The sequence below is a fragment of the Culex pipiens genome, chromosome 2 (assembly GCF_016801865.2).
Source record: "Culex pipiens pallens isolate TS chromosome 2, TS_CPP_V2, whole genome shotgun sequence".
In the NCBI taxonomy this organism is placed as follows: Eukaryota; Metazoa; Arthropoda; class Insecta; order Diptera; family Culicidae; genus Culex; species Culex pipiens.
In genome coordinates this window covers 211,172,938-211,245,026 of record NC_068938.1, presented here as the reverse complement: position 1 = coordinate 211,245,026, position 72,089 = coordinate 211,172,938, and positions in this window count along the sequence as shown.

The window sequence follows — 72,089 nt, the reverse complement described above, 5'->3', positions numbered from 1 at the left end:
TATTAAAAGATGCAACATATTGTAAAGACTTTCGAAATATTAGAGCAGTATATAAGAATCAAATTTTCGGGACCATCCATAAACCACGTGGACCCTTAAGGGGGGTGGGGGAGATGGGCGATTGTCCACGATCCATACAAAAAAGTTTTTTTTGTATGAACAATTGTCCACGAGGTGTTACAGATTCCCTAAAATGTGTCCACGTGGTATATAGATGGTCCCTTCACAAAAAAAAACATGTATTTTTAAATAATTCAATGTGAAGAATTGTCTACTCATATTGCAGGTTATAGAAATTGTAATATTTTCTAAAAGAAAAGGTATTTTGTTAAAATTTGAGTATTTCACTAAATTTAATGCAATTAAAATCTTCGCAAAATTTTCTAGTAATAATCTACTAGAAATGAAGCGTTAAAAAAATATTTTATACGCTTTATGAAAACAACTAAATTTGAATTTTATTTTAGAGTTAATTTCTTAAAATTTTCATTGAATAATTATTTTTTAATACACCATAAAAATCATTCATCGACAACTTTAACTGTCGCCATCCCTTGAATTCGCAGGTCAAGGCGTTTATGCAATTGGGTGATGGGAAACAAATGGGCGAGGTAGAAAGAGAAAACGGCTGAAATAAATCCCCTTTGGATGGATTGTAGAGGATAAGTTGAAAGGGTAAGTACAAACAAACCATCATGTGGCATTTGTGCTGGTATTTTACAAAAAGAAGAAGTTACGTACACTAAAAAATAATGCGTTTTTTAGTTTGACGAAAGTACCTTTTTCTTGTGGGGTTATGTAAATAAGTTTCAAATGAAAATGCCAGCATAATTTAATTTACCTCCTATGCTTTAAACCCCTTAACCTTTCCTATTGATTGATTACCGCGAATCCAGCTGTGCTCAGGTCCTCATTTATTTATTTCCCTTTGCCCCACTGACCTCTATCGACGGGGGGGTTGGGTAAGGATTGTTTCGATTTATCGCGCGCGCAGAGCCATTGGAAAATCCAATTTCACCGGGTGTGGGTGGTGGTGTAATGTTTAAATACTGTGAGGCGTGAGGAGGCCGTCCCGGCAATTGATGATTGGTTCTGATTGGTGAAGCAATATCCTCGGGCCCGGCGGATGACGCGATAATGTTGAGTAATCAAAGCCTTTTCGAGCGAAGGATTGGCGCAGATTTTTTTTCTACGAGGTCTGTGGCGAGGTGCGCTTTAAAGTAACGAGGTGTAATTTTATATGAACTTTTACGGACGAGGCAAATGTGATGATTTTGGTATTTATCGTCAGGAATAAACAAATAAAACATCTTCATCTAAGCTGCCTCTTGCTTTTGCCATATAACACATTTTCTTTTAATGGTTTTAGCCAGAATTATGAATTATGATCTTGCAAAAGGAGCGGCCATGGCTGACTGGTTACGGTGTTCGCTTTGTAAGCGAATGGTCCTGGGTTCGATTCCCATCTGCTCCCAACGAGAAAGTATAGGAAATATAAATCTTGAAACTCTGAACATGTACGAAAAATCTAAGTCGCTCGAGTCGGGGTTCGATCCCCCGTCCTTTGGATGGGTAAGCAAAAATGCTAACCACTAGGCCATCGCGACTTGGTGAGCTATGACTGGAATTAGGAATACTGTTACCACCATCAACTATATACGCGCTGGGTCCTTGTCCATTTGACAAGGGTTCGGAAGTTCTAATTAACGTTTGAATCCGATTGGTGCAAACGTTCTTCAGGGCGGGGCTTGTCGACAAAGCTGAAGTATCTCGCGCTCGGCTAGCCAGCGTAGAAATGGGTCACCGAAGCTCGGCAGAGCTAACACCTTCCAAATGCCTATGCGAGTTATTTGCATGTATAGAATGTAGATCTAAAAATACATGGAAACAACTCAATTTGTAAGAAGCGACCGCGTGGTCCTGTTTGGTTGGTTGCACACACACACACACACACACACACACACACACACACACACACAATTATGAATTATGATCTTGCAAAGAATGAAGAAAATTAGAATTTAATCTATGACATTTCCCCGAAACCCACATTCGCGAAAAGACATTTCCCCGAATGTCACAAATCCAAAAAAAACATTTCCCCGAATGGCGACTTCCCCTGAAAATCATTTTCCCGAATGACCATACCCCGAAATGGCCACTTCCCCGAACACGGTCCGGCGGGTATGCCGCCCGTTGACCAGAACCGTTAAGTGTCCGCGTGGTTTATGAATGGCCTTCTAGGGGTTTTTTGGTTTCTTCTTTTCATATTTAAAAACACACGTAGGAGAAATGAATATTAAGGTCATACTTTTGAAAAATATCCCTAAAAAACAATTTAGTTTATATCTAGGTTATTATTCGGGAAAATTTAATTTTTGGGGAAGTAACCATTCGGGTATATGTAAATTCGGGTAAACGACAGTTCGGTGAAATGACCATTCAGGTAAATGTCATTCGGGGATATGGAATTTTCGAAAAAATGATTTTCGGGAACGTGGAATTTTCGGGAATTTTTTTTTCGGGGAAGTGGCACTTTCGGGAAAATGATTTTCGGGGATGTAGAATTTTCGGGGAAATGATTTTCACGGATATGGGATTCGGGAAAATGGGATTCGGGGATAAGGGGTCAAACCATGCAAAGTTTTTGCGGTGCTGAACAATATAATTGCAAAAAAGTTAAAAATATTTTTAAACAGGCCCAAATAGGCTAAATATGATAAGGGTCATTCTCCGCCAACTCACACAGCAGTTGCCCCGCCCCTCTTCGATTTGCTTGAAGCTTTGCTCTAAGGGGTTATTTTGGTTCCTGATCACGAATCCGAGGTCCTTTTTTCGATGCCATTTCCCGTTACTCAACTGTAAAAAATCATGAGACATGTCATTTTATGGGAAATTTAATGTACTTTTCGAATCTGAAATAACCCAGAAGGACAAAAAAGTTTTTTGAAAAAGTTATGATTTTGACCATTTTTGACCAGTTTTTCGAATTCGTATGCTTTTGAAAGTATTTTTCTGGAAAGTTCAGCTAATTTTGCATAAGAATGACCCCTTGGACGATTGTTGTGACTCGTGCATTGTGAGAATTAGAATTTTTTTTCAAAAAAATATTTTTGTGGTGAGTGAGTGTATACGGTTTGTGTGTTTTTTTTTTTCGGAAAATCCCCACATACATGCAATGCACAAGCCACAACAATCGTCCAAGGGGTCATTCTTATACAAAATTAGCTGAACATTTCGAAAAAATACTTTCAAAAGCACACGATTGCGTTTTTGGGGTTAAAAATTCGAAAGATTGGTCAAAAATGGTCAAAATCATCACTTTTTCAAAAAACTTTTTTGTAAAGTTCTGATAATTCATGAAAAATATATGCAAACCCCTTATGTCTATACACTCAACCCCCGGTGGTTGGTCACTTTTTCGTTTGACTTTTTTTTAGTTTGTACCCCGTTGGTTGGTCAAAGTCAAACTAACTTTTTAACACAGTGCTCACGCACACTGTCACAACAATCGTTTGGCAGTGCGTGTGAACTCCGTGTAAAAGGGGTGTCAAACTAAAAAGTGACCCCGTTCGTTTGACAACAGTTGGTGTCAAACCATCGGGGTTTGAGTGTATATCAAAATTTTTGTTTTTGTATGCTCTGCAATTTTGTAGAACATTTTTACACTCTAGAATGAAAAAACACGTAATTTTAAAATGAAAAATTGTGTTCTAAATGAAAAAATGACCCTTCTGGGTTATTTCAGATTCGAAAAGTACATTAAATTTTCAATAAAATGACATGTCTCACGATTTTTGACAGTTGAGTAACGGGAAATGGCAGCGATTTTAAATCTATTTTTTAACTTTTTTTGATGAAAAATACGTTTTTTGAGAATTTTGAGTACCGCATCAAATTGGGCGTCTAACTAAAATCCTTTTGACACCAAAATTCTATCTCTTCACGGTTGCGAGCTACAGATCACTGAAAAACGTGTCTTAGTAAAAAACCAGAAAAATGAAAGGGGTCGTACCGCCCCACCGTCACGAAATATCGAAAAAAGGACGTCAGATTCGTGCTCAGGAGCCAACATAACCCATTCAAGCAAATCGAAGATGGAAAACGCGTTTTAGATTGTTTGGAGTTGATTAGACTTCTATTTCCATTAAAATTTTCCGTTTTATGAAAAAAAATTGCCCCCTGATTTTTAGAATAAATTTTAAAGGGGGGTTTTGCGTCAGAAACTTTGAAATTTTTTTGCAAAAAAACACGGTTATTTTTTTCTGATTGATTAATTTCACGAAAGTTTTATATTTTAAAATTTAATATCGGACAATTAGTTGCTGAGATATCGACATTAGAAAATAGTAGGTTGTTTGTGTGAGACTCACAGCAAAAAAAGTTGAATTTTGGAATGTTAAAAATTTGGTTTGTTGAGAATTTTCTCAACTTAATTTTTTTTTTCGAAAGTGGGAAAACATAAGCACTATTTAAAAAAAACATATCTGCGACTATTTTCAAAAAAGTTACCTAAAAATGGCTATAACTTGAAAATAGAGCAATTTTTCAAAATTTCAATAAAGTACTTTTTGATTGCAAATTCGATTTTACATCGAAAAATGAAGTTGAAATTTTTTTGCGAACAGTATTGATTCAAAATTTTATAACTCTTTCAAACATTTGTTGCATGCTCTGTAAATTTCTTAGAAGTTGGCATTTGATGTAGAACATATCAGAAAAAAAATTGCAAATCAAGTTTTAGTAACCAAAAGTGAAATTAAAAATCGCAAAAAAAAAATCATTTACAATTCATATTTTTTTTCATAATTTACTTTTACGCCTCGGAATCAAACTTTAAAGAACAAACTTGGAAGGGAGCGTCCATAATCAAAGCCACTTCCTTTAAATATGAACCCAATTGGTTGAAATTATGATTTAGTCGAACATTTTATCATTGTTCCCCGTGACTCATTGATGACTACGCTACCCTATATGCTGATACTGTTTTCTTTTGGATTGAGATCTGTTCAGTTAGAAAACTTAATTCTAATAAAAACGAAATAATCTGTTTGAATTGCAAGCTATTTCAATGCAGGTAACAATACGTTTCAAAAAGACTGAAATCTCTATTCAAATTCTTTTGAATTTCAAAGGTTCTGGTTACACTGTAATTCCTCTCAAAAAGGAATCCGGAAAGCTCAATCCTCTAACAGTATTAAAAGCTCTCAGGTAACCGATTCCGTTGTGTATTTTGGGGGGTAATCAATGTTTGCGCTGCAAAGTAGGTACACCATCATTGAGCCACTCACCTTTGGAAATATTTTCATCAGTTTTCCATACTCGTTTCACACAAACACTCCATAAGTGCAACATACACTCAGGCCCAACTGGTCAAATATTTACCCGAAAGCCCATTTTTCCTCGTTCGTCCAACGTTAGTTTTCCATCATCCGGAGTCCCATGTGCGGCAGTGGCCAGTTCCACTCACAAAAGGTGAAACCTCAATTTGGCCAGGACCGTTCCTCGTTTCGAGAGAGAGGATGCCCTTTTGCGGTGATCCCTCTTACATTTCCTATGCACACAACTCCCCTTCAGCTGGGAAAAAGGATACTCTGGAGTTGTGCACTGCAAACAACCCTATATGCAAGTGATTGCAACAGGCCTTTTCCTTACGGTGAATGCAACCGGAATGAATCCCAGACTGTGAGGGGTCTGTTTGTTTTTCCGTGATGGAGTCTGGGGCAGCCAGCAGCAGGTGCTCAAATCGTTGGAAAATCTTTCTGTTTGCCAAACGATATACCGCCCATTCCCACCTGTTGTAATGTGCCATGTGAGATTTCCAAGTGAAATCCGTACCCCATCAGTTTGGATCGTCTTCAGAGCAAAGCTTATCTCAAAGGTGACGGATTTTCGAAACGAGCGATAAATCTTGCCCGGGTGCGAAATAAATCTTCATTTCAATTAATTTTAAATCAGTACAATATTCCCATCCCAGCTGCGCATTGGACCATACGAGAAAGAAGCTTTTTTTGGGTGTTTGTTTTTTGGTGACATGGATAACGGAGGATAAGGAGCCGGTGCCCACAGACTTGTGCTTACCGAGGTTATCATTTATTCATTGGAGAGCTGGAGATTGGAATTACTGGACTGTCTTGAGATTTAACTCTTGAAATAACATCAGCAATTATCTCTCAAAAAATACTTTGTTTATAAATATATGTTTTTTTAATAGACTTTTTTTGTCAAAGTGTAAAGTTAACAAAATATGGCTTTAAGATTTTTGATATTACTGAAATTATATTTTTTTTGATCATGCTTTTGATAAATCTCCATAAATCTTTTTCTTTGTGTTTTGATGAAGTCTTATTTGTTGAATTTTTAAGATTATATTATTTAAATTAGTTATAATTGTTTGTTGACTTGCTTGACAAAAATTCTTCAATTTTTTAAATCGGAAAATTTCAATTTCAGGAAAAATACTATGTTAATGAAAGGCAGGCACCAAAAAGAAAAATTACCCGAAAAAAAAGTTTTTCTCAGTGTTGCTTATTACCTCTCATTTTTCAACTCCCGATTTCTAGGAAAGTATTAGTTTCATTTTCAATGTTTAAAAATGGCAACTTAAAAAAAATAAACTTGACTTTAATTGCTTTTAAATTTTTTTTTGAGCCCTCATCTTATTTCATCTTATCATTGATCAACCATAAAAATGCATTTTTAGAAAAAAATATACATGGAATATTAATAATAAAAATGCCAGTACATTTGTTCTAAGTGAATTCCCAAAATTCGTGTCATAATTTGTATGACAAAAATGTTTTAATTTGTGCAAGATTTTGAGATGGTACCAAATTTGGTTCCGAAGGCATAAGTTTTAGAAAAAAATATTTATTTTTTTTATGAAAAGGGTCACTCTTTTGCAAATAGCAAATTGTGTAAAAAAAACCCGCAAAAAAAAAAAAATAGAGCGATACATAATAGTAAAAATAGCAACTGTATTGGTCAAAATAAATGTTAGGTTCAATTAATGCCTTGGCTGCTTGTAAAAACAACATAAAACTTTATAAGAGGAAGCTAGGTATATATTTTTATAACTTTATACCAGTGTTTGGAAAGTGAGTAAAATGAATCCATACTCCAAAAAGATAAAATTGCTTTTGAATGCGTCTCTGTGACCAGTTTGAGTGAATATTATAAAGAATAAAATTGAAAATTCAGTTGAAATGAAAAAAAAAATCATGCAGCAAATATGTTTTTCGTGGCAAAACATTTTCATGGCAAAACATTGAAATGAAAAAAAAAATATAGAGCAATTTTGATATTGGCGGGAAGAGTTACCTTATTTTGATATGATATAACAAGAATTTTCGTTTAAAAAGCTTTCCAAATTTTAATAGTTTATTTTTATTTCAAAATATCGTATTTTTTGTTGCCCAACAAACAAGATAACAAACAAGATCTATTCCTAGTTGTGAATGCTTCAGAAATTAATATCATCTGAAATAAATCTTGACATAAAATTTTCAGACGAACTGAAGTTCCATAAGAACAGTAAAAATTGAATACAATAAAATAAAATTTAGTTTTTTTCATAATTTTTTTCTGTAAGTTTAAAAAAATGTATCATAAAGTAAAGAAAATAAATACTTTCGCTTGAATTTCGGGAATTCCAGGGAAATTTAGAAAATTCTCGGGAAACAAGAAATAATTTTTTTTCGGAAAAACTCGGGAATTCCCGGGAAATTGGACGCTCTACAAAAAATAAATAAAAAAATATTTATAATTAACTGCATTTTTTGATTTTTGATCAGCTGCTTGTAGCGATATAGCTTCTTAAAGTTTGATTTTTGTTAAAAATAAGTATTTTTCAGTGTCAGTATCAGTATAAGTATCGTCTAATAAGCTCTCATTTTAGAATTCGCTATTTTTAAGAAAATATTAGTTTCGTTTTCAATTTAAACGAAAAATTAAACTTTTGTGAAAAGTTCTGCCCTTTTTGGAAACAATAATTAAAAAAATTGACAATCTAGCCTAACATTTAAAAATTCCAAAATAATTACATTTAGTCCATTAAAAATGATACTTGTTGTTTTTTTATTCTGAAATTAGAGGAAGCATAAATTTCACAAAAGTTTCCCTTTTCAACATTAAAAATTAAAGGCTATTTTTGAAATATGTCCAGTTATTTGAATTTTTTGTCGGGTTGCTTTTCTTTCATGAATTGTTTTCAAATTGCAACAAACTGAATTCTTTTTGAAAAAAATCCTCCTATAATTCTGATAGCTTGAAAACGGTGCACTTTAAAAAAAATAAATATTAGAAACTTTGTTTGACAATATTTTAGAGGCTTATTTTTCAAAAATTATTACCTCATATCATTTCGCACAATCCCGAACTCTTGCACAAAAGATGCCAGTTTGAGCCCCCTTAAGGTGAATCCATCAATCTAATCTAATCTAATCTAATCTAATCGAACACAAGCGCAGCCAGTCCGAAGAAAGCATCCTGGAAGAACTTGTGGTTAGATTACGCCCCAAGTTCTTTCTTGTCTATATTAATAATTGCAGTACATCCGAGTTACCCCGAAAATGTATAGCAAAAATTAAAGCGGCCAGGCCTACTGCGTTGCATCAACCGCAGAGACAGATTCTATGAACGGACCACATTTCACAGAATCAAAAGGGGAGGAAGGATGCGTGGACATACCGTACCAAACGCTCCGAATAAGTTGGGTGTGGTGTTTTAGAGTAAATTGGCAATTATTTATATTTTTAAGGGGGAAGTGGAAATGGGGAAAATGGGGTTGGGGAAATAGGGATTGGGAAATGGGAAAGTGGGAAAAGGGTAGGAGGGTTATTCAATTTATAATATTATGTTATAATAAATGGGAATATAGTCAATTAGCAAATAATGATGGAAAGCTCTCACCAAGCAAATCTTCAAAAGACACAGCCAGGTGGGGTCCCGATCGTCAGATCCCAGTTTCTTTGACAAAAAAAAACAGGCCGATCGGATGAAGTGGAAGTGTTCCTTAGCACCGAATATCAAATATATCCGGATGCTTCGCTGGTGTTGAATCTGTAGAAGAATATTTTCAACAAGATAATGTGAACTTTTTGCATACAACAGAAAGTTGTTCGGGGTACATTTAAACAATAAATAATAATAAAATGAGAGCACTGTGTCACCAATGAAAAATACAAATATCACCGAATTTCACATCCAGACTCCATCACAGTCTCTTGAAACAGCATCCTCCATAAATGTTCATTTATCCGCCTTGGCATCCATGATCAGTTCCACTCTGGGAACGGCTCCAGCTAGGTTAACCCTTCCACTTACTTTTCACTCACTTCCTGCTTCTTGGCAGATTCGAAAAATTCACTTTCAACGACAACAAGAATCAGAATTCTCTTTCAACACAAAAAATCCTTCTTAAATTAAACAATTTTCAACGGCTCAGTACTTTTTTTTGCATTTTCACATAAGAATTTTATAAAAGGAAAAAAAGGCAAAAATGACGCGGAGTGAAAAAGTTTTCCATACGTCAGCACCGGTTACTACGATCGATCTCCCTACGAACCCTATCAAAAGAAATCAGTAATAAAATTGATTTGTTAAACATGTTCAGGGAATGTTGCTATTTTTACTGAATGTATTGACTTTATGAATGTGAGGAAGGCACCAACCACCTAAAGGTGGATTAAGTATCCCCCTTAAGGTGAATCCATCAATCATTTTCAAAGAAAATTTTAGTTTAGTTCACTTTTACGAATTTTTCCACCATAAAAAATCAGCATACTATGCCATAATTATGCCGGTTTTACCCTTCTTGAAGGTCTTGAAGTTATTTTGATCTAAACCTAATTTGTCTCAAAACGACGTCGTCGTGCAATCTTGTCGCACCCGCCATTTTGACATTCCGAGAAAAACGCGTTTGAATGTTTGACCTTGAATAAACAAAAACGAGAGCACGCAATGTAAACAATAACAAACACGTTTTGTTTTACTGACCATTCTGTGCATTGTCCCGAAGTTTGGTTGATATTGGTTGCTGGAGTCCCGAGTTATAATCACAAATGTTTACGGTAGTCTAGCTTGTACGTGTGTCAAACGCATCCTGACCTGACATCCCTTTGGCCTTTTGTCGCACTTACATCAATTTTCTGGGAGTGACAAGATAGCACGACAAGATTGAAACTACTTCCATATGTAAAGTGACAAAAATTTTCGGAGCTTTTTTGGTTTTCATTGAATATCTTAGGATTGAAATCGAATTTTGGGGATCTGTGAAGGTCAAAAGATGTGGCATTGTGAGATGCACAAAATGGTGTTCTTAACTCAATTTGGCCCAAAATGCACGTACGACAAAATAGCATGACGGCGACGAAAAGATATATGATTTTGTGAAGCACTCATTGACTTCTTGTTTAACAATAATTGATTAATGATGATTTTCATTACTTTACAAGGAATTATCCTCGTCCAAAAAGTATCAACACGTGCAGGATACAATTCGAAACAAATTGTAGAAGAAATTTCGTGAAAATTTTATAAACAAAGCTAGATTGATATCTTCTACCAAAAAAATATGCCAAGTCGCCAAATAGAAAAAAAACGGATTTCAGCAATCAATTTTTCAATAATAAAAAGTTAAATAAAAAATCGGATGGGTGTTTTGTGTGTACCTACAACTTTGACGAAGATACCAAATTGATCGGAAATTCCGTTCTCATTCCCATTTTCTCAATAAGGGCTTTTTGGGACATAGGGAATATATGTCAAAAAAAAAAAAAAAAACAGAAAGCTAAAAAATTACTACGGTAATAATTAAAATCAAAATACATGACTCCTAACTGTTCACCGAATCTCACACTTCATCAAATTCCTCACAACAAATCATTCAACTTCGTCAACGAACTTTCCAGTCGGTGAGAAAGTACATTTTCTGATGGCACAAAATGCATCACGGTGAGTGCAATTTCCACATTCTAACGAGGAAAATCTCACAAAAAAAAAAAAATACAGTGTAGGTACTCCTCCTTACAGCATTTTGTTTCTCGAGGAATAAACAAGCATTACGTACCTCTAGCTGAGCTTCCTTTGCGCTACGTGTCGTGTCGAGGAAGCCAAATTGGATCCTTTTCGCTGTCGTGTGCTCGGGTAACACGAAAGGACGAATGATCCGCCGTTGATGCGCTGAAAATTGAAGCTGGTTTGCTGGTGTGTGGTGTGGATTTACGTCGTTATTCGAATAACTCAATTGTTTCACTGCATCAACGGCGGGTTTTTTTTGGGTGATGTGTGAAGTGGGTTGATTTTCTGGTGGAATAAATTGGATGATTTGAATGGTTTCGTTATTTGGATTCGATTAAAGCATAGCTGCATACTATCAATCAAGTTTGCTGATAAAATCTGCTTCTATCAGTGAGTTGCAACATGTGTCACGAGCAGGAAGAAGGATTCTCAATTTTTAACTGGCTGTGATGTTGTTATCCTTGCTGATGTGTGCGTTCGCATGCCAGTCAGTGTTCCTTTCCTTAGTGTTCTGAGATAGCACATATCACAGCATCATACTAGGTGATTAAATATTCACAAGAGACGCTGGTATTACTACGTCGAGAACATTTGTTTGCAACTCTGCAGCGTTATTGGAACATGAAACAGACGCATTGTCGCCCGTTGATAATTTATGGTTTGAATTGAAATCCTGCAGTGCCGAAGAAGTATTTGGTTAAAGGTGATGCATGAAATACAGAATATGATTTAACCGAAAAAAGGAAACTATGGAATTCTGGGATCAATGGTTGATGATGACTGAAATATGAAGTATATTGCCTCAAATTTTCAAAATTTTCTTTCTAAAGTCATTAAGTCAGACCTTAATGACTATTTCATGGAATTTTAAAGAAAACAGGAATAATTAGGTTTTCTTGTAATCTCTCAGTATTCACCCAATTTTGGAATTCTGATTGCAACTTTTCACTCGACTTTCAAGCTGAAATACGTAATTGGTGTCAACGTCGTAACACTTTCTTACGAGGACAAGTCTAGAGTTTTTTTTAATAGTTTTAATAGTTTATAGGACCTTTTCGAAAAAAAACCCCTAGAAGTGTTTTACCGGTAGTTTAAGCCTGACCTGAAATATAAAACCAATTTTCCAACCATAACCGAAGAAATTTCCAAACTACACTGCACATTTCAAAAGGGGGCTTTTGGATGATCTACCCTGACGACGCCTGTAATCATTCCCAGGAACACGCCTTTTCTGGCTCCGCAAGTTTGCTCTAAATTTTTACGATCTTCAGATAAATGCGAGCTGGCTGCTGCTGCTGCTGCTGTATGCAAAACAGATGCTTTTTTACTACGCTTCTTGCCACGAGGGGCTTCAAGTTCAGAGACCCCTCCTCTCAAGTTCTCTTTTCTTGGCTTTGCAGGACTTTCTAGTTTTTTGAAGCTGGAGGGGAGGGAGGTAAAATGCTATCGCATTAGCATATGGCCTAGAAATTTTATGACTGGTTCAGCCCGGAATGGCTTCGGTTTATGTGCCAAAGTGGCTTTTCCAGGAGAGTAAGTAGTGTGTGGCATTGCACACACACACACACACTGCTGTTTTGTATTCCAGTTTTGTCTTCGTTCTGCTGTCCCCGAATATCGAAATAATAATTTTCTCCCAGAAGCGAACTAATCAAAAATAATCAAACAACGTCAATTTGGCAGCCCCGGAATGGGGCCTTCGTACGTCACCCAAGTCACGATTTTTTGGCGCAGTCATTTTGGTAACAAGCAGGCAGCCAGCAGCTTCCGGGAGGAGGAAAACTTTGGGCACCGCTCTAAAGCCTGTGACGTGGCGGTGGTGGTACAAAGCTTTTCCAGTGCCTTGTGTAGTATGTAAAGTAGAGCCACACTGACGATGGCAGCTTGGGCTGCGCCTGGAAGCTAGGCAACAACAATGACGGTCTAAGCCATTCTTCGACAGGGTGGCACCTAATTTCAAAGCAAAAATTCTATTTGAAATTCGTTGAAAAAAAATCTATTTTGTCTAAAAATAAAAAAATCCTTTAAAATAGTGAAGAAATGAGTTGACTTCATGTCACCACCCTGTCCGAACCGTCTTCTGCAGTAGCAGGCAGCGCTAAACTAGGAGGAAAATTGTCACAGCCGGAAGCGCTTTTCTCGAAAAGAGAGGAAAATTTGTACGAACGAATGTACGTGTGCCACTACCACACATGGCAATTTTTGAAGGAGCAAAAAAGAAAACCCCAAGCAAAGCCAATGTCACCCCCAAACATTGTGCCTGGCTTCGGGCTGACTTTGGTGGGTGGCATTATTTTACATTAATAAAGCAAGGATTTGCAAAAAAGGAAGAAAATTATACGTTATGTGCGGTACAGGAGAGGGGCGTTTTGGCCGAGGCTTCCGTTTCGAGAATGAAAATGGGAACCGGTGGTGTGTTGTACATGAAGGATCAAGGTCGTCAGGCTTTAAGCGCGAAATGGTTTCCGGTGATTACCGCGGCAAATGAAATGGAACCACCATTACGGCGATGAGGTTCTGGTGGGAGGAACATTACCTTAAATAAAACAATGGGATCTAATGTTTAGGTGAATTAAAAAAATGATTCATACCGTGAAAAAATATACAAATTATCATTTTCGAAACTGTTTCAAAAGCGCTGTAGTATTGTCAACAAATCTCAATAAGTAAAACTATATTTTCGTCGCCTATGCTAAGTATGTATGTATGTATGCACATTGTGCATGTTTATATGCAAAAAGCATAATCTTGTGCATTAAGAGCGAGTTTTTCACCAATGTGTAACAGGTCGTATCGAGGTGCTCCGATTTGGATGAAACTTTCAGCGTTTGTTTGTCTATACATGAGATGAACTCATGCCAAATATGAGCCCTCTACGACACAGGGAAGTGGGGTAAAACGGGCTTTGAAGTTTGAGGTCGAAAAAACATAAAAAATCTTAAAATTGCTCGCATTTCCGTAAAACTTCATCAATTCCAACTCTCTTAGATGCATTCTAAAGGTCTTTTGAAACACTTCAAAATGTGCCATAGACATCCAGGATTGGTTTGACTTTTTCTCTTAGCTTTTGCAAATTACTGCCAAAAATTGATTTTTTTAAAACCTTAATATCTTTTTCCAACAGCCTCCAACACCCATACTCCCATAGGTCAAAAGATAGGTAATTTCATGCATTATAAGCCTACGGTATTAACTTTTTGGCCAATCGCAGTTTTTCTCATAGTTTTTCAATTTTTCTATAACAAACATTTTAAAACGTTAGTTTTTGCCCTGTAGGCCAAGAAGACGGCACTTTTTGGCCTCAATTTTGTCGTATTCGGAATCCTCGGACAATTTCACGTAAGTTAGAAGTATTGGAGTTGTAATTTTGATTTAAAAAATAAATAAATAAAACATTTTTGGAAAAAGAAATAGATCTTATTTACCCTGTGATCAATACGTCAAATGCTGTATTAAGTAGGCGAATACCCGTTTCACCCCTAATCCGACAAATTGTTAAAAAATATTTTAATTCATTCTAAATGGCATTTTTTCCAATCAAATTCACAACTCCAATACTTCTAACTTACGTGAAATTGTCCGAGGATTCCGAATATGACAAAATTGAGACCAAAAAGTGCCGTCTTCTTGGCCTACAGGGCAAAAACTAACGTTGTAAAATGTTTGTTATAGAAAAATTGAAAAACTATGAGAAAAACTGCGATTGGCCAAAAAGTTAATACCATAGGCTTATAGTGCATGAAATTACCTATCTTTTGACCTATGGGAGTATGGGTGTTGGAGGCTGTTGGAAAAAGATATTAAGGTTTTAAAAAAATCAATTTTTGGCAGTAATTTGCAAAAGCTAAGAGAAAAAGTCAAACCAATCCTGGATGTCTATGGCACATTTTAAAGGGCTTCAAAAGACCTTTCGAATGCATCTAAGAGAGTTGGAATTGATGAAGTTTTACGGAAATGCGAGCAATTTTAAGATTTTTTATGTTTTTTCGACCTCAAACTTCAAAGCCCGTTTCAAACTCGCTCTTAAATTATTCACCTGAATTCAGTCAAATCAACATTTCGTCAGCTCTCTTGTGACAACGACCATTTAGTACTTTTCGAGAAAATCGATTTTTAAAGTTTGATGATAAATATTTTCAAAAATATGAATGATAGAGCCAAACTTTTTGAAGCAATCGGTTCGTATACTATCGTTTAACAAACGCTCCAAGTTTCAACTAATTTGGTTACACCAGTTAAAAGATACAGTAAATTATGTAATCAAAAATCTGAAAAGCACGTGTCACAAGTGTGTTTCGAAAGTAAAATTGTACTACGTGTCACAAGTGTGCACAGAATTCCCATACAAACTAAAATAGGCTTAAATCAATAGTTTATCCGACTTAATCAGTATATTTTCATAAACAAAGGATTGCATTGCCTTCAGAAAATGTGTATCAACATAAATTTGTGAAAAACAAGACAAAATTTCCACATTTTCCAACAACATGTATGACGTGTCACAAGTGTGCACGATCATGTTGATGATAAATTGGTCTATGTCACAAGTATGTATTGCGATATCCAGGAAACGGAAGCGAGTATCCATAATCGGGTTAAAGCATCTTGTAGTGTTTGTTAAGTATAACAAAACGTCATCAATAACTCGTTCTCGACCAAAATGGTCTATGTCACAAGATAGCACACAGCTGACGATTTGTCTATAAAGATTTTAATTTAACAACTTCTATTAAACTAAATTTTACTAAGACACGTCCATGTGATTCACCTTGAAATAAAATTTTTGCTATTGTGCATTTTTTCAGGTTATAGTGCAGACTCGAGTATCCGAAGGCCTTGGAAAAAATTCACATCGAATAATCGAATCTTCAGACATTCGAATAAAGATTGTGGCCTTAGTGGCGGTAATAATACATTGAAAAAATACGCAATCAACTACGATTCAGACTCGATTATCCGAAGCCGAAGTTTCCGATTATCCAAAGTTCGATTATCCGAAGGTTTGTATGGGACTTCGAATAATCGAATCACAAACAGAAAAATATTTTTTTTGTTTTATTTTTTTCTAGATTTAAGCATCAAATTCAAGTTCTGCGACCCCATTTTAGTCTTATTTGAATAGTTGGTTGTATATTAAATAATAAAATGCATTTTTTCAATATTTTGTCACCGCCATATTGGCCGCTATCTTGGATTTTAAAATTGATCAACAATCAAAAATTAGGCAACGAAAACACATGTTTTCCTGATTCCGAAGTTTCGATTATTAGAACTGAAATTTTCTCGAGGCCTTTGGATAATCGGGTTTGGACTGTATTCAGATTTGACTGTTAAAAGCAAGAATATGTTTTTTTTAATTTGTGTGATTTTTAAATTTTACATTTTGCTTAATTGTTTTTATTTTTTGTTATATAATTTCTATGAGTTTATTCTATTAATTGTGACAATTCTTTAAAAAAAAAAAAAAAAAAAAACTGTTGCAACAAATAAATTCAATGAGTTTTGCATTCCTTCAAACCTGACTAAATTTTGAAGAATGAAATTAAGATTTTGCATTCCTTAATTTTCTGTAGAATGAATTTTTAAACTTGAACAAAGATTCTAAAGTAAACTTAGAACTTAAAATATTTTTTTTTTGTATTTTCAACCCTCAATAAACAAACCTCGGATTAGTTTTCAAAAAAACGTAAGAGCCATTGGTAAACAAAGCTTTTTTGCATTGGTATTCGACCTACCTATGAAAATCCAATATCAAAAATGCTTGAGATTGTTCATAAAAAAAATAAAAAATAAAATTAACAGGCCAAAATTTTCTCATTATTTTACTAAATATGTAACTTTTACAGTCGTTTGAACGCATATAAAAAAATCAAATCAAATTATTCGCTCTACAGCATTGCCTTGGCGTTCTCGATTGCGAGATTCCTACTCGAAACTAGGTTTTCGAAGGCTTGATTGTTGAGGCAATTGCAAACCTCTTTTTACACCTAAGCTTCCATCCACCCCGGGATTCAAACTGACGACCTTTGGATTGTGAGTCCAACTGCCTACCAGCGACTCCACCGAGACAGGACACAGGGAGACGACTCCTACACCTGGAATGAGCTAACGACCTAAACTCTAGGTTAGACCGGGACCAACATTTACTTCCCTTCCGACGGAAGGCGTGATCAGACAAATCTCGTCTCGAAAAATGCCACCGGGACCGTCTGGGATCGAACCCAGGCCGACTGGGTGAGAGGCAACCACGCTTACCCCTACACAACGGTCCCGGCATATAACTTTCTGTTTGCGAAAATTATATTTATCATCATTTGATGTATTCAAAACCAAGAAGTTCTCTTAGACCTTATTTTTTTATTCATCCATAAATCTTTTCTATTTTGGGCAGCTGAAAATTATATAAAACAAATAAGATAAGCCTACAACTTTGCCGAAGATACTTAATCGATAAAAGAAACCATTCTATAGTTCATTTTTTTATGAGTTATTTTTTTAATATTTCTTTTCCTCTGAACCCCTTTTTTCAATCATTTTATTTGATCCAAATCAAAACAAGATTTAATTGTATTGTCTCGCCGAAAACATTAATTCAACTGGAATTACTGCAACATTTCGGCCAGTGAAAATGTTTGCAAAAATTTTCATCTCCTTCTCCATTCAATTTAATTAAAAACCAAGCAAAAATAGTTCTGTAACAATTCTAATCTAATCTAATCTAATCTAATCTAATCTAACCCTAGCGCAGCCAGTCTTTCGAGGGCATCCTTGAAAATGCCTTATGTTGATTAACGCCTAGCATCCTCTTGTCATTATTAACAATTGCAGTGCCCAATGCAATAAATTGCTTTGAAACATCACAAACGTTAAAGCGGCCAGGCCAACTGCGTAAAGTTTACCGCAAAGATGATTCTTTGAATTGGATCGAGTTTGAGCACGAATGTTCAAAAAACAACACATTTCTGAATCGACAGGGGAGGAAGAAACGTGGGGATCCCCCGCTCACGTTCCTGTTTGTAGGAGCAATAAATCGTTGGGAGCCACCAGCTAAGAAGTTTTGGTGCTCCGGGACCCTCGAGGATGGGACACTGTATTTCCACAAATGCCCTGGACACTACTTGCCGTGGTTATGCACCCAAAACTGGGGAGCAACGTTCGAGAGAACAATGGCCTCGAGTCAAGAGAATAGTGGTGCCATTCACGGACACAGAGAACACAGCTTGAGATGGGCGAAAAAATTATTCTCTCGAGGTTCATTTGCAAAAAAAAGTTCATCCGTCAAACAAAAAACCAAAAGTGTCGACTACGAGAATCGAACCAGAGACCTTTGACAGACTAACCCAATGACTTAACTGTCTCGGCTACCACAGCTTGGTGAATAAGGAGTGGTCAGATGTCGATGTATGACACTTGTTGAAGATTTATTGTTTCAATTAACGAATGAACACATTTGTTATGATGGTGTGAGTTGGTAGCATTATTCTTTCGATTTTGGTACTGAGCCCTCAATAAATTTTGAGGGAACGATTCTCACGACTCTGAATTTTGGGTGTAGCGCCACAACTCGCTCCAAAAATAGTTCTTTAACAATTCTTTTGAAATTATAAAATTAATTAAAAAAAATCATGGATTTTAAGGATTATTGCTTTTTTACGCTAAAAATTTGTAATTCCTACTGGAACTATGAAACCAATAAATAAAATGAGACTAAATATTGAAAAAAATATATAATAAGGTAATTGAAATTAATAATGTTTTTACTTCAGGATTTATCAATGAAATATTGATAAAACGATGTTATTTTTATGCGATGATTTGAGAAAATGTTCAAATTCACGGGATTTCACGAAAATTTCAAAATTTCTCGAATTTTAATCTGCGAATTTTTGATCTTGCGAAATCGTGAAAATTCACTTAACCTTATAATAATATTACAATAACATTATATGATATAAAATATTCAATAAGCTAGCGAAATGTTAAGACTTCAAAAAAAAAAAAGCAATTAAAATATTAAGATTTATTAGTTCATAATTTTTTTATTCTTTTGCGATTGTTATGAAGGCAAAGGTGAAATGAGGTAATAATTGTAACGATCTTTGAAATCAAGTCCATTTTTCAAATAATAATTTAAGTAACATTAAAGTTCAATTTCCCAACAATCGTCTCATCCAAAGACACACCATTACGTAACTCAACATTGACCTAGAAAATCGAACAGTTCCGTTTCCCCCTAAAGCTCATGCCTGTGTTACAGTTTGCTCCACAAAGTGTGTAATCCTTGCAAGAGTAGACTGGAGAAAAAAAAACACTCCAACCAAATACGGTTCGAATTTCCGCTCTTTGACTTCCGACACACATCACACCACCAGCTTCCCATCTTTAGTTGAAAATCCACAAAAGCGTCCTCGTTGGTCATCCCGAAGAAGTCCTCCTTCTCCTTCTGAGCGATTTATTTCCTTCCTTGCAAAAAAAAAGGGTTCTCTCCGAGGAAGAAAATTGTAGCAAACTTGAGCGATTCACACTTGGATTCGCTTTTGTCGTCGAAAATGTGGTGGGAAATTCTTGCATTTTCCACACCGATTGTTCTTCGGTTCAGTCTTTGAACTTGGAAAGTTGGAACGTTTCATGGTTAAGTGATGCCTTGCCACCACCTCCAGCATCGGGGCGATGCGATCGTTTACCGAGATATTGGGGTTTGGGAAATTTGGGGCGGAAAAGGGGGGAGGGGCCGATTGCAAAAAGTTTGCCGATTGAAATTCAATCGACTGGCTTAAATCTGCTGTTTGGAAGTTGAGTGTGAAAGAGTTTCGATTATTTTTTTTTTGCGTTGCTGCTGGGTTAAATTGGGGAGCTTTTAAATTTAATTTGGAATAATTAAATTTTCAATTTAATCCAAACGAAAAAGTCGCCGCAGAATCATCTGCTGACATTGTCGTAATTGCATTACAAAGAACTTAATCTCTGTGTACAATTTCCACTGAATTGATTTCATCTATGATGCATAAAAAAAGCTCAAATCCTTTGATCAATTTCCCGGTAAGCTACTTTTCTCGATTTTCAGCGAAACATCTTTGCTGCTCAACCCGCCCCCTCCATCATGTCAGGAAGACTTTATAATATGACCCTCAATGAAAACATGCCCACATGTGTGTTTGAGTAACCGATTTTCCGCTTGAAAGATGGCTGAAAGCTCCGAGCCGAGGCCTTGAGTTAGCAGGATTCCTTTAGTTGATTTTTCTACTCAATCGGTCCTGCCAGGGGATGCAGAAAAGGAAGAAATAGTGATGATACCAGCAGTATTGCGAGAAGGTCTTGCGATGTCTTGCAAAGTAGAGGGGGGGGGGGGGGGAATGGAAAATGGGAACAAGTGCTTAGCAACTGCAACAATGGTATAGATTTGAGCAGGGGATTTTGGGGCTAAACGCCACAAAATGAAAACAAGAATGAAGCAAAACATTTTTTTTATAATTGTGAAATCGACTGTGATTGTGAGTTCATCATTTATCACCACGTCACTCTAAAATCTCTCAAAACTGAAACTGAATCTTCCAGCAATAATCTTGAGCGTTCCGCTATACCTGAGCTCACCCTACCTTGACAGGATTCAATCTATCACACACACTCTCATGAACACACCCATCATCCTCCTATCAAGATCCTTGCTTTGATCCACTACCGTAACTGGCTTTACATTTCCTGTGCCAAGACGACGACGACGACGAAGGCTTAAAAACGCTGCTCCTCGAACGGAAACTACTTTTGGAGAGTGCGGTCTCTGATGGTCCTGCCTTCGATCCTGCCTGCATAATACAGAAGGGGTTGGTCCCTTTTCAAGCAACCTTTTCTTCTTCTTCCTCAAAGGGGAAAGGTAAAGATTTCCAGCAGCTGCCAGAGCGACCTTCTTCACACCGAACCGTCAGCACTCGGTGGAAATCCTTGGGAAATCCTGCTCACTTTCTACCTACACCGCTTTCCCCAAGATCAGTCAGCCGCCCAAGGCTGGCATACATTAAAATTTGTGCCTGAGAAAGGATTATGATGGTTGTGTCATTTTTACCAACTTGACAAATATGGATGAGTTAGGTATTATCCCTTTTGGCTGCCTCCCCCGCCACGTTACGTCACTCTGCCAACCGATCCACTTCTTTCGGCGGGGTTTGGGACGGGAAGGGTTGCCAGGTTTGTGGTGTTTTAAGAAATAAGGCAACTGAAACCAAAGTTATCGATTATGATGATAATAAGTTACTTTTTTTTTGTTTTTTTTTTTGCCATGATCCATTCCCTACAGATGTTTTTGCTTTCTTTTTTTTTATCAAAAGGTGGGTTAATTTTTATAAAGTAAAAAATGAAACTCAAAGATTATGTTTTCTATTTTGTTTATTTAAATCTCCAAATAGGCCTCGGAAAAATTTCACTTCGGATAATCGAATAACGATCAAGTTTTTTTTCGATGTCTTATTTTTGATTGTTGAGCTTAGGTATGTCCCTTAAACTTCGCTAAATTGATTTAGAATTTTAAAATTCAACATGGCGGCCAAAATGACGGTGATCAAATATTGAAAAAAAAAAATCCATTTTCTAATTTAATAGTCAATCTGACTAGAATGAGGTCACCAAATTCAAACTTGACGTTAATGTAAGAAAATGAAATATTTTTTTGTTCATAATTCGATTATCCGAAGTTCTATCCAAACCTTCGGATAATCGAACTTCGGATTATCGAACTTTCTGACAATCGAGGTTTCGGATAATCGGGTTTGGACTGTATTCAAAACCTCAAATCTTATAAAAAGACGGGTAAATTTCTTTAAATTTCATTTTTCTAGTGAAACTATACCTTTTTTATAAAAATCTTCAAATCTTTATACAAAAAAGATAATCTCTATGAAGTTCTTAGTCCGCGTTAAAAAATAACCTTTTGTATATTTTCATAACTAAAGAAGGGTAAATCTCTATGAATTGCATAGATCACGCAAAAAAAAAAAATGTTTTTATGAAAAAAAAAACGTAATACCTTCTATTGCAATTCATCAAGCCTCAACAAAGGAAAAAAGGGTGAATCTAAATAAACTTTTAATCTCAAAACAAAAACAAAAACAAAAACAAAAACAAAAAGAAAAACAAAAACAAAAACAAAAACAAAAACAAAAACAAAAACAAAAACAAAAACAAAAACAAAAACAAAAACAAAAACAAAAACAAAAACAAAAACAAAAACAAAAACAAAAACAAAAACAAAAACAAAAACAAAAACAAAAACAAAAACAAAAACAAAAACAAAAACAAAAACAAAAACAAAAACAAAAACAAAAACAAAAACAAAAACAAAAACAAAAACAAAAACAAAAACAAAAACCAAAACAAAAACAAAAACAAAAACAAAAACAAAAACAAAAACAAAAACAAAAACAAAAACAAAAACAAAAACAAAAACAAAAACAAAAACAAAAACAAAAACAAAAACAAAAACAAAAACAAAAACAAAAACAAAAACAAAAACAAAAACAAAAACAAAAACAAAAACAAAAACAAAAACAAAAACAAAAACAAAAACAAAAACAAAAACAAAAACAAAAACAAAAACAAAAACAAAAACAAAAACAAAAACAAAAACAAAAACAAAAACAAAAACAAAAACAAAAACAAAAACAAAAACAAAAACAAAAACAAAAACAAAAACAAAAACAAAAACAAAAACAAAAACAAAAACAAAAACAAAAACAAAAACAAAAACAAAAACAAAAACAAAAACAAAAACAAAAACAAAAACAAAAACAAAAACAAAAACAAAAACAAAAACAAAAACAAAAACAAAAACAAAAACAAAAACAAAAACAAAAACAAAAACAAAAACAAAAACAAAAACAAAAACAAAAACAAAAACAAAAACAAAAACAAAAACAAAAACAAAAACAAAAACAAAAACAAAAACAAAAACAAAAACAAAAACAAAAACAAAAACAAAAACAAAAACAAAAACAAAAACAAAAACAAAAACAAAAACAAAAACAAAAACAAAAACAAAAACAAAAACAAAAACAAAAACAAAAACAAAAACAAAAACAAAAACAAAAACAAAAACAAAAACAAAAACAAAAACAAAAACAAAAACAAAAACAAAAACAAAAACAAAAACAAAAACAAAAACAAAAACAAAAACAAAAACAAAAACAAAAACAAAAACAAAAACAAAAACAAAAACAAAAACAAAAACAAAAACAAAAACAAAAACAAAAACAAAAACAAAAACAAAAACAAAAACAAAAACAAAAACAAAAACAAAAACAAAAACAAAAACAAAAACAAAAACAAAAACAAAAACAAAAACAAAAACAAAAACAAAAACAAAAACAAAAACAAAAACAAAAACAAAAACAAAAACAAAAACAAAAACAAAAACAAAAACAAAAACAAAAACAAAAACAAAAACAAAAACAAAAACAAAAACAAAAACAAAAACAAAAACAAAAACAAAAACAAAAACAAAAACAAAAACAAAAACAAAAACAAAAACAAAAACAAAAACAAAAACAAAAACAAAAACAAAAACAAAAACAAAAACAAAAACAAAAACAAAAACAAAAACAAAAACAAAAACAAAAACAAAAACAAAAACAAAAACAAAAACAAAAACAAAAACAAAAACAAAAACAAAAACAAAAACAAAAACAAAACAAAAACAAAAACAAAAACAAAAACAAAAACAAAAACAAAAACAAAAACAAAAACAAAAACAAAAACAAAAACAAAAACAAAAACAAAAACAAAAACAAAAACAAAAACAAAAACAAAAACAAAAACAAAAACAAAAACAAAAACAAAAACAAAAACAAAAACAAAAACAAAAACAAAAACAAAAACAAAAACAAAAACAAAAACAAAAACAAAAACAAAAACAAAAACAAAAACAAAAACAAAAACAAAAACAAAAACAAAAACAAAAACAAAAACAAAAACAAAAACAAAAACAAAAACAAAAACAAAAACAAAAACAAAAACAAAAACAAAAACAAAAACAAAAACAAAAACAAAAACAAAAACAAAAACAAAAACAAAAACAAAAACAAAAACAAAACAAAAACAAAAACAAAAACAAAAACAAAAACAAAAACAAAAACAAAAACAAAAACAAAAACAAAAACAAAAACAAAAACAAAAACAAAAACAAAAACAAAAACAAAAACAAAAACAAAAACAAAAACAAAAACAAAAACAAAAACAAAACAAAAACAAAAACAAAAACAAAAACAAAAACAAAAACAAAAACAAAAACAAAAACAAAAACAAAAACAAAAACAAAAACAAAAACAAAAACAAAAACAAAAACAAAAACAAAAACAAAAACAAAAACAAAAACAAAAACAAAAACAAAAACAAAAACAAAAACAAAAACAAAAACAAAAACAAAAACAAAAACAAAAACAAAAACAAAAACAAAAACAAAAACAAAAACAAAAACAAAAACAAAAACAAAAACAAAAACAAAACAAAAACAAAAACAAAAACAAAAACAAAAACAAAAACAAAAACAAAAACAAAAACAAAAACAAAAACAAAAACAAAAACAAAAACAAAAACAAAAACAAAAACAAAAACAAAAACAAAAACAAAAACAAAAACAAAAACAAAAACAAAAACAAAAACAAAAACAAAAACAAAAACAAAAACAAAAACAAAAACAAAAACAAAAACAAAGATAAGATAAGTAAGATTTAAAGAATTTGGGAAGGTGTCATGACAGAATCTGTATTGGTTGACAGAGATTTAGTGGGCATCATTTAGAAGTAAGTTAATAAAATTTCCATACTAATCAGTCCACCTGGCAACCTTTTGCGTAGCTCCGAAAACTACCCGTCAAAATAAGCCGGATCTATTCCGCACCGGTTACGGAAGCTGGAAACAATGATGATGATGATGGTTTTCCCGCCCTGCAGGGCTAGGGATGGAAGAAGTCCCTGTCTCCAGAGACAACGCAAATATGGGAGCATTTAGGCTAAACAAACTCGAGATTGATGCATCAAAGAATTGGGGCTTGGAGGTGGTTGGTCGGGATTTGTGGTGAGACTGCTTGAACAATTTTCGGGGGGAGAGGTGGGAAGGACATTCTCCGAAGAGACGAGATAATCCTTTTTCTCGTTTCGGATGAATTTTCTGGGGGTAAAAGATACGTCCTAGACATCGTAAAAGCTTGTGTGGACGAGGGTTGTGCATATTTTGTTTCACAACATGGTTCGTTTTCCCCCGAAATATTTTTGCATATAAATATAAAATTATTGTTTTTTGGTTGGCGTCCTGGACCACGACACAGAAAAGAGAAATATTTCTCGAACCCCAGGACCCGGACCAGGAGCACACGTTCGAATAACGAGGAGTAATTGTTATGTTCACACTGCAGTAGAAGTCCACCTGGTGCTGACTTTCTGTGTGTTTTAACATCCGAATAACATGCTTTTATTTCAATTATGGTGTGAAATGGAAAAGCACAGAGTGGAGGAAAAAAGAAGCAGCTGGAAAACCAACCATCATCGTGACTGGGTGCCATTTTGTGGACTGGGATTGGACGAGGAATATCGTAACACCTCATTATCCTTCGACCAGTTTGGAAAATGAACTGCAAAGAGGTTTATCGTAGCGGTTTGGTTGAAGTGAAATGGAAAGGAATAAGGATTTCAATAATTTTATAATAAATTGTTGTTTTGATTTTTAGGTAAATATAACATATCTTAAAGTTTGTTTTTCTCTTAATGATTGACTGAAGCACTAGAATTTCTCAATTTTCTGCAAACTCATTACAGCTTGGAATGCCTTCGCTTTTTCTCCACTCCCTAACTTATATTCAACGCATCAACAAAACACTGACATTGCACCAGAAAAAAGAGCAGCAGAAAAAAGGTGAAATGCGAGCTTTCTTTTCGTGGAATGCAGTTACAACAGTTTGCAGCACTTTTTCACCATCACACAAACACACAAACAAACGAAACTTTTGCCCCACACATATCTCGCGTTTGGGAAAACGCAAAAGTAATGAAAAGAAAAGTCACGGCGGGAAAACGAGGACAAGGGGAAGTGCACTTCTTGTACGGTTGCTGGCGTTGCGTTATGCAGCTCTCAGACGATGATGCAACGATGAGGACCGACATTCGCGTATAACTTTGCTAACAAATTGCATTCGCGCTTTTGTTCAGATAGAAGAGCATTTGGTAGGGTAGGTGGAAAACTGTGTGCAGGAAAATCTTCAAAATGAATAAATAACTTTTGTCAAATTTATAAGCACAATTGAAACTAAATGATTTCTAGTTTTGGATACATTTTTTTCACCTAAAATATCTATCAAAAATAATGTGTAATAAAAATCGACTCATAATTTTAGGCACTTCCCCTCAATAATGTTGTGTTTCTACGGTAAACTTCAAATTTCATTGTTTTGCTAACTTTCTAGCATAACAAAACATAGTCTTTAATGTCCTGGAACCTCTACAACCCAACCCGGTCTCAAGACGGGCTTCGATCTACAATTTCGCCAAAAATCCATTTTTCGATCAATTTTTGATCTTTAATAAACATCGGAAAGAAGAACTCTAAAAATTAAGGATAATTTAACTCTTGGAAGTTTGACTTATTTTATGTGACTTTCATAAACATTGGAAAATGTGGGTTGTGGCTCTGTTTTCTACTAACATTTTCTATATTTTATTTAAAAGTAAGTGAGCAGTAATTGTTGTAATTTCTCAAACTACGCATCTACGCTTTTTTTTTCAATTTAGATGATAATAGTAAAAAATGTGAAAAACGTGCTAAAAATGGATAAAATGACTTTAAAACATTAAAAAACTAAATTGGCAAACGGTAATGATAGAAGGTGGTAGAGTTAGCTAATTACTATTTTAAACAACAAAAAACCAAACAAGATTAATGCAAATCAAACTACTAAAAGAACAAGTAAAACATAAAACAAGACAAGCAATGTTTTTCGAATAATTAAAGTTGCTCTAAATGATCTCCTAAACAAGGTAAATATACAAATTTTCGAAAAATAATTGGGCATTAGCGGGATACTGTCTAAAAACAGGTTTAGCGACTACTTACAAAGATTTAATTTTAACGCTTTAAGACATGATTTGCCTATCTTATATTACTGAAGTCAGTTTGTTGGAATTCAAAGTAATCACCTGGTTCTAATTTGTCTAAATTTATCCTTATTTTTGCCTAAACTTCCAAGCTCGAGAAAAAGAAGGAATTTATATGGAAATTTCCCCTTTTTTTCTAGCATGGGAGTTTAGGTATAAATATGACGAGAAAAGCTTGAATTTTGTCGTAAAATTGATTGAATTTTTTGTGCATCGATTGATGACATTTTCCAGTATGGAATCTGATAATGATAAATAGGTATGATGTAATTTTTTTTTTGTAATGAGGACCTTAGGTATATCCATCATTCTAAAATTAAAATTTCGGAAAATTGTTAAACTTTTTGCACTTAAATAATATTTATAAAGGAAAAGTAATCAAAAATATATTCTTGATGAGCTGAGCAAACTTAATATTTTTTTCCTTACTGAATTAAATTGAACAAACTCTTGACTGCTGAGGTATGTTAAAATTATAAAAAGAACTGTTTTTTAGTGTCACTTTATTAAGCATTATTTTAAAATTTTCAAAATCTATTCGATTTTCAATGTTTAAAAATGAAGCTAAATATTTGACTTTTAAACTAATTTCAAAAATACTTATTAAGTTACTTTTGACTTTTTCAAATGTTGGGCATTATTCTAAAATATTTTTAACAGGATTTCTGTCAACATTCCTAGATGTAATAGATGTAACATAATTTTTGTTACTGTTTATCGCCAATTGATAAATCAGGCCAAATTTTGAACTCTAGCAGAAGCTTTTCTGAAAAAATGTTTTAACCGGGTGCAATATCGTTAAAATTTAAGGAAATTTAAGTGCAATCAGCTGAAATCAATTCAAAATGCATTCCTCTGCGTTTATAATTATTTTGCCTGTTTGGGTTGATTTAAAAATCTTTTGAATTTTTGAAAATTTCGATGTTTAGTATCGCATTTTTTTTTCGCTAAATATTTTGTTTTTGTCAAATCTTACATTTTTTAAAACTAATGATTGCAAAACAACTGTACTAGTGTAAAATGCATTTTTAAGCACTTTTTGCATTCAATTGTTGAAATTATGGCTTGTTTTTTTTATGCTTTTTTTTATTTTTGTGAAGACCCCAATTCTTTGGAAATATGGAATATATGTACACAATATCATCCTCATTAAAAATACAAAGTTCAAGGTCTCCAAAAATTGTGAGTTTCAGATAATTGAACCCACTTTAAATATGTTTGATGGTTCATAGTTCTATGATCTCCTCATTTTTAAATAAATTTATGAAAATTTGCAACAATTGCAACATTGCTGTCAAAAAAAAATCATCGTAAAATAAAATAAAAGAAATTATGCTAAAATTTTTCAAAAAACCAATCTTCTAAGATATTATTGAAACATAGTTTGAAACTTTTGATAATATTCAAAACTATTTTTTATTGATTATTCAGGTTTAAGGTTATTATTCATTATTCATTATTCATTTATTTTTCACTGTGGAATTGATTTTCGTTGATTCATAAACCTTTATTTGTGGGAATTGAAAGAAAAACTGATGATGTAAAAAATCCATTCAGGCCCAATTTTTTTTCTTCGGTAACATTATTGATAGGGACTTTGCAAATTGCAAATTATTTTCAGAATTTTTGATTGAAAATTTTCTTGTTCATTTGGTCGAATCTTATCAAAATTTGCATACTTATCACCACCAACGTGAAAAAATGTATTAAAGATTCATAAATGAGTAGTTCTCTACGATTTCGCAAATCTGAAAAAAATGCAAAATCGTAGAGAACTACTCAATGTGTTTTTTGCTTGATTTAACGACCAGTGTGAAAAATTTTCTGGGTTATTATAAGAATATATATTATTTTGCATTAATTTGAAAAAAAATTAAGAATTATAAATATTTCTAATTCATAGATGTTTATTTGATTTAACATTTCCGATTCATAAATGGCATCATCTCTAGCAATATTTACTGTTTTCGAAAAAGGAAATAATCAAAATTTTAAGCTAAAGCACAACAATGTTCAAACTACCCTTCGCACGTCCACATGCATCTGCGCTGGAAATTCACGGGTTTCACCCACAAGTGCATCCTGCAAACAAACACACTGCACCTGATTGATGTATTACGTTTGCGTCGTTCGTTGGCTCGTTATGAGCTCTCATTCCCTCTTTTACAAATCAACTTTATTGGCATTCTTGGGGCGTGTTTCGAGCGAAAAGTGCTTTATTATTTGTAAGAGGGGTTTTTGTTGTTTGGTTTTTCCTTGGATTCTTCATCATTGAGGTAAAACATTTTTTCTCGAAGAAGTGAGAGCAAACGCTAGGGTGTCCCAACATTTCCTACACTAAATCAAACCCGCACTTTAATCCATCACCTCTCCCGGTGAAAAAGCGCGACGGGAAAATTCTTCCCCCTAACAGGAAAACGCGAATCTGACCACGACCTCGCAAAGCTTCCCGTCCGGAAGCCGACACAAGCTCAGCCCTTGAAAAATGATACCCCTGTGAAATAATTCTTAATTTATTTAATCTCTCTCTGTGTGCGAGCGAGCCAGCAGCAGTCAGTGTCACCCGGCTAACCAAGCCAACAATCTGGAAAGAACACGCGAAACGTGAGCCGTAACTCAAGGGGACATGACCCGGCCCGAAAAGGTGGCGGCAAAAAGGGATTATTTATTGCGATTTTGACCGCAATGGATTTTCCTCCTCCAGACGTGGGAATCGTGGGAAAACAGAAAGGTGACAGTTTGTTTGAAGAGCAAAGTTTACACATTTTGTTAGGTTGAGTTTGAAATTTCCACGGAAAATTTGAAATTTTTTAATTTAAAATGACAAAAACATATATTTTCTGTAATTTTGTCAAAGGAATATAACTGTTTTGAAATTAAAAAAAAATACATCTTGTGCTTACGTCACAGAAACTCCACGTGACGTAAGCAACAAAAAGGGGTTACAGCCTCACATATGAGCTATTTCGCTCAACCCTTTTCCGGTTCCAACATCCGGTAGTTACTTCCGCTCAATTTTTCAGCCTTTTTCCCCCCCTTCCAAGGGAAGAGTTATTTAACTAGGGCCGAAATTAAAAGTTGAGAGGAAAAGGCTGCTGGATGGCAGGCGACAGGCGAAAAATAACTGGATTGTGGTGACAATTGCGAGTTAAAAGACCGGAAACGGGAGGGATTTGCCTTCGAGGGGTTCTTTACCTGGATGAAGAGTGAGACGGTCGGAAATAATCGTTTGTGTTGTTTCGGAAGATGGCTTTTAAAGGGCGGGATTTGGAGGCATTGTTTTACAGGGATTGATTTGAAATCTGGGAAGAAATTAAAAAAAATCATTTGCCTGAAAAATTCAGATGCAAACTCATGTAATTTTTGCGTTTTATTTTCACTCCATTTTTCCTGATCTGTGAATTGATTTGAACTGCTCAGGAAAATATTTATTAAAATGGTTAGGCCGTTTCAGATATGTTTAAAAGTTGCGCCCCCTTGAAATCAATCAAAAAATCAGGGGGCTTCAACATGTCAATGGAGTTAGAAGTATTATCAACTGAAAACGGTTTTAAATTTCTTGCGTTGAAAATCATATTTTAAATTTTGGGTTGGAATTTTTTTTTATATAGCATTCGATGTACAAAAAAATCGAGAAATAAATTTTTGTTCTACTTTCTCTTAAAATCGTATTTTTTGCCTCCTGGGATTTATTTTTTTTAAAGAATTCCCAAAATTCAAGCAACAAAATGTTGTTTTTTACTTTTTCACACTTAGTCGAAACATGTTTTGTTGAATGGAAATCCAAACAAATTTTCTTTTCTTAGCCAAACCACAATTTCTTTTCTCATTGATCTCAACTGGTCTTCGGAAATTTTTAACAATTCGAAACTGGATAATAACTCGGATATTTATCAGGGATCATAAGTTACGTTATTATTCAAGGAATTAGAAAAAAACATTTCAATTTAATTATGCCAGATTTCAGTCCAAATTCAAATAATTACTTTTTTTTTTTTTTTTTTTTTTTTTTTTTTTTTTTTTTTTTTAATTTATATTTATTCAAATTTCTTTTCCATGTACATTCATTCAGTTAAAATTTTATTGAGTGTCCAATCACAAACGATGACTTTTCACCTCAATTTTAAATACTAGCAACTTTCATTTATTCATGAAATATTGTAGCTTTCGCTATTCAGTGATTTCAAATGTAGGAGGTCCTACATGTACAAAAGGGAAAAGGGATACCTTAAAACTAACTTATAAACTATATAAAGAGCGGATCAATGCAGCTGAAGACTGCAATGATTTTTGTCGAAATGCATCAATTATCTTATTGGACATAACATCCAAAGTGTCAACTTCGGCTAATTGATGAAGTTCACTGGTGCTGAACCAGGGAGGAAGTTTCAGAATCATTTTCAGAATTTTGTTCTGAATCCTCTGAAGTTTTTTCTTCCTGGTTAAGCAACAGCTTGTCCAGATCGGCACAGCATAAAGCATGGCAGGTCTGAAAATTTGTTTATAAATTAACAGTTTATTCTTGAGACAAAGTCTAGAATTCCTGTTTATAAGTGGATACAAACATTTAATATATTTGTTACATTTAACCTGGATACTTTCAATGTGATCCTTGTAAGTAAGGTTTTTGTCAAAACCAAGTCCAAGATATTTCACTTGATCCTCCCACTTTAAATTTACCTCATTCATCTTTATAATGTGATGACTTTTTGGTTTAAGAAAATCAGCCCTTGGTTTGTGAGGGAAAATAATAAGTTGAGTTTTTGCAGCATTTGGAGTAATTTTCCATTCTTTCAAATAAGAATTGAAAATATCCAAGCTTTTTTGTAATCTTCTTGTGATGACACGAAGGCTTCTGCCTTTGGCGGAGATGCTTGTGTCATCAGCAAAAAGTGATTTCTGACATCCTGGGGGCAAATCAGGCAAGTCAGAAGTAAAAATATTGTATAAAATTGGACCCAAAATGCTTCCTTGAGGGACGCCAGCACGTACAGGTAGTTGATCAGATTTGCTATTCTGATAACATACCTGCAGAGTACGATCCGTCAAATAATTTTGAATAATTTTCACGATATAAATCGGAAAATTAAACCTTTTCAATTTCGCAATCAAACCTTTATGCCAAACACTGTCAAATGCTTTTTCTATGTCAAGAAGAGCAGCGCCAGTAGAATAGCCCTCAGATTTGTTGCTTCGAATTAAATTTGAAACTTTCAACAACTGATGAGTAGTTGAATGCCCAAGGCGAAATCCAAACTGCTCATCAGCGAAAATTGAATTTTCATTAATGTGCGTCATCATTCTATTAAGAATTATTCTTTCGAATAATTTACTAATAGATGAAAGCAAACTAATGGGCCGATAGCTTGAGGCTTCAGCAGGATTTTTATCCGGTTTCAAAATCGGAATTACTTTGGCATTTTTCCAACTACTGGGAAAATATGCCAAATCAAAACATTTGTTGAAAATTTTGACCAAGCAACTTAAAGTTGCTTCTGGTAATTTTTTAATTAAAATGTAAAAAATGCCATCCTCACCAGGGGCTTTCATATTTTTAAATTTTTTGATAATAGATTTTATTTCATTCAGATCCGTATTAAAAACTTCATCTGATGAAAATTCTTGTTCAACAATATTCTGAAATTCTATTGAAATTTGATTATCAATAGGACTCAAAACATTCAAGTTGAAATTATGAGCACTCTCAAACTGCTGAGCAAGTTTTTGAGCTTTTTCCCCATTAGTTAATAGAATATTATCACCATCTTTTAAAGAAGGGATGGGTTTTTGAGGTTTCTTAAGAACCTTTGAAAGTTTCCAAAAAGGTTTGGAATAAGGTTTAATTTGTTCGACATCTCTTGCGAACTTTTCATTTCGCAGGAGAGTGAATCTGTGGTCAATAACCTTTTGCAAATCTTTTTGAATTCGCTTCAGTGCAGGATCACGAGAACGTTGATACTGTCTTCGGCGAACATTTTTCAGACGAATCAGAAGCTGAAGATCGTCATCAATAATGGGAGAATCAAATTTGACTTGGACTTTAGGAATAGCAATATTCCTAGCATCCAAAATTGCATTAGTTAAAGATTCCAAGGCTGAATCAATATCAGCTTTGGTTTCTAAAACAAAATCATGATTTAAATTATTCTCAATATGATGCTGATACCTGTCCCAATTAGCTTTGTGGTAATTAAACACAGAACTATTGGGTCTGGTAACTGCTTCATGAGAAAGTGAAAAAGTTACTGGGAGGTGATCAGAATCAAAATCAGCATGAGTCACTAAAGGACCACAATACTGACTTTGATTTGTCAAAACCAAATCAATTGTTGATGGATTTCTAACAGAAGAAAAGCAAGTTGGCCCATTCGGGTATAAAACCGAATAAAGACCAGAAGTGCAATCTCTGAACAGAATTTTACCATTGGAATTTACTTTTGAATTATTCCAAGATTGGTGTTTGGCATTAAAATCACCGATGATCAAAAATCGAGATCTATGCCGAGTAAGTTTATTCAAATCCCCTTTGAAATAATTTTTATTTTCCCCAGTGCATTGGAATGGCAAATATGCAGCTGCAATCATAATTTTCCCAAAAGAAGTTTCAAGTTCAATGCCCAAACTTTCAATAACTTTTAACTTAAAGTCACGTAAAGTGCTGTAAGTCATACTACGGTGGATAACTATTGCAACTCCACCACCATTTCGATTCATTCGGTTATTAGTTATAACTTTATAATCTGGATCACTTTTCAAATAAGTGCCAGTTTTTAAAAATGTTTCGGTTATAACAGCAACATGCACGTTATGAACTCGTAAAAAGTTGAAAAATTCATTTTCTTTCGCTTTTAAAGAGCGAGCATTAAAATTCATAATATTGATGGAATTACTTAGATCCATGATTAAACTTCAGGGTAAGAACAACATCATTCGCAAATTTTAATCCAATCTGGATTGCTTCCATCATGGATGTAGCATTACTCATTGTTTGAATCAAACCAAACAGTGAGTTTTGCAAAAAAGTCATTTTTTCAAACGTAACATCGCCGAGATCAGAAGATCCCAAAGCGTTGCCAGCAGAAAAATTTTCAAATGAGATTTGAGGTACCTGCCCAATTTCAGAAAGATTGGTAGAGGATTTAAAATTCGTGGATGAACCCGAACCCGAAACGACGTTAGCATAAGAAATGCCATTGTTGTTACCTAACTTTTCCACGGTAGGGGTATTTCTAGAATTGTTCGAGTGAGACAGCACGAACGTTTGATTTAAAGATGCAGGTACAACCTGACTTTGAGAAAATTTCGGTTTGGATTTTGGCTGATGCTTAGCACGAGAATCCAAAACCTTTTTTCTGATGGGGCAATCCCAGAAATTTGATTTGTGATTTCCACCACAATTTGCACATTTAAATTGGGTGACTTCTTTCACGGGACAATTGTCCTTGTCGTGAGAAGAATCCCCGCAAACCATGCATTTTGGAACCATGGCGCAATGATCAGTACCGTGACCGAATGCCTGGCAACGCCGGCACTGGGTCAGATTCTGGCCATTACCGCCATGTTTCTTAAAATGCTCCCACTTTACCCGTACATGGAACAAAAACTGTACTTTGTCCAAAAGTTTCAAATTGTTGATTTCATTTCTGTTGAAATGAATCAGATAAAATTGTGAAGTCAAACCAAAGCGAGAAATATTCCCGTTTGATTTTTTCTTCATTGGTATTACTTGGGATGGGGCAAAGCCAAGCAACACCTTAAGTTCGTTTTTGATCTCATCCACCGACAAGTCGTTGGAGAGACCTTTCAAGACCGCCTTGAATGGCCGAGCATTCTTGGTCTCATACGTGTAGAAATTGTGTTTGTGGTTTTTCAAATAACCAACAAAAGTTTGGTGATCTTGTAAAGATTCCGTCAACAAGCGACATTCTCCTCTTCGACCAAGCTGGAACGAAACCTTCAAATTGCAAGTTTCCTTGCAATTCTTCAGTTGCGTTCGAAAGCTGGTCAAATCGGAGACGGAAGTCACAACAATTGGCGGAGCCTTTACTCGTTTCTCGACGGCAGAAGGCTCAGTACGAGGAGAAGGTTCCTTGTCATCAGTTTCGGATAAAACACCGAAACTGTTTGTCAATGGAATTGGAGGATTGACCTCACATTCAGAATCAGAATCAGACCTCAGAAGAGGCTGTTTTCTTTTTCTGTTTCCGTTAGCCGGTTTAGCGTTCAAACGCTTCACCGACGTAACGACCAAATCTTCAGAAGATTTGCGTTTACCTTTGTTTTGACGCATTTTGCAAGCAAAGTTCTCTTAAAAAGATGGCTTCGTTTGTAAAATACAACAAAATTTTAGGCGGGGTTAGTCTTGAAAAGACTGTTTAGAATTTTGGAAAATAACTCAGGTAGTCTTTAAAAAGACTGTGAATTTTGTTTTGAAATAACTCTGAGCATAGGTAGTAAAAAATACCGCAGCTCTAGTGTCCGTTCACCACGAAGGTTCGCAAGACACTGATTCAAATAATTACTAAATAAAAGCAATACATTACGAACAAATAAGTTCAGACTAGAGCTAGCTCGTAAGTAATTCAACACGTTAGCAGCACTGATTAAAGTTTAAAAAAAAATCTAATTTGGACGTGGCATAAATGATGACTTGATGACTTATTGCAAAAAAAAAAAAAAAATAATAATCAGAACAGATTCCTTAGATTAACACAGATGTTCAGAAAGAAGCAAAAAATATGCAATTTGCCTCTAAATTTAAAAATATCCTTTTCCAATGAATTTTAAGGTTCCCTGAAAATAATGAGACTTTTGTTGAAAAATTACCATTTCATGTTTTTTTTTGTAACCCCAGAATATTGGTTTGTATGACTGCATTACTGTACAAAATCTAGTTCTGAGGTTATATTTTTTTTTCAAAGTGTTTGATTTTGAAAATGATGAAAACTCGACTTTGGAATAAATGTTTGTTTTAGATGCAAAATCAAATTTAAATCGAGAAGGAATGTTTTTTTTTGTATTGTAGAACTATTTAAATTAAATTTCCATAAATTCCTTAAAAGAAAAGCACCATGAGAAATATCTCTTACATAAAAAAAAACTGAGCTTTGTTTTCAAAATTTTGGGACTACAGATAGGAAAATTGACATAAAACTTAAGGAAAAAAAATATCCAGGAATGATTCATATTTTGCGAATTTTCCGTAGTAGTATAACTGTAATAATTAGGCTTAGTGAATTTTCACGCTAAAAAATGCAATTTTCACGGGGAGCACTATCCGAAAACACAAAATTTCACGGATCGTGAAAAATGCTTAAATAACCTATAAAATCTAATGTCAAACAACCGTTAAGATTTTAGTATAATTAATAGGATGGCTCGACATGATCGATTTTTCAGAACAAAGTCAGATTTTCAATCTTTTGGGCTTGTTGGAAAGGTCTTTTGATTACCTATCCAACGATGGGTCGCATGATTGATCCGGACATCTTTTTTTTATCAAAATATTTAGATCCGGCCTTAAAAAGTGTATAAAAACGCTTAAGTGCTCATAACTTTTGACGGGGTTGTCTTCAATCTTTTGAACGTGTTGGAAAGGTCTTTCAAATACCTTTCTAACAATATATAGCATGGCGGGTTTTCTTACAAAAAACACCCTTTTTTCAATCTTCCTAAGTATAGCTAAAACCTTTTTTTAGCATAACTTTTGAAGTACTTGTCCACACTTCATAATATTAACTAGGGTCTTGTGGGACCCCAAGACGGATCGAAAGAGACCAAAACGGTCCAAATCGGTTCAGCCAATCCGGAGATAATAGAGTGCATATTTTTCGGCGCACGGACTTACAGACATACACACGCAAAGACATTTGTTCAGAATTTGATTCTGAGTCGATAGGTATAGGTAAAGGTGGGTCTACGAGGTCGAATAAAGAATCACATTTTTCGAGTGATTTTATAGCCTTTCCTCAGTAAGGTGAGGAAGGTAAAACGTTTAAGATAAAATATTTGCACAATTAGTTTTTTTTATGCATTGATTTCCAAAAATCCTTGAATTTCACAAATTTCACGTGAAATCGTGAAAATTCACTAACCCTAGTAATAATAATTAAAGCATTTTGAGATAATTTCAACTTCAAATTGTTGAAAGCTGAGCTTGAAATTTTTTATTTAGTTTTTACTTGCCCTTCTCTCCTTCAACCTTGACCAAAGCCGAGGGTCAAAATTTAATTAAATTTGGACGATCCTGATTCATAACAAAATAAAAAGCTGGTTTGCGAACACGTAGAAACTTTTAAAAACTGATCCAAACATAAATATAACAATTTAATCTAAAAACTTTACCACTACGCCTTTTAAATGATACTTCTATAGAGATTTTTTTTTTGGATTTGTTAATTTTTGGTTTATAGATTAAGATTTATTCAGTTTGAAAATAAATTCAATTCACTGGTTCTCGATCAAAACTCAATTGTTCAGTACGGTAATTTGGGAAATACTTTCATGAAAGCTAAGTTTGTCTCGGGAATTCCGGAGTCCGGATGATATATATTAAAAAAAAAAAAACAAGCCTTCCTTTAAAAAGTAAAACCAGACTAAATTACAACGGAATCTTATCCATTTTGACTTAAATTCGAATGGAACGGTATCAGCAAATGGTTTCAACACTCTTAAAAAAATTGTGTGATTTAGGCTGTATTGACATGAGATTTAAGAGATATTGAGACTAATGCAGAATCTGTTTTTTTTAAAGCATATTTCCACCAAATTAATTGCCCTCACCTTTTTTTTTCTATTGCTGCGAACAATTACTTTTCCCCGATTGACGTCACCCCCGGGGCGAACGACAACGACCATCGAGTTAGTAAACTTTCATTATCCCGTTCCGTCGCATCCCGTCGTCGTCGTCGTTGCAAATGTGTTTGTCCAGTGAATTAATTACCACACCGGGACAACGAGAAGAGAGAGAGAGAGAGCGTGATCCCTTTCCTTCTTCCCTTTATTCCACCATCAACTGGGCTGGGGAATGTTTACTTTTCTTCGTTTTATGGCATCACTGTCTGTCTCTCAAATTGTTTGGTAGAGAAGGAGGGCAAGGGTCGCTCACTTTCACTCACACACCCACTTCACTTTTGGCGAGCATCACTTTTGGGGTTGCACACAAACACACGAACTTCTCTGCTAAAACGGAAGGTCATTCAACAGGAGTTGCGAAAATAGATGGACAATTTTGTTGGATAATTTTCAAACCATTTATCCAGATCTTTGAAAATTAAGGATCCATGAAATTGGTAAATCTTTCTAGTACAGTTCATCAAACATTAAAATCACATTTTTACATTTTTAAAATCTTCATACGCAACAATACCTTTTCAAAAGGTACTACATTATTGTTTTTGAACCTTTTCTAAAGTTAGACTTAATTGATAAATCAGATAATTGCAAGATTGTTTCTTTTTCTAACCTTGAAAATCCTTCCAATAATTGCTGAAATATCCTAAAAATTGTGCTATTGAGTAATTCGAGTCAACTTTTCTTTATGTTACCTTTTTGAGCCCTTTCAATAATTACTCTTGATTCTAAAGAATCAAATTTATTTTTGTTGAAGAAAACAGAAAATTTCACAAAAATATCATTTATTAACATTGGAAATCTAACCAACAGTTTGCGAGATAAAGCGAGTTGAAAATTGAGGGCTATTTAGGCAATGCTGAGTAAAACTAATTTTTAAAAGCTTAAAAAGGCTTTTCTCAGCAACTCAGGGTCAAAAAAGGTAAATTCATGGATTTTTTCACAGATCTACGAAATTTTTTAAAGCATGGGTTCTTTTTCCTAAATTTGTATTTTTTAAATTGCAAAACTGTTACGTTTTTTGAAAAAAATCAATTTGAAATGCCTATAACTTGAAAAAGGTGCATTTTATGTTAAAATATTATTTGATATGGGTAATTCTCCACCAACTCACACAGCAGTTGCTCCGACCCCTCTTCGATTTGCGTGAAACTTTGTCCTAAGAGGTAACTTTTGTCCCTGATCACGAATCCGTTTTTTGATATCTTGTGACGGAGGGGCGGTACGACCCCTTCCATTTTTGAACATGCGAAAAAAGAGGTGTTTTTTCAATAATTTGCAGCCTGAAACGGTGATGAGATAGAAATTTGGTGTCAAAGGGACTTTTATGTAAAATTAGACGCCCGATTTGATGGCGTACTCAGAATTCCGAAAAAACGAATTTTTCATCGAAAAAAACACTAAAAAAGTTTTAAAAATTCTACCCTTTTCGGTTACTTGACTGTAAATTTTTTTTGGAACATGTCATTTTATGGGAAATTTAATGTACTTTTCGAATCTACATTGACCTAGAAGGATCATTTTTTCATTTAGAACAAAATTTTTCATTTTAAAATTTCGTGTTTTTTCTAACTTTGCAGGGTTATTTTTTAGAGTGTTACAATATTCTACAAAGTTGTAGAGCAGACAATAACAAAAATTTTGATATATAGACATAAGGGGTTTGCTTATAAACATCACGAGTTATCGCGATTTTACGAAAAAAAGTTTTGAAAAAGTTACTTTTTGCGTTTCTCTTTGTTTCGTCGTCCGTGTCTGTCGCGGGTGACCATGAACGGCCATGATCGATGACGACCAACTTTTTCAAAACGTTTTTTTTCGTAACTCTACAACTTTGTAGAACATTGTTACACTCTAAAAAATAACCCTGCAAAGTTAGAAAAAACACGAAATTTTAAAATGAAAAAAATTGTTTTAAATGAAAAAATGACCCTTCTGGGTCAATGTAGATTTGAAAAGAACATTAAATTTTCCATAAAATGACATGTGTGTGTGTGTGTGGTCCAATCCAATACCCGCTAACCGGTAGCGAAATTATGGGAAAGTATAATTTGTATCAGATTTTGTATATGCCGAATGCTGATACAGCTTATCTCAGTCCCGGGTATTAGGTGGTGACAGCCCTCGCGCTGCTTCCAACGACCCATTTCAGAATGACAGAGCTCCTTGCGGTCCAATTCCGAGGTCGCTGGGCATTGTTCGGCCCCGCCTAAACAAAGAAGTAAGCATCTGAAGGAAACTCGATCTATATTTAGACTTCCAATCCCTTCAGGCAAATCAGGGATCAGCGCGTATTTAATATAAGAAGATAACATGTTTCAACACTACGGATCAATTCACTGCAAGAGTGTAAACTTTCCGATGGCCGACTACTTAGCGTCCCAGACCACCAATCCAAAGGTGTGAGTTCGAATCCCACCTGATTCATTTTAGTTTTTATTTATATTCAAATTCCTGATTCCAAGTTTCAAAGGTACCGACCGGGATTTGATCCCTGAACCTTCTGATTGGGAGACAGAAGCCGTAACCATTAAGCCACGGAGCCGGTTTAAAATTTTCCATAAAATGACATGTTCCAAAAAAATTTACAGTCGAGTAACGGAAAATGGGAGAATTTTTAAAACTTTTTTAGTGTTTTTTTCGATGAAAAATACGTTTTTTCGGAATTCAGAGTACGCCATCAAATCGGGCGTCTAATTTTACATAAAAGTCCCTTTGACACCAAATTTCTATCTCATCACCGTTTCAGGCTGCAAATTATTGAAAAAACACCTCTTTTTTCGCATGTTCAAAAATGGAAGGGGTCGTACCGCCCCTCCGTCACGAGATATCAAAAAAAATGTCAAACTACCGAGGTCAAACCGTACCAAGAAGGTCCTTGCCAGAGGTGAGAACAAACGGTTCGAGATAATACTGATAATTGTAATTTATGGTTCAATCTAAGGTGCCGTCACGGACAGTGAAAAGAGAGAGAGAGAGAGAGAATAAGGAGCGCAAGTTTCGTCCATTTTGGATCGTTTGTTTGACCACGTGTCCCTTTTGTCGAAATGAAAAGGGACATGACGGTGACGGAGAAGGTGCTGTCCTGTGCGTGACTTTCAACCCAGGGGCTTAATTGTGATTTAATGATTTGGCGAGATGCAATTAATTTCGCTCTCAAGTCGGATAAAAATGCATTTTAATTTGAGGATTTTTTTTTTGTTTGCTCCGAAATGCGCAAACAAAAACTCTGCGTGACAAATTGAATAAATGTTGCCCCCTCCTAATTACATTGTTCAAACCAAAAGTATCAACTCGATGGTGCGAATCCATTAATCAATCGATTCAAATTGTAATTGACACCGACATGCTCTTAAATTACCCCACCACACCTGTGAAAAGGGGGGTTTTGTTGCTCCTGTCATACACATTTTCCGTGACTAATAATCTTAATTAGCGAACTGCGCAAACAAACGTTGAATGTATCGCGGGATGCCACGTGGCGTACTTTGTGGTTGGTAATTGAGTAAATCTAATTACAGAGGTACAATGCGTTGAACTTTGTGGAAAAAAGGTATGGAACTGCAGTGATATAATTTGTTTGAACTCATTTTCAAATTGATTGATTGATGTACTCTGCTTGAAAAAGGGTTGGTCTGGGTTTTGAACATGAAATAAAAATAATAAATCCTGATCATAATTAGTCATAATTAAGTCTTTTTCACATTGCATTACCAAGCAAATTATTTCTTTTGTTAAATCAGTGTAAAATGTATTGTAACATCTCTGATGTGCTCTGGAAGCCCGTTACGTTTTGGGCACACCCAACAGAAGGTCAATTATGCAAATCAATGACCTCCCCCCCCACCCCCACCAGGACAAAGCTCCGGGAAGTAAATTTTAATTGCATCGTGTGCGCACTTAATGGGCTTGATATTTGAGCCCCAGAGAAGCCTATACAAATTCCAACCAGCGCCAGTCATTGTGGGCATCTGTTTGCAGCCAATTGGGCCCGATTACTGTTAGTGGCAATCGCCGGCGCAATAAAGTGGAGTTTTGGAGTGCTGCTGCTGTGAGGAGAAGGCTATAATATCGATGATTTTGAACCATGTGTAACGGTGGAAAGCAGGCTGGTTCATATTTAATTAAATTAAGCGTTGAGTTTTTGATTACTCAAATATTGATCATGTGATAGTTTTTGAAATTTAAAGCCATTTTTTTGTTATTACTAGCCTTGTCTCCTTTCAGTCTTGCTTGTTTCAATATTGAAGAACTGTCATTGCGTTGAAAAAATTCTAAATGTAAATATAGGTATTCTGTGCCATACCTTCACACTTAGGAGACCCGGGAGGCGGAGTCTTGTCGCAAAAAGAACGATACACGCTTTTGGATCCGTTGACGAAACCGCAAGGTTTAAGAGGGCCACATTATAAGGTGTTACGTCGATTCCGTTTTTTTCCGTCATACTGTTGAGAAAAATTAAAATATAGTTACATTGAAGTCCCAGGAAATATTGACAATGGAAAAAACACTTAATTACTGAACAATTTTCGTCATCAAAATATCGAACATTCAAAATAAATTTTACTGTATTGATGCAAAATCTAATTTGCATTATAAAATGATTTTTTACCAGGCAAATGTGAAAAGCGCTAGATTACTTATTTTATACGATTTAATTGAATTAAAAGTATTGAAGTTCCATCAAGCTTTCAGAAAAAATATTGATTTTTTAAAAACATTGATTACATAATTGAACAAAAAAAACATAAGACACTAAATGCAATCAAATTTGTGTCAAGAAAAGAAATTATTAATTTTCTAGACTAATTCTTAAGACATGAGTTTTTGTGATAAATCATATTGTTTTGAAAAAATATTATTTAAAACCTTCCAAGTATTTTTCTTGTGTTTTGTTGAGATGCTTAAGGTCGAAAGATTGAACAACGGTAAAAATGAAAGCTTTTTTTTATAATATGTACAATTATTTAAGTTAAATTCAGTTATTTTTTTCATTTTCCTAAACAAATAATTTTTTTGTAGCTTTCTGATTTTTAAAAATAAATTCAAAAGATTTTTTACTTTCCGAGTTTAGAAAAGGTATCACTGAATTTTCTTTTGTAAATATTTATTGCTGAAGATGATTGAAATTTCTCAAGTTGCATACATAATTGTAATACATGTTTGATATACTTTTTACTCAAGAAAAATTCCTCTTTTCTTTTCGTTAAAAATTAAATTTTGATTTTGAAGCTTAATGAATTTGATTTTTTTTTCATACTTTAAAAACTCAGCTGTTATTAAATAGAAGAAGTTGATTCTTTTTAACTTAGTTTTATTTGCAGTTAAATAAAAAGGGAACAAATAGATCTTGAAAATATAAAATTAAAAAAAAAATTGCATTCAAAATGACTTTTTCTAAAGTCAAACATGCACTTTTAAGAGATTTGCACAGCTCCTTGCATGTATTATTTAACAGAGATGTTCTTCTTAAATTATTCAAAAAATTCAAAAAAAAATTTTCAGAAATTTTATACTTTAAAATGCCTATATCTTTAAAACGATGCATTTATAAAAAAAATGTATTGTAATTTTCGAATGCAAACTAAATTTTGCATCAAACATTAAATTTTAGAATTTGCTGACCTCGATATTTTCCAAAACCAATATATATTTTTTTAATGCTTCGTTACCAGATTTTGCACCATTTTAAACAAGCGCAAATTATGCCTTCTTCTAAAATATTTAAATAAATCGAAGGTTTTTTTTATTTATAGGTTATTTATTTTAGGAAACAAATAAGGCAGATGCAAATATTTTTCAAAGTTTTTGTTCCTCGGCTCTGGCTGGAGTCGAGGGAGGCGGTAAAAAAAAATTTATAAATATTGAAATAACAAGCCATAGTTTCAACATTTGCCTGGAAAATTGTTTTAAAATGCATTTTACACTAGTTCAGTTGTTTTGCAATCATTAGTTTCAAAAATTTAAGATTTGACGAAAACAAAAATTTAAGCGAAAAAAAACATTTTGCAACAGTATAAATCGTAAATTTTCAAAAATTCAAGAGATTTTTAAATTAACCCATGCATGTTTAAAATGATTCCAAACGCAGGGGAATGCATTTTAAATTGATTTCAGCTGATTGCAGTTCAATTTCCATTGAAATTTTGAAACTTTTTGAAAAAATATTTTTTTGCCCCCTCATTTTTTTTGGCCAACTTTGATCTAAGTGAACTGTTAATTTGAATTTTATCAAACTTTTACAAAAAGATTTCAACCATAAAGAAATTCAAAAATTGAACCAGTCAGCCATATTTGCCATTCAATCGCATTAGAATATCGCTTGAATTCTGGCAATCTGACCAAATGCAAGCACACACACCGGATGATACCGTTAAGTACGCAATTGGATCCCTCTGCCAGTATCGAATCAGCATAAGCACCTCCCCCGTCCTAACACTGGCCACAGATTTAATTAGAGATTCAATTCGCGCGGGTGAGTGGGAGAGGGTGAATGAGCCTTATGTGCACTCATTAAGCTTTCTGTGTCCGATCGACCAATTTAATTAAGTTCGGCGCGATTTGGAGGGGGCTAACTGGATTTAGGTTACAACCCCACTGCCTTAAATTGAAGCTGTGAGCTGAAATATTTTGGCCCAAAAATGGTTCTGTTTTTGCATTCATCACGCACACGAGCGAAGCCAATATCTCTGGCAGTGGATCAACATGATTAGATTTGTTCGTCCAAAAATTATGATGCATCCAATTTTTTTTTTCACAGCTCGAGTCAGGACAAGAAATTCGCGTCTAGACGTGGTTCTCCGCGCTGGAGAAGAGAGCAACGTGGCCACGTAGTACGTGATGAATATTTGGAGAATATGCTTAGTTTGGAAGATGATTTGGAAGAATGTTTCCATGGAAATTGTAGAGTTTTAATTCCATTTTTGAGTTTTAGAATTTTTCAATATTTCATCTTTGACAAACAATAGCCAACTCTATATATTTCAAAAATCATTTAAAGTGAATTGATTTGATTATTCTTAATTAGAAAAGTATTGTTATCAAGATTCAAAAAAGCGTAATTTATATGTTCGTTTTTAGCTTGTAAAAGTTTTTCATTTTTTCAGCAATATTCTATAAAATCTGCAAACTTCATTATTTGTTTTAGACATCCCTGATATTTCAACATGGTCAACATATATTTTGAAATCCCTTTGAAATGGTTGAAACACTGGGCAATTTTTTAGCGTGAAATCGGACCAATTATTTTCGAGTTGTTCATATTTTTAAATAAAGGTAAACTATGTAACATTTAGAAAAGTACATTTTTTCTCAATTTCAATTATTGGCAATGCTATATCTTAGAAACCACCGATTTGTATGATTTCCAGAGTCCAAAAAATTGAAGAAAAAAAAATCTTAGCTATCTAAACTGGGGTGTCCCACCCGAAATGCGAATAGGGAGCGTTCTTTTATTACGTAACGCAAAATTTGGGATTTTTGACCCCCCTCCCCCCCCTTTGTAACAAATCGTAACAGATGAGCCATCCCCCCTACCCCCCTGTAACGCGTAACGCAAGGTCTTTTTGCAAATTTTTATGAGTGCTTATATGAAAATTTTGCGTTGCAGAATTTTTCAGCACACCCCCCCTCCCCCAATTTTCGTAACATTTCGTAACAGACACCGACACCCCCTCCCCCCCCTAACTGCGTTACGTAATAAAAGAACGCTCCCATAGGCGTCATCCTAAATTTTGGCTAGTTTTAGCGTAAACTACTTTATGGATGATAAAACAACTATTTCAATAGATAGAATGTTTCCATACTACAAAAAAAAAATCCCAAAAAATTCATCAAGATTTGAAGAATTTTTGGAAAAAGAAACAACATTGGTTGGTCAAGGGTTGGTATGAGCACATACTTAACATATTTTTAAATTTGTTTTCAGTGCATTAAAATATACATTTTCATCTATTAACAAAATAAATATGAAGACATTTGGATGTACCATTACCGAGATATAGCTTTTTTAAGTTAGTAGTTTCAAAAAACGGGTGTCACGATATCTCAACACTGCCTTGACCAAATCAGCTCAAAATTTTGGTGAAGACTCACTAAACGGGTCCCGTGTGCATTACGAAGGCCGATTCTCAAAAAGTTAATTTAAAAAAAAAGATAATAATATTTTTCTGTTTTTCATATAAAAAATCAACAGTTTTTGATTTTTGTAATTTTTCAAAAGCCTAAATTTCAAAATCGGGCTTCGTCATGCACACGGGATATGTCTTGAGCAGGGATGCCAGATACACAGATTTGTCTGTGTTTCACAGACATTTGAGCTTGTGTAAGACATTTTTTGAGGTGCACAGACTTTTTAAAAACTTTAATTCATTAAAATTTTGTAAAAATATAAATCGAAACTTATTTTTTTAGTCTTCAAATGCTTAAAAACACAATTTTTGATGGATTTCTATGACTGTTAATTGGTATATTTGGATTTCAGACAAATGCACAGACATACCCAGACTTTTTCCAAGACATTTTAAAAAGTCATGTGGCATCCCTGGTCTTGAGAGTCCTCACTCCAAATTTCAGCCAATTCGGTTTTTACCATCTCGAGATATCGTGGCACCCGCAAATCAACTCGGTGTTTTGAGAAAAACGCTCACAAAGTTAGACGGTTCGCTTTGCGCAAGGCAAAACTTTAAACTTAAATCGTCTTCGACTCACTTAAATCAAGAAATATCTTTATGAAACTTTCAGGAGTGATTGGAAATAATCTTTTGAAAAGATTTAATAAATAATCGGAAATATGAATTTTTGAGATTTTTTACATGTATGTAACCCCTTAAGAAAAATACAAAAGTTGATTTAATAGCTATTTTCGTGAAATGATGGCTAGAGCATAATGTTCTGTAATGTTTTTGGACCAGATTTTTAAAAATAACTGTTTGTCATTAAGAAAAATAAAAAATACAATATTTCATAAATCTTTATGAAACCCGGCTTTTATCATTTGTAATAGCTTGTTTGATAAAATCATGCTGATCATTTTTTTATTAAATTATGATAATTTACTTTTATCTTGCACAACAAATGTTTTAAATTAATAACTTGTGTTACTGACATATTTTACAATGTGATGTTATCGCCGTTTATGAGACTTTCAAAAGGTAAGTCAACATTAATGAACTGATAATTATCAGTTAACTGAATTTCATGGACCGGGAACCATGGTGTAGGGGTAAGCGTGATTGCCTCTCACCCAGTCGGCCTGGGTTCGATCCCAGACGGTCTTGGTGGCATTTTTCGAGACGAGATTTGTCTCGCAATCGAGAACGCCAAGGCAATGCTGTAGAGCAGGGGTGCCCAACCTTTTGGCCCAGCGGACCAGATCTGATTTTTCCGAAGCAGTGGCGGGCCGGAACTAATGTTAGTAAATGTTCAAAAAAGTTCAAATGTTCAAAAAAATTAAAAACATTTTTTCATAAAATTTATTTGATAAGGTTGTTAAATACACTAGTGTTGCAAATAAGATTCATGTATCCTGATTATAAGAAAGAAAAACAAAGATAACTTTCAAAGATGTTTTTTTTTTATTTATGTTTATTTTGTTTAAAATTGTATTGTAAATGTTTTTGTCGATTGAAATTAAATACCCTGATATCATTAACTTAAAAAGAACATTCAAATTTCGTCGTTGAAAGTTTTTTTCAAGTTTGAAAAATCAACGAGACAAGATTTAAAATCATTGAAACGAAATTTGGATTCAAATCATCTTTACGAAAAAACATTTTATAAGTTGTTTTGCACCTTTTTTAAAATATTTTACAAAACATTTCAAAATGATTTTAAAGGCACGAAATTTAAAAATGTGAAGAAAAATATATATCTGATAATTTTAAATTTGTCATTCTTCAAATTTCCTAAAATAATTGAAGTTTATGGAAAAAAATGCTATCTGATTTCTTGACCCATTTTGAAACATTTTTTAAAATTTTAAAAAATATTTGCAGCGATCTTTATATTCGATATGATTAATTTGCTTTTTTAAAGCTTTTTTCCAGCTAAACTTTATTATTGTTTTGCTTACTCATTTATGAAAAATCAATTCAAATCAAAATCCTCACAAATGTAACAATTCAAATAGAAGTAAAAACAGCCAACATTTTTTTTGCACATTTTTAAGTTTAATAATTGGATCTGAAAATTAATATAGAAATGATAAGAATTAAATTCAAATATAAAGAATGTGAAATAAAAAAAAATACAAATGCAAAATCCAAACAAAACGTTGAATTTGCAACATGGTATGTCAAAAGCAAAAATAAAACAAATAAATGTTTTTTTCAAATTATTAAAAAAAAATAATTAATCTCATGATTATATTTTAAATTTTGACACTCAATTTATTTATTGAGTATTCATAACCAACCTTTAGGGTCGGTCATAGAACTATTTTGAAAAGCCGTCGCGGGCCGGACGTTGGGCAGGCCTGCTGTAGAGCGAATAATTTGATATAATTTGATTTGAATTTCATGGAAATCTTCCATTTATTGAAACAAATATTGCCAAATAATGTTTTTGGAACACCCTAAGACACTATTTAGAAAAATCTTTAAATACTTATTTTTATTGGCAAAAACTAGATAGCAGTGAATTTTAAAGATTAAAATGTACTCTTCTTTTTTTGAATTTAGTTTTTCTTTATGTTCTTTTCATTTTCTTAAAATTGTCTTCTTTGGTTCCCTAAAACATATCGAATTGGTAATTGGTAATTTCATGCAAAAATCAATTTAAAGCTCTTTGTAATTAATTTTTGTAAATTGTAATTGTGATCTAGCTTTTCATTCAAAAAGTGTTTTTAAATTGAATAATCTCTCTTTAAAATTCTTTAAAATGGTTCAATTTATCAAAAGCAATGTAACGCTTTTTTCGATTGGTTGACAATTTTTTCGAATTTATTTTATTTTTTCTAAACTGTATATTTCTGGTTCCAAAATTTGCACGGATTTCGTCCTTTAAAATATAACAATTTTTTTTTAAGTTTTAATAAAACTTGTTGATGACTTTTATGAAATCAAAAATCATAATTTCAACAAATTACTATCCTCATCTTAAATGTAAAGGTTTTGTGTGAAAATGTTTGATTTAGAAGTTTGATTACAAAATTTCCCATAAATTTTGATAAATTTGGAAAATAAGACATAATTTCATTTAAAAAAAACCACCTTGCTATTTTCAATGGTTAAAAATATTTCAAAGGGTCATTTGTGAATAGCTGTTTTCCAAATTCTCAGTAAAAAAAGAAAAAAGTTTGTATCAAATATGAATCGACGAAGGTTTAATAGAAGGTGCTGATTTTTTAAGTGTGTACGGGATAATTTACAAAAATGTACATAGAAAAGCTATATTATTGAAATTAGGTTAAAGGTAGTGTTAATTGAGTCAAAATAAAGTTTAGTGTAAGATTCTTATGTGAAACTATGCCAAAAAAATTGTTCAAGATTGCAAGTCAAAAAGAGTTGATTCTTGAGAGATATGAGCGATTTTTTAAAGACGTTTTTATATTTAAATATCTTTTTTCAGCTTCAACGAACTGTGAATTCGAAATCATAACCAATCTGGAACAGTTAAATTACAGTGTGGGCCAAAATGATTTTTTTTTGTTACCTTAATGTCAACTTATTGTTTATAAAAATTAAACAAATTTTCTAGAAATTTTAAGACATTTCGTGAAAAAGTTCATTCTTCCATGTTTTTTCATCACTGATTCAAACAAATTATATGAATCTTTTAATGAATTTATAAACTAAACATTTCGAATTTATATTTATTTTGAATTTATACCGCAACTTTGCCTGGAATTTTCCCCAACCCGACAATGCAAAGCAAAACGCGCGCAATGTTTCCATGTAAAGCTGATAAAATTACAGCGCGTTACTTTGCGAAGCAAGAAGCAGCAGCGGCAAAATTACGTGGCAAATTCTATTTTTTTCGGTTTTCGTAGTAGCTTCTCAAAATTGGCTAGGATTTTCGGTGGCGGTGGATTTTGAGCCCCACCAGCAGCAAGAAAGGAGATGGATTTTCCCAGGCTGCTGGTAGCTCGGTGTCTTGTCAGAAAATGCTGCTTCGCCGTCATGTTTCGGGGTGGGAAAATTTACTTGTTTGTGCTGCTTTTCCACATCATTTTTTGACGGGGCCAATTTTTCTCGCATGTGTGTCTGTCTCTGTGTGTGTGAGCGCATTAATTTTCCAGCTCTGCTGCATACAATTGATGTAAAATTTCTACCAAAGTACGTGATCCTTTTTCAGGACATGTCATTATTATTGAATGAATCCTTTTTTTGTGTTCGAAAAAAGGGAAAAGCCAAAGTCCGCTTCGTGGTGGTGCTTGTCTCCAGTCATTTATCATTAATGAGTTATCTCGGTGTAATTCCCTTGAGGGGGAAGGTTATTCGGACGACGACGACGACGATCGGGGAAAACGCAATTTGCCCGTGGTCATCAGTGTCTAATTAGAAGCTTTGAAAGTGGTGGAAAAGTGATCCAGATGGGGTTGAGGTGGGTCCAGGAGGGCGCTGGATGATGAATCTGTTTTCAATCCTTTCTTTCTTGTTTTACCGGAATGAACTTGGCGTCCTTGTTGGAGATGGAATATTAATTGGCTTAGCTTGACACTTGAGTGGAATTCTTATTGGAAATATTTTATTTAAATTTTTAGTTTTACAAATATTCAGGTACGTTAATGTAAATTCTTGAAATAGTTCTTAAATTTAAGAACAAGCTTTTCGAATATCATTTGAATCAGTGAACAACTCAGTACACAAACCAAATAGATTTCCTGGAAAACTTTTTCCGAAAAATCGCTTCAAATAACAATGTGACAAGGTGGCGTTAAAATTTCACAAAAGTTTAACAGAATAAGACTGCCTGCACTTTTGAAAGTAAACTGCACCCAGCGAAAAAGTATGAGTGTGCGTTTTTATTGCCATCTCTTTCCCTCGCTGATGGTTTTAAGGTTTTGAGCATCCCCTCCCCCCTCCAAGCAGGCTCCGTTCTCCGAGAGCACCATGAATAAAAGATGAGGTCGGCGAGAAGAAGAGGAGTGCACTCCTTTTTGCATAAATTGAATTTGAATAAAATTTTCCGGGCATCACCTTATCACTCCGTTTTTCTCGCGAACGGTCACAAAGTACAGCTTTAGAGCAGTTAAAAAGTGCGATGCATTGACAGCAGCTTTGAGCTGGGGAAGAGAAAAAAAACTAAATGAGGAGAAAAGCTTCGTGCCACCCCAGCAGTGGTAAGAGCTTGCAGTTAAATTAAATTTTAATTTTTGTATTGTTTTGTCATAAAACATTGAATGGGTGTGGTAAAATTTGCTGGAGCAGAAGTTTGCTTCTTTTAAGAAAGATTATTTTAAGAATATGAAAAAAGAGATTTGTAGATTTCAAGGTGAAGGGGTCAAGGGAATGATTAAAAAGTTATCAACAATAATAAAAAGACAAGATATCTAAAAATGTTTAAATCAGTAAAAAAATGGTTGAAATCTGAAACAAACAAAAATCAATTACGAAAAAATGTAAAAATGTAAAATGTAAAAATGTAAAAATGTAAAAATGTAAAAATGTAAAAATGTAAAAATGTAAAAATGTAAAAATGTAAAAATGTAAAAATGTAAAAATGTAAAAATGTAAAAATGTAAAAATGTAAAAATGTAAAAATGTAAAAATGTAAAAATGTAAAAATGTAAAAATGTAAAAATGTAAAAATGTAAAAATGTAAAAATGTAAAAATGTAAAAATGTAAAAATGTAAAAATGTAAAAATGTAAAAATGTAAAAATGTAAAAATGTAAAAATGTAAAAATGTAAAAATGTAAAAATGTAAAAATGTAAAAATGTAAAAATGTAAAAATGTAAAAATGTAAAAATGTAAAAATGTAAAAATGTAAAAATGTAAAAATGTAAAAATGTAAAAATGTAAAAATGTAAAAATGTAAAAAGTAAAAATGTAAAAATGTAAAAATGTAAAAATGTAAAAATGTAAAAATGTAAAAATGTAAAAATGTAAAAATGTAAAAATGTAAAAATGTAAAAATGTAAAAATGTAAAAATGTAAAAATGTAAAAATGTAAAAATGTAAAAATGTAAAAATGTAAAAATGTAAAAATGTAAAAATGTAAAAATGTAAAAATGTAAAAATGTAAAAATGTAAAAATGTAAAAATGTAAAAATGTAAAAATGTAAAAATGTAAAAATGTAAAAATGTAAAAATGTAAAAATGTAAAAATGTAAAAATGTAAAAATGTAAAATGTAAAAATGTAAAAATGTAAAAATGTAAAAATGTAAAAATGTAAAAATGTAAAAATGTAAAAATGTAAAAATGTAAAAATGTAAAAATGTAAAAATGTAAAAATGTAAAAATGTAAAATGTAAAAATGTAAAAATGTAAAAATGTAAAAATGTAAAAATGTAAAAATATAAAAATGTAAAAATGTAAAAATGTAAAAATGTAAAAATGTAAAAATGTAAAAATGTAAAAAATAAACATGCAAAAATAAGAAAAAAAGGAAAAAAAATTAAAATGTAAAAATGTAAAAATGTAAAAATGTAAAAATGTAAAAATGTAAAAATGTAAAAATGTAAAAATGTAAAAATGTAAAAATGTAAAAATGTAAAAATGTAAAAATGTAAAAATGTAAAAATGTAAAAATGTAAAAATGTAAAAATGTAAAAATGTAAAAATGTAAAAATGTAAAAATGTAAAAATGTAAAAATGTAAAAATGTAAAAATGTAAAAATGTAAAAATGTAAAAATGTAAAAATGTAAAAATGTAAAAATGTAAAAATGTAAAAATGTAAAAATGTAAAAATGTAAAAATGTAAAAATGTAAAAATGTAAAAATGTAAAAATGTAAAAATGTAAAAATGTAAAAATGTAAAAATGTAAAAATGTAAAAATGTAAAAATGTAAAAATGTTAAAGTGTGATGTTAAATTTTGACATTTTCAAAAGGCCACGAAAAAGTGGTCGTTTTTGCCTTCCTCACTGAGGTAAGGCTATAATCTTGCTCTAAAAATGAACTTTTTATTTAAAGCTCAAAGACCCACCTTTATGTATACATATCGACTCAGAATCTAAAACCGAACAAATGTCTGTGTGTGTGTATGTGTGTGTATGTATGTATGTATGTGACTAAATTTCTCACTGAGTTTTCTCAGCACTGGCTGAACCGATTTTGATCAAACCTGTCGCATTCTACTTGGTTTATAATCCCATACATCGCTATTGAATTGTTTGAAGTTTCGATAACTAGTTCAAAAGTTATGTTTAAAAATGTGTTTTCACATATATCCGGATCTCATTTATATGCATGTAAACGATGTCCGGCTCCATCATCCGACCCATCGTTGGTTAAGTAATCGAGAGACCTTTCCAACGAGTCCACAACATTAAAGATCTGGCAACTCTGTCTCGAGTTATGACCACTTAATTGATGTTTATGTACTTTTTTGAAGCCGGATCTCACTTAAATGTATGTAAACCATGCCCGGATAATATTCTGAAATTCTAGGGTTTTTTCTCAAAATTTATTTTCCCTTAAAGAGCACTCAGCTAGCAAAATCTAAACGTAGAAATATGTACCCTCCCTGCAAAGGCCTATGAATTGATCTCAGTTGAAAGGTTCTCCAAATCTCTGAATTGCAAATGTAACATCCTGGAGCAGAACTGTTAAATTCTAATAAAAACACAATTGAAATTGAAAATAATATTCTAAAATAAAAGCTTGTTGTTTGAAATTGAAACGTTTAATCAAATTTATAATACCCTAACAATGTGGAATCAAAAAGCAAAAAAAAAAAAAAGACTTAAAAGTAGTTCTATGCAAGTAAACAAGAGGGTATTTAAAATTGCTCTAATTTTGTTTGGATGCAATAAAATATATAGTTTGATGTACAACTCTAGAAAATTTGTATTCTAAAGTTTTAACAGGGAAAAGCATTACTTATTTTTCATGGTTTTTATCGAATAAATGTATAACAATTATCTATGAATGTATTTATTTGAATTCTCAAATCACATGATGAAAATTTTATTTTGTAGCTTTTCATGTAAATTCTGTTGTCGAAAATTTGTTCTTTAAATAAACAAAAAAAACATTTTTCAATGTCGAATTCTACAAAAAAAATTCATCGGGATATTTGAGCTTCATTATTCTTGTCTCTTGTCTCTTGTCTCTTGTCTGTTGTCTCTTGTCTCTTGTCTGACACAATGACCTTTTATGTAAAATTGGACGCCCAATTTGATGGAGTACTCAAAATTCCAAAAAACGTATTTTTCATCTAAAAAAACACATTTTTTTTTAAACTCTGTCATTTTCCGTTACTTAACTGTAACATGTTTACACTCTAAAAAATAACCTTGCAAAGTTAGAAAAACACGAAATTTTAAAATGATAAATTTTGTTCTAAATGACAAAATGACTCTTCTGGGTTAATGTATATTCTAAAAGTTTATTAAATTTCCATTAAAATGACATGTTCTAAAAACTTTTACAGTAACAGAAAATGACAGAGTTTTCAAAACTTTTTCAATGTTTTTTTTTCGATAAAAAATTCGTTTTTTCGGAATTCTGAGTACGCCATCAAATCCGGAGTCCAATTTTACAAAAAAGTCCCTTTGACACCAAATTTCTATCTGATCACCGTTTCAGGCTGCAAATAATTGAAAAACACCTCTTTTTTCGCATGTTCAAAAATTGAAGGGGTCGTACTGCCCCTCCGTCACGAGATATCAAAAAACGGACCTTGGATTCGTGATCAGGGACAAAAGTAACCCCTCCGTATGATTGCAAATATTATTTTTTGTCAGCATTTCCAATTAAAAAAAAAAACTGTTTTGAATCGTTCCGAAAATTCAATCTTGATCGGCATGAGTTTTATACTTCAGGTCACTAGAAATACTGCCGTAGAGGTAGAGGAAATCCATCCTTGTTGCATGCTTGTTCTTGAAAAGAAAACACGTGCTCCAAAATGTTTCCGTTGGGGTGGTCATTTCGTTAAAGTTTGAAAAATTATTTGAAATCTTATAGCAACCCTAGCGAGTGTTTTGATTCTCTTTTAGATAAAGTTGCTTAAAAGTGGTAAAAGGCTAGTAACAGCTTTTTCTGGCAGACGGGTTGCATACATTCAGGAGCAGGAAGGCTTTGATGGTAGAATAATGAACTTGCATGCTGGGGTTTTGGGCATGGTCATGTGCTCCATTAGTTGCAACGCCCAAAGTGTCGTGTTTGACTACTGGCAAACTAATTTTGCACTTGTCAGCCTTGAATAAACCAGCATTCACTAGATTGAGAATTTTAGACTAGGTTGAGAGAGGGTAGCGTCAACAAAAATGATTGATTTTCACTTCAGATGAAAAGCAGATATTTGGAAGCTGCCCAAAAGGCAACAACTTCAAGCACAAAGCTATCAGCTTTAACATATCAAAACAGTCTCATATGTTTTCCATTTCGCAACAACCATCGCAGAGCAGAGTTCTTTACAGTGGCGTGAAGGTTCTTGATGAAAATATGCATAATTCATGCACATACACGCTTTGATTGATCTTATTTTTCTGCTGCTGCTGCTGCTTTTCAGAAACATGGTTTTTCACAACATCAGCGTAGCATACTCCTATGAGGTGATGATTTCGCTTCAAGACAGGTTTCTTGTGCGTTTATTCTTAGATGAACAACAGCAAAAAAAAAACGTAATGGAGTATGTAGATTGACACATTTGAGTGAAGGTAGAAATCAAGATGGATTTCAGGAGTGGGAATTGGATATTTGTGTAAATCAGAGGAAATTGTGTGGTTTGTTATTCAGCTTGAATAAAGAAATAATTCTGTTGGTATTTGAAAAATACCAAAAATGTGAAAAATTATCAATAAAACTGCAAACAAAACAAGCTCAAGATGAGCATTCCATTGAACTCTCATTAGAGGAAAATTGAAAAATTCGAGGAAAATCCCTCACCACATCGGAAAACCTTGCCAGGAACAAACTCTGGCTCATTTATTGCATCATTAAGCAGCAACATTTATGACGTTCTGCATCTCCCCCCTTGCTCTGTAGATGACTCCAAAGCTCTCGTTTCGAAGAAAATCCCAGCCATTGCTTCGATAATTTCCAGCAATTTATTCCCCACTGCAGTGCTAGCAGTTTTCACAGCCAGGGCCCGCCCAGAGCAACCAAAAGGATTGCGTCGTCATCGTCGTCGTCGAGAGCAGAGTAAATATTAAAACGTTCCACTTTATGTCGCATTTGACACATGTATCGTACATTTAATGTCGACACATTTTGGACAGGCTTACCCGGTTTGCGGTAATGGTTCTGGAAGGAAGGCGGAAAGGTGTGTGTCTGTGGTAATGGGTGTGGGGGTTTCTGGGAGAAGAATTTTGGAAAATGTGAAGCCTTAGGGGGGAGGGTGTACCGTGGTTTGGCGAAATTTGTTAAATGTTGCTGTCGCTTGATTTTTATGAATATTTAAATTTATTTCAATTCCTTACGAAGTCAGTATGTGTATTTAATTGTTTTTTTTTCAATTCTGTCTTAAAAAAAATAGGAAAATGATTTCGAAAAGTACAAGATTTTTTTCTTAAGAAGTTGAAAATATTCCACAATTATTCACATAATGGATGTTTTCAAAAATATATTTATTTATTTTTCTGTTTTAATGTTCTGTGGTCATGACTTTTTTTTCTGAAAATATGTTTCCCATAAAGCTGACCAAATTTGCAATAAAATCTTAGATCTGTATTATCATTTTCGAGATAAAGTCATTTGAATATGAAGAAACGAAGATGTCACGCTTTCCGACTGTGGTTATGATTTATAAATCGATGCCTTATGCTTACTAGATAGGAAAACCAGCAAGCAAGAGAGCACAGAGGTATCGAAATAAGGAAATAATATTTAATATTGATTTTATTTACGTAAACAAAATTCAAAAATCATATCCCTTACTACTAAAAAAAAAAATGAATTGATTTGCAACTTATTAACAGAAAATTTGTGCAACATCTTTTAAATTTATTAATGAAACTTGAATTTATGAGGTTATGTTAAAAACAATTATATTTTATATTTGATTTGGTCAGCTCATATTTTTATTTGTTTTTCTTCAATTTGCATTTCGTTACATTCATGATATTCCACCTTTTTAAATATAATGAAATCAGTGCTTTTTATTTCGCCAATTTATCTTAAATTTTTTTTTGCAGGCTTCAAAAAGTATTTTGTAAATCTGAACAAAACCTACATAATGCATTTAAAAGATTGCAAAAATGTTGCGTCGTTCCAGAGAAATTGACAAATTAGTAACTCATCCCGTAAAAAGAAGTTTCTCTGTATTTTAAAAATATGTTTTCTGAAAAAGACAAACAAGGACATAATTTCAAGAAATCAAAAACATTCTTTTTCCTCTTAAAAAAAAAAAATGGAATTATCTTTGGAATTTTTTTAATGTAAATTGTTTATTTTCAGTCCAGACTCGATTATCCGAATTTAATTTTAGATAAGGGACTAAAAAAATATTTACAAAAAAAAGTCTTCTCTTTGTGTAAAACTGTCCAAAGAATCCGAGAATGCATTCCGTTTTTATATTCGAACTTATTTTCATTAGAAAATGACTTTTTATCAACATTATCTTAATTATTGTTTACGAACTATTTGAAATTTTCCAAATTTAATGAAAACTTCTTCTTTCTTGAAGTACTTCTCTACCATGGTCAGTATGATTCCATACCATTGCAATGTATTTTCTTTAATATCTTGAATTGCCGTGGTTTTCCAAACTATAAATAAATGATATTTTATGCAGAAAATCTCGAGGAATCGATTGAGAACACTCTGAATTGCGGCAAATGGCAACAAGGGCCCATTTTACCCCATTTACTCCCTCTTGAGATGTTTTTCGTGAATATCTTGAACGTACTGTACATTCTACAGTAACATTCTTGTAAACTGTATTGGAAATCATGACACGTTTAATATATTGACTAAAAACACATGAAATGGGCAAAATAGGCCTTTTTCGTCATATGCCGCTAATTAGAGAGTTCTCAATCGATTCCTCGTGATTTTCTGTATAAAATAACATTTATTTAAAGTTTGGAAAACCACGGTAAAAAATACATGAAATGGGGTAAGTGGGGCAAAACGAGCCTATGCCGTCGTTTGCCGCTTATGAGAACACCACCAATCGATTCCTCGTGATTTTCAATATAAAATAATATACGTTGAAACTGTAAGAAATAATGTAATTTCAAGATATTTACGAAAAACACATTAAAAGGGGTAAAATGGGGCGAAATGAGCCTTTGCCGTCATTTGCCACCAAAAAGAGTGTCACCAATGGATTTCTCGTGATTTTTACATAAACTAGTATACTTTCAAAGTGTAAAAACAACGGTTTCCTCGTGATTTTTTACATAAAATAACATACTTTAAAACTGTAGGAAACTACAGTAATTCAAGATATTAACGAAAAACACATAAATAAGGGGTAAATGGGGCAAAATGGGTCCTTGCCGTCATCTGCCGCTATTGAGAGTGTCACCTATCGATTTCTCGTAATTTTTTACATAAAATAAGATACTTTTGATGTGCGGCAAACTGCGGTAGTTGAAGATATTCGAGAAAAACACCATAAAAAGGCAAAATGGGGTAAAATGGACCACTTCCCGTCATTTGCCATTTATGAGAGTACCACCAATCGATTCCTCGTATTTTTTTCATTAAAAATGATACTTTTGATAGGCAGAAACTGACGGCATCAAAAGAGCCGTTTTTCACCCGTTTTTGCCCACTGTGCATTGCGTACAAATTTGCACTCTTCATTTTGTGGCAAAATCTCAAACCTATCAAAGTCACCCAGGTTTACGGTACCAAAGAACTAACCCTCGCATGCAAAAAGCTTGAAAACGATGCGTTTATTAAAAAACTTGTACTTTTTAATTGTAACATTTAAATTTGCTTATTTTCATGTTATTGAAAAATCATTCCTCATTTTAAAATTTATAACACCGAGAAAATTTGTTGTTCACACTTCTCTTTGGCTTAAAAGTTGTATTTTTTGATACACTTAAACATATTTTTGTTTTAAATTTCACTTTTGATAGCAGAAATCAGTATAAATTGTCCTCCTCGCTACCTACAACTTTGCCTAAGACACCAAATTGATTAAAAATTGCTTCTCTAGGTACAGATTTTCGAATATTTTCGCAAAAAATCTTTGTATGAACAGTTGTCAAAACTGTATGGAAATTTGTATAATTAATTGAGCGAAATGCAAAAAACATGTTTGGAATTCATTTAAATTGAAATAGAATGGAATGGAATTTAGAATTCATTTGAAAAAAATCAGGAATCAGGAGGCAAATCAAAAAATTAAAAAACATATATAATTTGAAAGGATATTCAAGTGAAATCACCTGAAAACAATTTTAAATGCATTCCTAAGCTTTTAGAATCATTTTTAATCATGTTTGGGTTTATTTAAAAATCATTCGATTTTTTCAAAATATTTCGACGTAAAATGCATTTTAAAACATTTTTCATTCAAATCTTGAGACTATGGCTTGCTATTTCATTTTTTATTATTTGTTTTTTCCTCTCCCAGTCTTGACTTCGGCTAGAGCTTAGGGACAAAAACTTTGAAAAAATATTTGGATTGGGCTCGATTAAAAATATTTAAATTTTTTTTTGTGGGATTCCAATGGCACTAAAGCAAAAAGTTTTTTCAATGCATTTTTTTTTCATCAAATCTTATATTTTGTAAATAAATTATTGCTGGACTGGTGAAAAGTTCAACTTAAAACGGCATGTATTATGTATTGAAAGATATATTTTTTTAAAACTTTTTTTCAATCGTTGCTTTTTTTAGTTTTGTTCCAAAACCACCCCACTTCAGTGTCCTGCTTCCATTTTTGGTACCCCCGAGGAGAGGGTGAAATAAATGAGGACTTAAAAACGAATCTCGGCACTTAGCAAGAAGAAGCAGCAGTCGAGGAAAGGAAGATTCGCCCTTCGTTCTCTCGTCAATTTGGCGTGTTCTAAAAACACATTCCAATTTGGAAAAGTGGCGCACCCCAAACCTTCCGTTTTCCTTTCTTCCTCCCATTGCAGACTGAGTCAGAGTTCTGCAATTCTGTCATTTGCGACACTTTTCATGCCCCCCCCCCAACTCGGCTCAGTCTGCAGAATGTCACATGGCCGGAGGATTTTTGGGTTTGAGGGGGACTCGACGACTTCTAGTGGCTGGGAGGGGTGAGCAGTTGCTCGCGGCTGGCTGCGTAATTGAATTTCATTCGCACAATTTGCACAATTAATTTTATTAAATTACCGCAAAATATTAAATTTTATGACGCGTCTATGCTGCGACAGTAGCCAGCACCCCCTTCTTTCCAATGTTTGGCCAAATCACCTGCGGTTGAGAAGACGCGAGCCTTGCTGGAATTTCAATAAATTTGGATATCAAAATCCACTATAACCTACAATTTTTGGTTTGTTGCATTCCATTGGGTTGGAAAATTTAATAAAATTCTTCTATTGAACTTTGGTTTAACTCAGATTCCTTTGGGTTGGTTGGAAAGTGACTCAAACTAATAATTCAAAGTTGACCCTTGATACACATTAGCAATAATCAACTATGAATTGAATTGGTTTGTTCTTTTTTAATTTAGCCACTTAAGTTCTTCATTATTCTGACAAATAAATAAATCATCACACATTCAACAATTACCTGCAGTTGTAGGATACCATTTCAAATTGGCAAGCTTTCAATCAATTAATTACAACACGTTGCATGCGTTTTTTTTTCTGACACTCTCTCATATGAAAATTGATACAGAAACACATTTTTTCCTGTGCAGATTTACGCTTCATTCCTCGCACAGAATAGACAATTGCATTGGCCCTAATTACCCCATTTATGGGCTTTAGGTATTGCATAACAATTCACAATAAAAAAATAAAGTTGCTTCTGATCCGCTCAAATCATACTAAGTGACGTAAGCGACATTAGTTTTGTTTCTGGTTTAATGTTTAAAAGTGGTGCTTACGTCACTTTGCAATATTTAAAGCAGTGATGGCAGTAGGAGGCGCAGCTTCCGGTTATTGATGACGCAGTTTGACATGTTTATGGAAAATTGGCACGAATCGCAAATACCACACACACACCGAACCGGATGCGGATATTTATGCAAAATTTAATTAATTCAGTCTGTCAGATTTGTGGCACTACATGGCGTGAATCGCTAATGTATTGTGTCAGTTTGTGTTAAACAACATCAATGTCAAAAAAAAAAAATCAAGCAAACATTTCAAATCATAAAAATATTAACCTATTTTCACACATTTTGAAATTTACACGAAATATTTTTCACGCTAAAAGAAATCCACAAACCGCAACTCCGTAACTCACACCCGCATGAAATTCGGTTCGATTTGATTGGGCTAGGTCAGGGGATTATGTAAGTGGAATTTCAATCAACTGTTCACGTGAAAAGGCTGGGTGGAAGGAAAAGTTTCTAAATTGGAGCAAGAACAAATAACAGACTAAAAAAAAGAAAAACTCAAAAAAATCCATTCATCGGCATTCACGTGCCAACCTGGTAATCTAGTTCAAAAAAAGTTTTACTTTTGTTGCCAACAACTGGGGCAAAATTGTGATTGTTGAAATTTGTTTTATAAAAATTTCAGTAAAAATTACACTATACGTCTAAATTTTAAATATGAGATCAAAAAAAAAATTTCTCAAAATAAAAAAGTTAAGCTTCACAAATGACCCTCAACACCATGAAAAAGTTGCTACGCCTTCAGGAAAAAAGATTCTTCCGGTGGCCCTTGTCAAACAAAAATGAAACCTTTCTTTCCACAAAAAATAAACGAAATCTGCACAGGTGGCATTAGTTCTGAGTTCCACAATGGTAAGAAAAAGGAAAAGTTTAACGATTTTGCGTTTTTTTAACACAGCGTTCATTAGACAGGAGGTAGTAAGTTTTCAAGGTTTCCCATGTTTCAATATGACATTGAGGATGGAATTTAAATTGATAGAAAATGTAAGCATTTTATGCGCCAATTTGATTTTGAAGTTTTTTTTTAAGATACAATTTTGAAAGAGAGCAGCCAACAAATTTCAACATCTGCTTGAATACCAAATCAGGCAAGCATTCTTTCCATACAATCGTCTGAGATCCATCCGCGAAACGAGCAAAGCTTCGACAAAAGCCTATCGTTAGAAGTAGTGCTGCTCAATCAATCCTTCTGGAAAGGTATTCAGAAACGTCTCAGCCATAATCTTATTTAAGAAAGCGCTTTCAAATGTAACAGATTGAATATTGATCTGCAATATGGTGATATTTTTTTCTCGATAACAAATTTCAAAATTATTATTTAAAATCAGCACATTTTTATTTCTCATTGTTTGACCTTTTGAGAGAGTATTTTCAAAAATACTTAACCAACTAAGTCAGTGAATTTTCAAAAGCAAAAGGTGGAATTGATTTTTAAAAAAGTAAGAAAAAATTTCCAAATTTGACAACAATTTGCGTGCCTTGTCATCATTTTGATGAAAAATTCGTCTTGTCACAAATGTGTTTTGCGATTTCCTGGAAATGGATGCAAATTTCCAAAATCGGTTTAAAGCATCATGTAGTGCAGGCCTGACCAACATCCGGCCCACGACGGCTTTTCAAAATAACTCTATGACCGGCCCTTAAGGCTGTTCATAAAATATTAAATAAATAAATTGATTGTCTGAATTAAAAAAATAATCTTAAGATCAAATTTTATAATATTATAACAACACTTAATTAAATTTTTATGATTTCTAAATCGATATTTCCAAACTGAAAAATTTGGCAAGAAAACAAAATTATCCATTTCGTAAAATTGTGAAATTTATGAAAAAACTTGAATTGTTGTCAAAAAATGTACAAAAAAACATTAAATTTAAATTTCTTTCGGTTCTTACTGTGTTTACTTCAAATCGAAGTTTTTGTTTTATTTTCCATTTTTTTTAAATAAATATTTAAGCCAAAGCTAATGATTTTTTTCAGAACAACTTTTCAGTGATAAAGTTTTTTTAATGAAGCTTAAAAAGGCTTCTAATTATTCATACTGGGAATAGATCGCTGCCAATATTTTAAAAATATAAAAATAATGTCTCAAAATGGAGCATGAAATAAGGGAGCAAAAATATATTTTTTCATAAACCTTACATTTCGACAATAACGAATTGAAAATGTTTGAATACATATTTTTTAATCTTTTTAAGTTAAGCTTTTTAAAGAGATATTAGAATCCAAATCTCGCTTGAATAAATTTTATCATGTCTTGATTTTTGATATCGTAGTGTTGAGGAAGTTAAACTTAAAAAATAGCAACGACCATTGAAATTTGAATGTTTTTTTTTAAATAAAAAATTGCAATCGTTAAAAACAATGACTTAACAATTTTAAACAAACAAAAATTAAAATAAGTCCAATAAACTCATTTTTGAATGTTATCTTTGTTTTTCATTCTTAAAAGATTTAGGAATCTTATTTGCAACACTAGTTCTTTTATTTATTTTTTTCAAAAGAACCCAATAATTAAAATTGAACAAAAATGTGTTAACTTCTTCAACTTTTATCAAATATTAGTTCCGGCCCGCCAATGCTTCAGAAACATCAGATCTGGCCCGCAGGGCCAAAAGGTTGAGCACCCCTGATGTAGTGCCTGTTAAGTATAACAAATCGTCATCATTAACTCATTCTCATTCTATTGGTGTAAGTTTTTGGAAGAGCTGCTGCTAATAGAGACAAGCAACTTTTTGCTTGGTTGAAAATTGAGATCATTCACGATTGGGCTGCTTTAAAAAATTTATCGATCCAGCACTTTTTATCTTTCTCTATTTCAAAAAAATGTGTTGGACATAATCCAAACCACTTTGTCCAAGCCTCTAAAATTGTGTCTTGAAATCTTCTCTTTTTACGACTAATTTTATGGAAAGCATCTTGAGTTAAAAATTACACGAAGATTTTTTCAGCAATTGATAGTTAAAACATAAATATTTTTTCAAAAACGAAAACGCTTGTTTTCGGAACTCTGAAAGTGCACCAAACGACGCTTTTCTCTAACAATGAATAGTGAATTGCTCTTTTAAAAAGTATTTTTATAGGTTTGCTGGGATACTTTTAATAAAATGTAATGATAAAATGAGAGAAAATTTTTGATGAGTTCGACAAAGTTGACAAAATCTAAAAAAACCCATAGAGTTAGATTTACTGAATCACCATATTTCTGTTAGTACAAACTCTTCCAAAAACAATCCTGCTAGAGCTTAGTTGGGCTTTATTCTAATTAGTTTAAAATGTCTATGAAAATTTCTACGACACTTATACAAATGTTTCACAAAACCTATCAGAATGTTTAACATTAAAAAAAATTATGGTTGTATCACATATGAATATTTTTTCAGTTTCTTGAACTTCGTCATTTGAAAACAACTGGCAAAACAATCGAAACAACTGTTTAAACTATGATAAATTTGTAGCAGGCAAAGTCTGATAAATAATTTATTCCAAGTGATAAAATATTTTATTAATGTTTTGATAAAAAAATCTTGTATAGCATTTCTAAAAGAATAACCTAGTGTATTCTTTAAAAAAAAAGTCTATCTCACTATTTCTCTCTCTCTCTCTCTCTCTCTCTCTCTCTCTCCCTTTCCTCTAAAGAATGCCCCTTTCGCTGCAACAAGTATATTTTACATGTTACGCAAAAAACCTTGTTGTGTTTGACAACCCCCACAATCAATCATGATAAAGTCTTGTTACGGTAGCTAATCGTTTGCGCCGCTAATGAATTATTAATTTACGATACACGATCGTAGTGGTGGTGCGCGGTGGAACAACTTTTATGCAAATTAATTTGATGTAATTTTTTTCCTTCCATATTTTCCAAACGATTATGTTGTTAAAAATTTGAAAAATGTGGATTTTTTGAAAGCATTTTATAAAAATGTAAAATGTTTTCATTTTTTTAATCCTTAAGGACCCAGCAGTTTCCCGGAAGATCCAACCTTCTAGGTACCAGCAAACTTGTACCCAATCAATGTATTTGTCGTGTGTCATAAAGTGCTGTTGCTGCTTCCGTTGTTGAGACTTTCCTGCAATGCAGATGTCCTTGTACCAGGGCCCTTGAAAGGATGCAAAATCGAAGAGGAAAATCAACTGTTGTGGTGTGTGAGGTGTATCTTTTTGGCGCCAATTTTCTTGGTCTCTGTGGTTCCTAAATGCTTTTTTTTTATTTCAAAATTAAATCGGATTGCAAAGTTGAATTGTTTTTAGCCAGTGGAACTTTTAGATTTCATACGAATTAGTTTTCCACCAATAAAATCCACTTGAAAATGCAAACCAACCTTGCAATATTCATACTTTCCTGGAAACAGTAATCTATTTCGGATTTCAGTTTTAGAGCACGCAAAAAGTTGAAATCCCTTGGCCAAGTCCCACTGACTGCACCCGGAGGTTGGCCAGGATATAATTTTTAATCTGACTCTCTTAGTCAAACATGGCCAACTACAACACAAAACGAATGCACAACGGCACACTCTTACACACTTCGTTCGAGCATGGCTTGCTGGGTGCGTTTATTTTACTCGTTGTTGTTGTAGGTACTAAAACTATGGTTTAAAAACCGGACGCTCATACATCATTCATGGGTCACTTGGATGCATATTTGCAGTTGCAGTCGACGTGTTCCCCCAAACTGCTGCTGCTGCTAGTCCAACTCAGTGTGGAGTCGATGAGAAAGCGAAGAGAACTTGGTGGTGAAAAGCCCGGAAAACCTGGCAACTGTTCAAATATTTACGAAAATCCATTTCAGCAGTGCGAGAGCTAGTATGTGTGTTTGTGTGTGCGAACTATGTTTTAATATTCAACCCGATTTTTACGTCGGGCTTTCGATCAGTTAGTGCGTTCTTTTGGATGAAATTTGTGATTTCATCGGAAAAGATGAAAGCTCGTTTATATGTAACAAATTGTACTAAAGATATACATTAAATTTTGACGGATTGGTTGGGTTGCGCTGAAAACCATTCACAAAACAACCCTACAAAGAAAAAAAAGTTCAACTGACTGGATTCAATCAAATCAAACCATCCACATTAACGACCCCCGGGTCTTTTGTGGTCTCTATTGCAAGTTTCTGCTCGAACCTAGGAGTCCGAAGGCTTGAATGGGGAGAGCAACCAAACCTCTTTCTACTCCAAGGAACCTTCCACCCCAGTGTTTGAACTGACGACCCTTGGATTGCGAGTCCAACCGCCGCCAGCGATTCCACCGGAGTAGGCTTGGTTTGGTGTGTTGTTTGTACTTATTGCATGGAGACGACTCCTACACCTGGAATGACTTAACGGCCTAACAACCAAGGCCGGGCCGACATTTTACTTCCTCATCCGATCGGCAGATGGGACTGGATTCAAACCCAAGGAGAAGACTGCGCCTGCGGCTATCAGATTGTAGAAGAGAAAAAAAATCAAGTCAATATGAGCATTCTTATGTTCTTAATTCGACGTTTAAAATTACATAAAACTTCATGTAACAATGTAAAATAATGTATTGTTGAGTATGTTTTTTTTTGCTTTTAGGTTCAGAACCACGTTGTAAGTGAGCTTTCCAAACACTCATTGAAGTCAAAAACTGATTCCTTTTCAAAATTCATTTTTTTCATGCCAATCCATCAACTCCCACCACCGCCAGTCCAAGTGTGCCAAACAATTAAATTATTAATTTTGCTCGCACGAGCTGTGCAAACCCTTTTTGCGATTTTTACTTTGCATACTCCCTCCCACATTTCACAACTGTAAACAAAAATCCCATCAAATCAAGCACCTTCCCCTTATGTGTTCGTTATTTCCAACAGTTATTTGCTTTTTTTTCTGTTCCCAAAAATCATCTCGTTTATTGTGCCTGTGATTTGTACGTTCAAACCAAGTGAGCAACCCCTTTTTGAGCAGCATAACTCTATTTTGTTGCTTGCTCGGTTGAATGAGTGTGTTTTTTCACCGACTTTTGGTGAAAATTATTATCGTCAGTTCAAAATGTTTGGAAACATGCCAATGATGGATGCGATTTAGAGTGCTCCACTAAGAATAGAGTTGGGGGCAAGGCTTTTGCGCAAAATTCACTCCGAGCAGGTTTTTCCCCACAGTGCGATTACCAACCCTATTGACGATTGGTTTGTCTACATTAACCATGCATGTGTGAGCTCTTGAGCTGGCTTTTCAAGGGAAAATCTGGAGCAACATTTGAAAAGGGCCTTTCATCATACGCGTTTAAATAGGAAGAGAGTAATGGAAGAGAGTAATGTCGTACCGCCCCTTTCAAATGTTGCTCCAGAAATGTTCTGTTTCACGCACAAATTCGCAGGGTTCATAACCACATCTAAAGCAAGCAGAACAAAAGTGATAGAGAGAGAGAGAGAAAGAGGGTAGAGTAGAAAAGTGCAAAATTGACTGGTAAAATTTGTTTATTTTTATTATTTGTGTTGCAATATTTATGAATTGCGAGGATTTTGCGAAGGGGGCACACGCGCACGCAACTGTGTGCAGACCTTCGCAAATTTAGGTTAAAATCATCGAAAAATTAACGTATGTACTTTGTTTGCTAACCTTTGCTGCTGCTAAACGTCAAAGGAGAATGGGCAAATTTGTATGGGAGCTGGTCCAAGGATGTACACGAACGGGAACAACTTTTTTCGACAGATCTCGCCGAGGCATGAAAAAAAGTCTTCTGAACCAACTCTCCAAACCCCGGGGTTCAAAAGTTACAAGTTGTTGAAGTTTGAGCATTTTGGGTTAAAATGTACAAAAAATCGTATTTTTGCTATTTCTAAAATCATTCATAAAATCTCTGTTTCATTATGGATTTCGATTTTCTTGACTTCATTCGACGCGTATCAGCAAAAACTATGAGTTCTGATATGTCTTAGCATGATTGAAACATGATTTCTCTTGTTTTTATCCGTTTGAACCGTTTGTGCAAGAGGCATCCCATAGAAACAAGTCGAAACTTCAAGGTTTTGAAACCGGATCCGACCCAGACTGCTTCAGTGAGTATGGAAGGCTTCAGTGCAATGTTGTAACAACTTATTGGGATGGTCTGAGTCATCCGAGAACTCCTTGGAGTTAAGACCGGTGAGTCTACCGCCGTAACAAGCAAGATGTCGGCGGTTTTTGACCACGGATCATACCCGCACGGCTTTAGTGAGTATGGTAGACTACTATGCTGATGTGTTGGAGTGTCCTGGGTTCTCCTAGGACTCCCTAGAGTTAAGATCTGTGGGTCTACTACCGTAACAAGCAAAATGTCGACCGGTTTTGACAACGGAACATACCCGCATAGCTTCAGTGAGTGTGGTAGACTACTTTGCTAATGTGTTAGGATGTCTTGGGTCATCCAAGGACTCCCTGGAGTTATGATCTGTGGAGCTACATCCGTAACAAGCAAGAGGTTGACGATTTTTGACCCCGGAACATACACGCATAGCTTCAGACAGTATGGTAGACTGCTAGGACTCCCTGGAGTTTAGATATTTGGGTCACTGTAACAAGAAAATGGTCGATGATTTTTAGCCGCGCATCATAACCGCAAAGATTCAGTGAGTATGGCAGACTGTATTTGCTGTTGAGTTGGGATGTTCTGGACCATTCAAGGGAGTCCTTGTAACAGCCGTAGACCTACAGATCATAACTCCAGGGAGTCCTTGGATGACCCAAGACATCCTAACACATTAGCAAAGTAGTCTACCACACTCACTGAAGCTATGCGGGTATGTTCCGTTGTCAAAACCGGTCGACATTTTGCTTGTTACGGTAGTAGACCCACAGATCTTAACTCCAGGGAGTCCTAGAAGGACCCAGGACACTCCAACACATCAGAATAGTAGTCTACCATACTCACTGAAGCCATGCGGGTATGATCCGTGGTCAAAAACCGCCGACATCTTGCTTGTTACGGCGGTAGACTCACCGGTCTTAACTCCAAGGAGTTCTCGGATGACTCAGACCATCCCAATAAGTTGTTACAACATTGCACTGAAGCCTTCCATACTCACTGAAGCAGTCTGGGTCGGATCCGGTTTCAAAACCTTGAAGTTTCGACTTGTTTCTATGGGATGCCTCTTGCACAAACGGTTCAAACGGATAAAAACAAGAGAAATCATGTTTCAATCATGCTAAGACATATCAGAACTCATAGTTTTTGCTGATACGCGTCGAATGAAGTCAAGAAAATCGAAATCCATAATGAAACAGAGATTTTATGAATGATTTTAGAAATAGCAAAAATACGATTTTTTGTACATTTCAACCCAAAATGCTCAAACTTCAACAACTTGTAACTTTTGAACCCCGGGGTTTAGAGAGTTGGTCCAGAAGACTTTTTTTCATGTATCGGCGAGATCTTTCGAAAAAAGTTGGTCCCGTTTGTGTACATCCTTGGACCAAATTTGCCCATTCTCCTTTGTAAATTTCGTTATTTAATTTGCCAGGATGTTCCAGATCATCAAGAAAACATTTGAAATTGAAAAAGGTTTTGAACAAAACATTTCAACTTTTTTTTTGTTAAGTTTACTTTTCTAATCTTTTAACTTGAATGTCATTTGAAATACACAATTTCATCAATAACATTAATTACAATTACATTACAAAAATCTATGTGAATGGGTTTTGGGTAAATGGGTTAAAAGGTAAAAATGAAAAAAAAAGGTTCATACTAGACACTCAGATTTGATTTTTGAGCAGAACTCTGCAGAATTTATTTTTGTTCCATAATAAGTAGTTCTGTGGTTTGGCAGATAAATCTGAGTGTGTCGCAATATTCACAAAGCCCATATTTTTGGGGCCATAGAGAAGTACGGATCAAAATGTAACTGCAAAGTTTTGATTTTTTTAAATGTGTTTTTTTTTTTGAGAAAATTTATTTAGTGCGTCCATTCCGGGAATTCTCGGTACAAAAATCCCGGGATTTTTACAAAAGTGGGAATTCTCAAATTCCGGGATTTTTTATTGTTTGTGCCGGGAATTTCATTAATCGAAAACAAAAAAAATGGTCTATATGAAGACTTTTATGTCAAATTGTCTGGAGAATCGATTCCCGTATTCGATTTTTCAAAATATTGAGGTTTAGAGCACTTAAAAAACAATTTCAGTAAATGATTTTTGTATTTTTTTTAGTGAGTTGCTCCATCCTGCATTTTTCGTGAGTCTTTTTGTAACATCTAAGGCTATTTTTACAAAAAAAAAAATGAACGAAGAAAATCGTTGGTTCACCTTCAAATTTGACTTTTAAACTAAAAAATCAAAATATATCAGAAAAATCACGTGTGGTTTTCGTTTGGTGTATTTTTTTCGGAAAGCCCGTCAAGTTTCCTACAAGTTTGTCTCTGACAACTTTTGGATACGATGCAACGGCTGCGAGAAACAGCTATATTTAAATTACGAATTACAATAAGATTTAAAAGACACGCCCTTCTCAAATGTCATTATCGAGTGAAACTGGCTCTATATTCACAAAACTAGCTAACATCAGCGTAGGATAACATTTCTAAGAAGGTTTCATTTAAATCGGAGAGGTTTGAGAAAAAAATAGAGACTGTAGTTCCGATTTTCTCCAGGTGGTAGTGATTTAAAGATAGTTTGTAAAATATTTTCTATATTGAACATGCAATTTAAAACTTATCAAAAATTAAACATGACTGGTATCATTTTATTTGACGTCGCTTTTTGTTTTTCAGACATCTGCAAAAAAAATATAGCTTTTCTGGTCATGGAATATAAAAATATTTAAAAAAATATAGTTTTAAAAGGCTTATTTAATTTGAATCATATGGGAGATATACCCATTTTAATCACATTAAACCGTTCGACCGATTCCCATCACTTTTGCCATTTTCCGCTAATAAATCAACATTTTCAGATGTATCAACAATGGAGAGTTGCTTGCTCACTTTTATTTGAGCTATTTAATGCTTTGGAACAGTCAAAAACACTTTATGAAAGCTGTTTTTCATGATCAAAGTGCTGATAGGCCGACAATAGAAATAGGCTGAAAAAGGGTATAGTTCCCCTACTGGAATTTGTAATTCATTGAATATCCAATGCAAAACAAAAAACAAAAAACCAAAGTGTTTTATTTCTTGTAACGAACGAAGTTGACTTTATAGCTGTTGACCACACAGAAAAAAAAAGTTGAATTTAGGAATGTTGAAAATTTGGTAGGTTGAATATTACATAAAAAATGTTTAAAAATGTGAACCTGATGAATATTCATCAAAAACTGATGAAAATTCATCATTTTCTGGGGTAAAATTTATCATTTATTTTGCCACAAAATCTGTCACCATTTCCTGATGAATATTACCATCATTTTTTTTTCTGTGTAGTCCTCATATAAATATGAAACAAAATTCGCTCTCCTATGGAAAGTTAATTTTATACTGTGATTAAAATTGATCACACTGTTATAAAATTTCCTAAAGACTAATCTTACATTGCTCATTTGAATGATTCCCTCCAAGGAAATCCTCTTTTTGGCGTAAGCATCCTGCTTCCCTGTGGCCTTTCGGGTAGGTTCTTGTTTCGGATCTCCGACAGCTCCTCCATCATCTTTCGCCACACGGAACAAAATCCGGTTTGCGGAATCGCAAACTTTGCTTCCGATTTGCTCTACCAATCGCAAACCTCCGTTTACACCCGTCAGCAGGAAGCATTGCTTCCAATATCGCAAACGGTGATTTTCGATATCGCAAACGTAACGCCGTAACGCATGCCTGCCAAAAGCATGCAGCACGCAGCCACTGCAATATTTACTTTTTTGAATTGACCGTTGCTTTTCGAACTTTGGATGGAAATAAGAAGAAGAAGAGGTAGCTAACTTTTATTTTATTTATTCATATTTATTTCAATGACAAATTGCGTTGGTGGTTTACTATGACACTGACTGGTGACGGTTCTTATCTGGCAGGACAAATCTGCCTTGATGTCCGTGGTGCAGGGGGAAACTGGTGGGTGCCGTCGATTCC